The sequence below is a fragment of the Ornithodoros turicata genome, chromosome 5 (assembly GCF_037126465.1).
Source record: "Ornithodoros turicata isolate Travis chromosome 5, ASM3712646v1, whole genome shotgun sequence".
Taxonomy (NCBI): Eukaryota; Metazoa; Arthropoda; class Arachnida; order Ixodida; family Argasidae; genus Ornithodoros; species Ornithodoros turicata.
Genome location: NC_088205.1, coordinates 35,170,640 through 35,242,728, shown reverse-complemented (window position 1 = coordinate 35,242,728; position 72,089 = coordinate 35,170,640). Strand labels below are relative to the sequence as shown.

General features: G+C 45.2%; 1 protein-coding gene and 2 long non-coding RNA genes across 4 annotated transcripts; 2 read left to right on the top strand and 1 right to left on the bottom strand.

Moving 5' to 3' along the window:
• Positions 1 to 12,150: 12,150 nt before the first annotated feature.
• Positions 12,151 to 17,921, bottom strand: LOC135394343 (uncharacterized). Its single transcript, XR_010422850.1, has 3 exons — positions 17,781 to 17,921; positions 16,536 to 16,728; positions 12,151 to 13,370 (listed from the first exon to the last, which is right to left on the bottom strand). It is a non-coding gene; the product is annotated as an uncharacterized LOC135394343 (long non-coding RNA).
• A 9,484-nt stretch (positions 17,922 to 27,405) lies between these two features.
• On the top strand, positions 27,406 to 29,872 carry LOC135395510 (putative nuclease HARBI1). Of its 2 annotated transcripts, XM_064626681.1 has the most exons (5): positions 27,406 to 27,531; positions 27,607 to 27,996; positions 28,059 to 28,478; positions 28,748 to 29,005; positions 29,672 to 29,872. In XM_064626681.1, exons 2-4 carry the CDS (start codon positions 27,614 to 27,616, stop codon positions 29,001 to 29,003), a joined length of 1,059 nt encoding a protein of 352 aa, XP_064482751.1. In that variant the 5' UTR covers positions 27,406 to 27,531; positions 27,607 to 27,613; the 3' UTR covers positions 29,004 to 29,005; positions 29,672 to 29,872. The 2 variants fall into 2 exon arrangements, with proteins under 2 accessions (XP_064482751.1, XP_064482750.1); XM_064626680.1 differs by having other exon boundaries at positions 27,406 to 27,996.
• A 19,592-nt stretch (positions 29,873 to 49,464) lies between these two features.
• LOC135395508 (uncharacterized) lies at positions 49,465 to 49,952 on the top strand. Its single transcript, XR_010423131.1, has 3 exons — positions 49,465 to 49,573; positions 49,637 to 49,820; positions 49,890 to 49,952. It is a non-coding gene; the product is annotated as an uncharacterized LOC135395508 (long non-coding RNA).
• Positions 49,953 to 72,089: the final 22,137 nt, after the last annotated feature.

Sequence of the window (72,089 nt, the reverse complement as noted above, 5' to 3'; positions counted from 1 at the left end):
AAAATCGACGTCACTGCCGCCACACGAGCGTCAAAAAAGCTTTGTCGCGGCTCAATATTTCTGCATCTACTCCCAGTAGATATTTGTAGCATGTCGCTGAGTTCGTTGCCTGTTGTTTGACAAAACCAGCTAGATTTGGCGGCGTGAAACAAGAACTGAACGCGTGGGCAAGGGAGAGGGTGGAGAGGGCAACCAACAAAATTAGCAGACGAAGAAGTGGGCGGGGCGTTGGGTACTTCAACCGCAGCGCCACTGCGTTACGGCGAATATTACATAGCAACTTCATTACAATTTCTCCTCGTTTTGATGTTCATTTTTTGTTCTGGGCCGCCGCCCAGAACATACTAGATGTGACGACCAGCCAAGAGAACGGAGTGAAATGGAGGAGTGAAAAGAGACGTTTACAACAGCAGAGACGACGGCGAAAGGAGGGGAGAAGGGGGACGCAAAGACGAGAACACTTAAAGATAGCCTTTTTGAACATACAAGGTGGACGCCAGGAGAGGAAATGGCTGGAAATGACTGAAGTGTTACACAGTGAGACTCATTTACGTGATGACGAAACTCCACCAACCATTAACGGTTTTGCATGGGAGGGGTTGAACAGAGTAGGAGGGGAACGAAGAGGGGGAGAAATTGGTTTTCTGGGATCAACAACAAGGCCGTGGCGAAGATTTAAACAAAATTGCATTGAGCATATGTGGATTGAGACCACACTAAACAAAAGGAAACTAGCAATAGCTGGTGTGTACTGGTGGACTGGTGCACAAGAAGAGAAAAATATCAGTATGGCCAAGTGCCTAGAGAGAGACATAGAGGACCTCAAGAAAACGCATGACATCATGATCCTTGGTGATTTTAATGCACATCTGGAAGAGCTTGATGGTCGCCTCGACAAGAACGGCCAGAGGTTACTGAACATCGCAGAGAATCATGACTTGATAATAGCAGGGTGTCGAACCGAAACGTTTTTCGTTCCGGTTACATCATAAACGATCCGGTACCGGTTCTGCTCCGGAGCAAAAAAATAACGGTTCATACCGGTTTTTGAACCGGTTCCGCTTCTGCTAGGAATATTCATCCCCACAAAAAAATCAATGTTACAAAATGTAAACCCGTTTATTCCGCATACATGGTATTTAATATTAACAGACAGCTGTGAAATTGGTAGCTCCTGGTTCCTGTAGGTTACTGTCTGTTCAAATGGGCTTTCTCCTTTCTTGAAGTGCATGCTACAAACGGACTTGTTTGTCGTGATGTCTTATATAAAGTACTTTCTTGCTGGGTTGGAGCGATCGCGTCCCATCCGAATATCTGTTGCTACTGTCTAGCCAGCAAGCACCACCGCACGAGTACGACGCAAATCGAGGAACACCTTCACTCACAAAAGCGCTCGACGGCTCCGTTTTATTTTCTCCGTGTCCTGTCCACAAAAGAGTTGCCACTTCGCACGGGCTTGCCCTCGCGTATACGTAAATGTATTCAACTTAGCTGCTCTCACACAAGGGACGCGTTGCGCGACATTACCGATAAAGAAGCCGTTATGCAGCCCCCTTGGGTCGCTGTTTAATTGAGGAGAGTTTGGGGGGATCAAATTAAAACTAGCACTACGGCACATTGCTAGAGAGTCACATGTACCTCTAAGTCTGTGTGCGTGCGCGAACGATAAACCATTACAAAGGGAGCCTAAGGGTCATACCGACATACATTCTACCGTAACCGTAAGGGCTGGGCCCCATAGCTTTATGCGAGCAGCAGCAGCAAAGCAGCAGCGGTGCGGCAGCAGCAACACGGCAGCAGAGCAGCTTTCTGCTGCCGCTGCTCTGCTGCTGGAGGCGTCCCATAGCTTCGTCAGCCCTCCACAACTCCCCATAGAGCCCATAGTATAGCTAAATTCACACAACACTGGGCACACGACCAATGAGAGTGCAGCGATTGCTTCCTCAATCCTCCAATCAGAAGTCTTTCCGTCCGGCTCGCAGCCCGACCGGTTCTGGCTGTTGCTTTCCATACTGGCTTGTACCGGCTACCCCTCACCTCTAAGTCTACTAGCTTTCATGCACGTCGTAAAGTTATTCCGTGATTCACAAACAGCTGTGAAAAGTGTCGTAATGAACAAATTTATTTATACTGACACAATCGGCAGGTTGACACATATACATGCACTGAGCGTACTCAGTCCATTGCGTAGCGCTTCCTAGCACACTGGAACAAAGTTCTAGCTTGCAAAATACGCATATCGACACAGCTTATTCCCAGCAACGAACAACTGTCACATACTTGCGCACATTTGCTTGATCACCATGTCCTTGCCTGCTACACGTCAAACATAAAATGCTGCTTCATGAATCGGATTTTCTTGTCACCGCTATGCAGATCTGACGGCGCTCGAACATATTCATCGAGCCAGAATTCACGACAACACTTCAGTTTGAAATCCGATTGGCTCTTCGTAGACCGATGCTTGTGGCGAGAAACAGTACAACACGATCAAAGGCACCATAATACACGGATAAAACGGCGATCGGCGAACTCACTTGCCTCCCAACGAAAGACACTGCCAACGGGGCGCCCACCGTTCAGATTTCAAATGAAACCGCCGAAGGAGAACGCAGCACGCAGGCGAGGAAGCGCGAAGTGCCGCTTTCAAATTCTGGCAACCAATCCGGACACGCTTGTGGCGTCCGACCAATGGAGAGGCACGGATTGCTTCGTGCGCAGTAACACGCATTTTGATACAGATTTTGCGAGAGCTGTGGGGGGCTGGCTTCGTTTTGAATTAGCGGCAGCAGCGGCTTAGGAAACACAAAACGTGTTGGCAACTGTGTCATTGTTTACATTTCGCACATTCCGAAGGCGTACGCAGCGGCTAAGCCTTTTAGTGTACACACCTAGGAACGTAATCCTAGGTGAAAGGCGTTTGTGTGGGAGATATATTGTGGATTTGGAGCTCATAAGTGAACTTTGAGATGAGTGAGGTGGTGGTCTGAGCCTCGTATTACCTGATTGACTCTTCGTTGATGTGTAGTGAGTTTCATGACATTCAACGTAGGTTCGTCCTACTGCTGTGCAGAACAGTCCTTGCTGTGTTGTGTGGAGATTCTTCTACGGGATTTTGTCGTATAAATATTGCCTCGTTACTATAGTATTCGATATTTTGATTTACGGTGACTGTCAAATGCGTACGTTACTCTTAGTGAAATAAAATTGTCTAACGAGAACAAAGGCCCCTCCTGCTAGTACTCACTGCTTTCTGCCTGTTTTCACAAGGAATGGGTTCATTATCTATCTCTATCGAACCTTTTTTTGTTGTCTGAACGTTGTCTATCTCCATCTAACCATTTTCAAGGGTCAGTTTCATTTACAACCACCTAGCAAGGTCTTGGAATACCGACCATAAGAAATTTGTTCGGTTTGGTTTTCACACGGCATGGACGTGAAAGTGCTTGTACGTTATCAGGTCACGGGTTTTGAAGTACTTTCCAGAAAACAAGCGAACATGTAGCTACAACTGGTACACAACGTATGTATCACGTAGGTTCGGCCGAACACTTCATTGAACTTTATGAACTGAATTATATCCTGAAAGCGCACTTCACGCAGTCCCGATGATTGAACACTCGCTCCAAACTACTGGCAATCACAAACGTATCCAGGTCTTCAGAATCAAATCACAGAACAACCAGAAACAAACTTTCTGCCGTCACTCACCGCCCTGCTAACCGTAAACACCGTCGAACGAAAACAATACCAACCAGCCTCCTGATTGGCTTTCGAGACCGGCTGCTCAGGCTGCAGAGCAACAGGGCAGCACAGCAACCAAAAATTCGGATACGAGAGCAGCAGGGAATTTCTGCAGCTCGGCAGCGCTGCTGCTCTCGCCCAGTGCTATGGGACCGCTCGTGTCGCTGCAGCTCTGCTGCTCCGCTGCTGTTGCTCTGCTGCTGCTGCTCAAATCGAGGCTATGGGACCCCGCCTTAACTCTCGTATAGTATCCATGACATGGCTTCAGAGCACACGACGTCTGTTTCATTCGCCTATCCGGAGTCCAAACCGGCGAAGTTTTTTCTTGGACCGAAAACCGTTAAATATATTTTTCGGTTTCCCTCCTGAGCGAAAAAAACGTATACGGTTTCGATTCCGTTCCAATTCGCACCAAAATAGCGTTTTTTTTCGGTTTTCGGTTCCGGTGTTCGGTTCGCTCCGACACCCTGGATAATAGCAAACCTGACCGTCCCCGTCAACGCCCCGTATACGTGGACACAGGGCGTGAATAAATCTAACATTGACTATTGCATCATGTCCCAACAATGCATGGGTCAGTTCACCTGTCTGAAGATTGACACTGAAGACGAGATAAGCCTGGGAAGTGACCATCGGACAATGATCAGAGAACTGGGCCTCCCACAGAAGACTGGCCGAACAAATCACCTGCAGTCCAGACAGACCATCTCTGAAACTGAAATGCAGGAAATCATGCAAGCCTGGGAGGAAGAAACAGAGTCAATAACGGACTACGGAGCCTGGGCGGATCGAGCTCTTCATCTGATAGAGGATAAGAAACACAAATCAGAACCCCCAAAGTCTCACCATAGAGCATGGTGGGATGACGAAGTAAAAAGGGCCATCAAGAAAAGGAAGGAAGCATGTCGAGAACACCGCCATGCCATCACCCATGGAAAGTCAGCTGAAGTAGTTACGGCAGCATGGAACCTCTACAGGAGTGCCAAGCGAGAGATGAATGAGCTGGTACAGAATAAACTGAAAACTTTCAATGCGAAATTACTACAATCAATACGAAATAGTGGAAGAGATGGACCCAAGAAATTCTGGAGGCACATAAATGAAATGAACAAGAAACCAAGCCCGAAACAAGAAATAACACACCCAAAGGAAGACCGCCCCCTCACCGTCGAAGAGCTACAGGAACATATCACACACCACCTCACCTCCCTTTTCTCAGATAATGAACAAATAACCAGGATCCCACAACCAGAAAAACTCGCCAATGACCGTAAGACAAACGCAAGCAATGATGTGACCGAACAAATTTCAGAGGAGGAACTTAAAAGGGCAATACGAAATACACCGGCTAACACAGCGACGGGCCCAGATGGCATTCCAGCAAGTGCACTCAAAAACATCACTGGCAAAAGGTTCGAGGAGCTGAGAAGTTTCTTCAACCACATGTTACGAGAAAGAAACATCCCCAAAAGCTGGAAGAACAGCCGAGTGACTCTCATCTACAAAGGAAAAAGAGAGAGAAACTGCCTGACATCTTACAGACCGATTACAGTAACCTCAGTAGTATGCGGATTATCAAAAATAGACTAGAAGAACAAATTGAGGAAAAGGGAATCATTGGGAACCTACAATTTGGTTTCAGACCAGGCAAGCGGATTGAAGACAACCTTTTTATACTCACCCAGTGCATTGAAATGGCTACCATCGAAAAGAGAAACCTATGGGCCTGCTTCTTAGACATAGAGAAGGCGTATGACAACGTTGCACATGAAGCTCTCTGGCACCAGATGGAAGAATGTGGCATAGAAAGGAGCATCGTGGACCTTCTGAACCACATCTACACCGGAAATACCATAACAGGCTGCTGGGAGGGCATAAAGACTGATGATATCCAAGTAACAAAAGGATTACGGCAAGGCTGTCCAGCATCACCACTCCTCTTTATGCTCTACATAGTACAACTTGAAAGAAACCTAGCAAAGTCAAATATGGGTTTTGACATCTCGTATTGGAAGGATGACAAACTCACGGAACAACTGGTACCTGGAATCATGTATGCCGATGACATACTATTACTAGCCAACAACAGTGAAGAACTGCAGTGCCTAATGAATATCTGCAGCCAGAGTGGAGAACGGCTCGCCCTAAGGTTCAGTGCTGAGAAGACCAAAGCAATGTTTTGGGCAAATGACACGCACCAGAATGACTCCACACAACTCACCCTACAAGAAAGACCCGTAGAAATCACACACCAAACTAAATACCTAGGAGTAAGAATTACATCAGAACGCCACTACTTAAAGGAACATGAAACAGGACTAAAGAACAAGGCAAGCAGATCGGCAGGTATGCTCCGCGCCCAGGCTCTGTGGTCGTTCAACAGATTCGAAGTGCTACGTGAACTCTGGAAAACAGTGGCGGTTCCGAGCCTCACATACGGCAACGCAGTTCTCTGTATAGCAGCAACCACGACCAGTTTCCTCGAGAAGAAGCAGACTGAGACAGGCAGAACGGCTTTAGGAACACGTAGATCTGCACCAAACGCTGCCATCCAGGGTGACCTCGGATGGTCTAGCTTCCAAGCCAGAGAGGCGGTCGCGAAAATCTCCTATGAAGAAAGACTACGAACAGCACCTGAATCTGACCTTGTTAACCAGATATACCGACACCTTATCTACATGGACACCAGCACTGCCTGGAGGAAAAAGACCAGAACACTGATGAGCGAAGTAGGCATAGCGCAAAAGACACTATCCGACGAGACGATGCACAGTGGACGGAAGATCCGTGAGCAGGTTCACTACTGGGAAACCTCTAATTGGCTAAAGGGCGCACAACTGAAATCGGCACTACAAACATACGTGAAAGGGAAAAACGAAATCAACACCGAGAAGATCTACGACAACTCCATTGGAAGCTCACTATTGTTTGAAGCACGCGCAGGAGTACGGAGTACTACGAACACGAGAATGGTGGATAAACGTTCGGCGCGGTCACGGATGGGAAACCACGCAGGCAGAGCCGGTTTCAGAATCAAAGCCACAGCCGGATGAAACAGATATGGACCATGACCATATGACAGGACATTAGATCCAAGGGTGCTCCTGACGCGTCACACACAAAGATGCAACAGTTGCGCTCTGTAATGTAGTCCGTAACAACGATTGGTCGAGATTTGAGCCATTTCACTGCCGCGCCGAAAGAAATAGAACAGTACGCTGGAGCTGGGCTGTGCTGGCGTAGTATGGAATGTCTACTTAATTTTGCGTTTGAGAAATCGCTTGGGAAATATTGTGCGTGTGTGTGTTTTGCTGATTTCTTATTGACCTGCAAAAGGGGACCAAACCTGTGCGGGCGTGTGTTTTGTTTATTTATTATTGACTTGCAAAAGAGTACGGAACCTGTGTGGTGTGTCTCGGATATCGTCCTCCTTGCAGCACCCTTCTACTCCTTTCAAGTAGTTTGGATGATTTCTGTGTAGACGGTTTTGACTTTGGAGTAGTTTCGATTAGAATTGTTTGGAGGGTGACACTTGCCGCAGACTCTGAAAAGCCAGCCATCTTATCGGATTTTCAGTACACCGTTTCCCCTGAGGCAACTTGAGGCTTGTGTTATGTTCGTATATTGAAGCCTCAGAACAATTACATTCCGCCTTAGAAAATGTGCTCGATATGATGATTTGTGCTTGTGATGAAGGTGTGGTACGTGGCACGCAGCAGTTACAGTTCCTGTAGTTGCGAGCTGACGGGCGTAGACGTAGAGAACACAGGCAAGCGGTGCAAGAGATAAACTGATGTTCTGAGGCTGGAACAACATACAAGGGACAGATACAAACAAAGCCTCAAATTGCCTAAGAAATCAACGATGAAAGATGAAAGTCACTGAAAAGGTTAGATGGGTAGAAATCCAGCGAACCGGTAGAATGTACGAAGGGAGTTGCCTCAGGACAGAAGCCGCCGATATTTCGAACAGAGACTATTCTTCTTCTGGGCTCAGAAGGCCCGCTCTGGGCCCAGAAGAAGAACAGTCTCTGTTCGAAATATCGGCGGCTTCTGTCTTGAGGCAACTCCCTTCGTACTGAAAAGGTTAGCCAGCTGTAGGGATCGAACCCACATCTTCTGGATTACCGGTCCAGGGTTCTACCAATTGAGCTAAGCTAACACACCTCTCCAGCGACTTTCGGGGTGCGTCATCTGAAGGGACAACAAACCAGCCACTCACTCTCACTCACCCTCCTTTCACTCTTACATTTTAGCTCACTCATACACACATTCATACGACGGAAATCGACGCAAGCGGCACCTGTTGAAGATGTGGGTTCGATCCCTACAGCTGGCTAACCTTTTCAGTGACTTTCATCTTTCATCGTTCAAGCGGTGCAAGTTCAGAATCAGTGGCCCACATAAACATATGAACACCCAGGCGAGCTGGGTCAAAGAACGTGGTAATGTGCGTCGTGCAATCGGCGCTTCTGGCGTTTGTCCCATTTACTTGTGAGTTGCATTTCATCTGCACGTTACAAAATATTAACTTCGACCAGAAGAATCCCTAGACTTCTTCATTTATGGTAAACTTATTTTGTTGTTTATTCAGTATTTTACCGCCCGGAATTTGAAAGATAGTGTTGCTCTTTGGCTGTTAGCTACATAATTGCTTCCGTGTCAGGAAAGAATTTGCATTACGCCAGCACGACGTGTGGGAAAAAAGGAGCGAATCTTCACGTAATAGATGTACAGGGTGGGTGCAGATAAAGTAGCCCCACAACGCCATACATGCATGAGTGTGGGGCTGTCCCACATATAAATAGTCATTGTGAAGTAAAACTAAGCTTGGCTCACTGGTAACGACACATTGAATAGATTGTTCAACAGATACCAGCATGGCAAGTGCCACTTCGAGGTTTCACAACACTCCCAGATAATGTGATACCTGGGCTGTCCCAAGGCAAGCGCCGGGCCCCGATATGAAAACTATCGAAGCACAAAAACAAAAGACTAGAAAACTGCATCATGGCCAGAGTTGCTTAGCTTTGGCCAGTCTCCCTTGGTGAGGTGGAAGAACAGCAACACCATAACAAAATGCTTAGCAGTACCACGAAATATTTACTACACTTTTGTGCACTCTACTTAAAGGAGGTAAGAACTCCTATCTGCATGTATTTAGTTACAGGTTTAATAGATGTAATATTGTTCTTCTACGCTTCATTCTATTTACAATTTATTGTTCAATTCTTCTCCTTCATAACTTGTGCAGCGTTGATACAAAAACACACTCTGTTTCGTATTTGGGCGAGTAGACGCACCGCCGTCTAGATACCTCTATCCATCGTTACGTCATCTGAAGAATTGTAGCACCCAATCAGACGCCAAAGCGGAGGTACACATAACGTTCTGCTTTACCCTCTCCAAGATGAACTTCACTACACGTCACGCCCCTAGCCAACCATCATCCCGAATGACAACGTTCTCGTCTCTGATTTGTTGAAAGCGGGAGGCGTAGCCCATTTTGTAGCCGCGCATAATAGATACATGATAGGCTCCGCCTCTCGTTATCAACAAATCATGGGCGAGAACGTTGTCATTCGGTAAAATGGTTGGCTAAGAGCGTGCTATGTGCTGAAGATACGCACCTCTCAAATTCACCTATATACAAAAGGTGTCACAGACAACACGTTGAAATCGCCGTTTGGAGCAGACACTCTCGGTGGGCTCTCTTTATACAGTTCCTAGCTCCTTTAATGGCCTATTTTACACTTTTTTATATGAGTACAAAACTGTTGGGTAGCATTAGGTACATATTTACAAACTCACAAAGCTATTTTCCTTTCCTTATTTTCTCAATTCCAAAATAACGTCTAATAAGTCAACCGATTCTCGTCAACCACCACTTTTCCTCAATTAAGAGCACTGCGTGTCTGATCTCTGGTGTAGTGGATAGTGCAGTGGGCTTTGGGAGTGGTATCTTTTCCGCTTTATTCGGCGTTGTTTGTCCGACGCATAGGGCCTGGGGCAATCACACCAGCTGCACGTGCCTCGAGTCAGCCTTGTATCAGACAAATGCTCTGGGAACATTGTAATAGGAAGCCTTTGCAGTAAAATGTGTTGTCAGATTGCTTGTCAGAAATACAATTTTATCTCTCTGTCTGCCGAAACGTAACTTATACCACAAATTTCTGAAGCAGGGAAATAACATGCTGGAAAAACACTTAGAGCACTTTTACACTTTCACAAAAGGTAAATGTCATGATTTTCGTGACTTCCGATTTGAAGGTAGCACATCCTACTTCCTTCAGAGGGTGGTAGTATTTCTTTGAGGAAATGTCACCACTCTCTAGTGTACACCAGCTTGCTTGTGCCCTTTTATTTCGCTTTGCCTTTGTTCCACGGGCAACCATCTCCCATCTGAGCATCCACAGTTGCAATACTAGAGTGTCCATCTCAAAGAACGAACACTTAGACTCTTGAATTGGGCACTCTAACACGGGGCTGCATACTTGCCAGCATATGGTTGTCAACTTCTTCTCCACAGTACACAATATAACGGACAGTCGAGATAAAGTTTAATAACCTCCCAAAAAATAAAGCAAGAGTTACAGAGCAGGGAGCTATTTAAAGGAGCACGGAAGGCCGTCTAAAATATTTTCAGTTTGAGACACCTGCTGGAGATCGGTGCACTACCTTCCCGACTAGCACAAGTATCGATGTATGCAAACTTTTTCCCAGGAAAAAAAATAGTGCCGAATCACCACCACGCGCATTTCTCCCTTGGCTCGGCTCGTGGAGTTCAACAAGGGATTCAGCAGATTGGGCTGCGACCCCTTCTATAGCCAGTAAACCAGTTACCTCAGAACAATTCGGGACAGATGGCAAAGCTGTGTATAACGCATTACTCGGTAACGCGTTAGTGTTTTTGGTAACTAAGTAATGACTTGGTTACTTTCTAAAAAAGATAACTAGGAACATACTTAGTTACAAAAATTGGTAACGCGCTACTGCAAGTTACTCATTCCTTCTTTTTGCTCACTGTCACCAACCACGACAGCCAGTTGTGGTTTTTCCGGCGCACATGGCGGTATTCCACGCGGCTCCAGCATGCGGAAAAATCCCCAGCAAAAGAGGATACCAGAAGGCAATGCCTTTCACATTGCTCTATAGTGTCCACAGCATTTCAATACACTCAATGTGTTCCTTCTGTCAAGTATTCACTGCGCTCGGGGCGTTTAGTGCTTTGTCTCTCTTCTCGGGAACTCATGTCAATGATCATGTGAAAGCCACCTTGTGAATGAACTCGGCTTTTTTCCTGAAAATCCCTCTTACGGATCACCGCCTTCAACACTGTTCTTCGTATGGTGTACATAGCCTTGGGCTTATTTGATGCAAGCGCAAGTCGACAGTGTACATGAGACAATACAACATACAAGACAACATATGTAGGCGATATAGATAGGCGATGCTTTCGTATTCCTGCTGTCTGGTATGCAAATGTAACGTATAGAAGTAAGTCGTTACTTCCAAGTAATGAGAACACGTTCCTTTTATTTGTGAGTATCGGGTAACGTATTTAGTTACTATTTTTTGGTAACGTGTACAGCTCTGATAGAAGGGAACAGGGGCCCTATTCTCGTCAAAGTAATCGGCCTCAATTACTTTGTGTCTCGTGTGTCATTGGTCGTCACGGTGCCTTCCCGTAATGACCAATGACAGGCAAAGACACAAAGTAATCAAGGTCGACTACTTTGATGGGAATAAGGCCCCAGCTGAGCAGCAAATAAAAGCTGTGTAGCAGACTATGTTTCTCTAAACCAGTGGTCTCAAACACACAGCCAGAGGGCCCCATGTGGCCTACAATCACCTATTCTAGGCCCTTGACCACAAAACAGAAGGAAGCTAGACTCTCAAAAAAATTTATGAAGAATTTAGAATAAACTGAGATTTTCAAGTAACCTTTTTGCCCTTGCCCGGCATATTGCTGCTGTCTGTGTGAGGCATAATGTATGCATGTGAGCACCTCCTGTGGTTCATGAACTTCAACACTGTACGGACACAGCAACCTAGTCTTTACATGTACTTTGGTAAACTAACAATGTAACTAATGTGAAGGGTAAGATGGCCTCATCTTAATTTTCTCACTAAGCACAATAATGACACACTAAAAAGATGGATATGGAACACTGGTATACTAGGCCACTGTATTTTATTTAGGAGTCATGATGGGGTGGCTTCTTGCAGTGTACTTTAAAATGTATATTTTGCTAGGCTACTTAACTGTTTGACACAAAGAAAACAGGGTGTTGAAAATGTCTTCTGTGCTACCTAAGCAAGCATTAAACAGATTGCTAACAACTTCTAACTCATTAAAATACTTCAAATGCTCTTCCTGATAGGGTGCCACACATATGTTCATGTTTGTAGAATTGTGTTCTATACGTGTTTCCCCTGTGTAATGTTTTTAGACCTTTAACTGCAGAATAAATGAACCGAAATGTCTTGTCACATGTCTGAACCAGCATGTCATGTCCAACCATCCCTGATAATTTTTTCTAGTCAAACAGTGCTTGCCAATCATCCCTGACATGAGATTGTCAGTGCAAAATATGTGATGGTATTCATGTACGGTAAATGCAACGAGTGCACTTTTCTGCTGTGCCACGCTGTCCTTCCCGCTTCAACAAATTTATATCCCTCCCCTGTGCCACTCTGTGCAGGACTAGTGCCTTGAAATGGTACCCGAGGATATTACTGTCCCAAATCCATGGCATTTAGATACGGTACAGGGTACCACACCCACCATACAATGTTCCACTTGCGACATACTTGTCTGATATTGACAAGTCCTGATTTATACCATCTCAAACCTCCAGAGCTGCTGCAGGATTTTGTATCCCAAAATAGTACAAGGTTGATACAATAGCGCAAGGCTGATTGAGACTTCTGTGCATAAGAAAGCAAATAAGTGCTGCACAATGAAACTTTGGGCAAACATAATGCAGTCCTTCTTGAGTGTGCGATGTGTACTTTGTGCACTTGCAGCTGTCATGGCGTCGAGTGGTATCTGTTGCTGTGGGAGAATGTCACGGGAATGAGTATTCATTTAAATAAAAGGAAGCTCCATAGCATGGCGACGCAAGGTGCCACCCCTGCCTCGTGCTCTCTTGTGATGAGGCTGGAGGTATTGCCCTTCGATGCAGGCCGTGTTATCCACACAGATTGTTGTAAGAAAGAGTTCTGATTAATGTCCAGCATTATTGCAGACATGAGGGTAAGCCTGTACGTACTTTCTGCAAAAAAGGTCAGAGGTGTTCCCTAGAGAAATTACTCTTCTCCATCACAGTGCCCATTCCCACACTGCCAATATGACAGTAGTAACTTTGGCCGAAGTCTGCTGAAAGTTTAAAGCTTATACACCTTATTGTAAAGAGTGGTGAGAAAGCAGGCGAGCTGGTGATAATTGATCTTCATAACAAACCCTGAGACTGGGGAAAACACCTTATTATTCAGCCTTAGTCATGGGTGACTATCAGTTGTTGAAAGAAGCAGGAGAGTCCAAGACCAGTGAAGCACTCTGTGAAGATACCCTGCAGGGCGGTTCAGCTCTTTTCACACAAAATGCATCAGGGAGCCTGCACACTGATAGAAATGGACGTACATTAGGTATACCTTCAAAAGCTGATGTAGTTTGGTGCTTTCCCTTTGATGTCTGAAAATAAAAGTCTCAGTCAACCTTGAACAAACCTTGTCTAATGGTGTGGCACATGATCGACCCCCAAACATAATAATGGTACACCATGGTATAGTAAACTAGCACTGCAACTGACAGGGGAGAAGACAAACGCTGTGCTCAGTGTTTATCCTCTCCCCTGTCAGTCCTCGTTGCCGTGCTAGTTTACTACGATGGATCCATACCAACTTGCCCGGTACACTACCGTAATGGTACACTGCAACCCGGAAGACGACCAAAGCGGTATGGGCAGCTGAACTGCTGACTAATGATTTTAGACAAGTGTATTACAAGCAACACCTTGCTGTCAAGTTTGTTAGTCCGCCAGTGTGCTGTACAACATTTGGTAACTGCAATGACCGAGAAAGGTGCCTTGATAGTGCATCTGGGAGGAGAGCACAGGGTAAAACTATCTGTATGTAAAGTACCTGTGCAACATCACCCGAAATATTTTTCTGGTTATGTTGCTGTCATGCATAGAATTTTGTTTTTACAGTTTGTAAGTTAGTGAGCAGGAACTGCAGATATTTCAAAATATACCTGAAGTAGTTGTCAGTAGTGGTAGGGCAAGTTTATTCACTGTCATAGCTGTGATAACATGTCATTTTCACTATCATGGTATCGAATTTCATTAGACTGCAGGTTTTATCACAATGGTACTGGTTGTGGCAGTTTCCCTTTATTTTTTTAGTTCTGTTAGTGCCATGAAGCACACTGTGGCTATTAGCGGCGTATACACACATTGAGAAAGGGGGGGGGGGTAGTATACGCCCTGGGCAGACTTCAGGTGAAGCTGTGCCAACATATTCGTCTGGAAAGTCTACCGGAAAACCCAGAGAAACAGCACAGCCCTTGCCACCTCCCGCAGTCTCGGTATGGAAGGCGATATATCAAGGACCATGCATTAAACCAGTTTTTGTTTAGCCATCGTTTCAAGCTCATCTGAGACTGATATACACTTCTCATTCAACAATGAAAGAAGTAATTGCGACAACTGAGGAAAATCGACGTATTCGTGAAGTGTACATCGTAATAGAGGCACCGTTCTTGAATTTGTACCACTGTAGCGAAATGTAGCGAAAGATCTGATACACAAAACTGCCAAACGTTGTGTAATGAATAACTACTGAGCTCTTCAACCTGTGTGATACAACCGACTGCATAACGTACACACGACTTGGACACACGTTGCTAAATTTGTTTGTCACAGTCGTTCGTTACAGCAAAAAACGATGGGACATAAGCCTCCCAAACTACGATCCCAAAGAAAACGACCAACAACTTCATACTTTGGAAAACTTGGGAAGCATTCAGAGCAGCCGAATCATTCCAACCGGACTAGTGGGATTAAGATGAAAACGGAAACACAATCCGAATGTCGCTGTCCGCCTCTACGCAGTTGGGAAGTTCTAATTTTCACCGTTTTTTATTGCCCACTCTATCTAATAAAAACGTAATTGCAACAAAGCCAGCAATGTTGGCATCAGTTGCTTCAACAATTCCACAAACATAAATTTCCTCGCGTATTCGATCACTGAGCATCAGTTTCGGTTTCGTGCGCGGCAAATGCGAAGTTTCATGTTTCAACTTCGGACCGACCAGAAGCGGCTTGTACATTGCTCACCCAAGCAAGTGAGGCAGAAAATAGCTTGATAAGTGCGCAGACCTAAGTGTGCACAATGCAACCGGTGCGAGAAACACTTTGTTGCCTGTATTGTGACAAATCTTTCGCAAGCAAGTCGAACCTGGCAAGGCACAAAAAGACTGTTCACAAGCTTGCTTCTCAACCATGCCAAAGCACTAACGAACTGAAGTGTGCTGAAGGAGCCTGTTCTTTCACCACCAACAGGAAAGATTCTTTGAGGAGTCACCTGTCTCAAGTACATGCAATCTCCATGGAGATGGTAGATGAACACTTTGACTCAATGGCCCAGTTCAAGGACTGGCTAGACAAGATATCAGTTTCCAAAAAGTCCAAATTCTCGCGAGTCAAGTCTCGCACAGATAGAGCTTACAAGACCATAAATTACCACTGCAACCGTTCCGGCTCCAGCAGTCTTAAACTTGACAGGAAGCGTCAAATTAAATCACAAGGCACTTGTAAGATTGGAACAGCATGTACGGCATACATAAATGTTAGAGAAGACTTGACCACGAAGACTGTGAAAACAACAGGGTGTCTCACCCACTACAATCATCACCTCGATGTTGAGCACTTGTCACTATCAGCAGTGGACAAGAAAAGAATGAAAGATGAAATACAGATAGGAGTGCCTATTAATCAAATTGTTCAGAATATGAGAGGCGAGTTCCCAACATGCGAAGAGGACTTCCAAAGAGTGCACCTAATAACATCACAGGATGTACGAAACCTTGCTGCATCTGAACACTTGGAACCGTGGAAGCTGCACCCAGATGAATGCAAAAGTCTCGAAATGTTTATTGAGAAATTCAAGAGTGCAGATTATAATCCTGTGCTAATTTCAAAGTTCCAAGGTGAGCCACAAGGTGCAGATTGCAACCACCTTGCTGAGAACGATTTCATTTTTGTGCTCCAGACAAAGTTCCAAAAGGAAATGCTGAAAAAATGTGGTGACAATGTGGTATGCGTTGACAGCACCCATGGAACCAATAAGCACAAGTTTGGACTGTTGACAATCCTTGTTGTGGACGCTGCTGGTGAGGGAGTACCCGTGGCATGGTGCATATCAAACCACGAAACAAAGGGCGTCCTGCTTAACTTTTATAAAGCTGTTAAGAGCAATGTGGGGAATCTATCCCCAAAGTTCTTCATGTCTGATGATGCAGGACACTTTTACAAGGCCTGGATCGAAACGTTTATTGACAGCCCCAAACCCCACAAGCTGTTATGTGAATGGCACGTCAAAAGAGCCTGGAACACAAAGCTTAGCTGCGTGGAAAAGGAATATAAAGAGGGTGTGGAAAAGCAACTACTTGCTCTGCACAATGAGCCTGATCCACAAATGCACAACAAGCTCATGGCAAAGTTCCTCACTGACCTCAAGGAAGTCAAGGGAACTAAAAAGTTTGCTGACTACTTTGAAGCAACTTACTCTAAGAGGTCAGAAGAATGGGCACATGCCTTCCGTACAGGGTCTGATGTCAACACAAATATGAAGGTGGAGTCATTTCACCGTGTGCTGAAGTACTTTTTCCTTGATGGCAGAGTAAACAGGAGGTTGGACAAGTTGGTACACACTCTTCTGGCAGTGTCATCGTCGAAGAATTTTGATCAGCTACGTAAAGCTACAAAAGGAAAGATAACAAAAGAGCAGACACGTATTTTTCAAGCACATCAAAGGGGACGCAACATTGAAAGTGACCGCATCAAAGCAGTAGAATGCGGCTGGCTTGTCAGAAGCGAAGATGCAACCTATGAAGTGTGCAAGGCTGATCCATCACACGACACGTGCCAAAGAAAGTGCAATATGTGTAACACTTGCATTCATCAATATACATGTTCATGCCCTTGCAAGATAATGTGCAAGCACATTCATGCATGTTTGATGAAACTTGGCAACGATGCTTTACAACATCATGCACTGCCCCCACCAGCATTCATACAGAATGAGAAGTATGACCAGTCACATGATTCTTCACAAGCAGTGCACATTGAACAAGACGAAGTAAGTTCACTTGAAGGCCCTTCAACTAGCAGAATTTCCTTTGAGGAGCTCGTAAAAAGAACGAGTCAAATCAACAAAGAAACTGCAAAACTCTTGGCATCATCAGATACGCGTACTCCCCCCAAGGATTTGGAAGCACTGCAGACTGTACTTGAAGATGCTCTTGAACTAAGCGTGAAAGTGCATGAGGAGCTCGCTGCCAATCTGCCCCCTAAAGCAATTTACTTGGGAGATCATGATTACATTCCACCCAACAAAAAGGTTGTCAAGCAGCGTCAGCTTTTGTGCACACGAAAACAAAAGAAGTGCAAAGGACGAATCTAATATGGTGCTACAAGACTTGAAATGACTACAGAGCAAACATATTTCGTTAATTGGTGCTTCTACCTTTATTATTACAACAAGACGGTTTCAGTTAACTGTGAACATTCCGTGCAATACAGTACAATTATTACTTACTGTGTTTGAAGCAAGTTTATTGTAAACTTATCTCCACTATATGCTCAAAGATTTTCAACACAAACGTGAGTTAGTAGTGTTGCTTATTTGGCGCACCTAATGAGTTGCACCATTACGTTAACAGCAGAGAAAGTACCCAAGGAATTACCGGAATATAGAACGACAGAAAAGCATACGTGCAGACACACACACACACAATAATAAATGCACAACCTGCATAATAACATCAACACAGAGACAGAAGACAACGGAGTCTGCTGCAAAAGGTGCGTGAGGCTCACACAGGCGTAGTGAAGCGCGAAGCCGCCACACAGACACAGGCGAACTACATTTCCGCGGCGCGCATGAGCACGCTTGTACGAAGGAATACCCTGGTCTGTAGCGACCTGCATCTCGAGAGAGACTTGGCTCCGCGCTTCTACGCATGCGCCTCCTTGGGCAGCGCTGTGGCTCCACCCACCACCGGCTCTTTCTTCCTCCTCCGGTCGGCAGAAGCAGACGAAGCTATGAAGCAGCGCGTGTGTGGTTCGTTTTCTTGTGGGATCCGTGTCTGCGTTCAACATGTTAAGAACGCGAAAAGAGACGGGGGTACAGACACGGACGTCGTTCAAGTAGCAGCTAAGTTTATTCGGACAGCACCACCGGGGAAAGTCCGTTTCACGAAGGCGAGGCCGAGCTCAGATGGGGACAAGGTTACAGAACTTTGACTTACATTGTCAGCAGCACGTACACAAATACTCGGGTTATTGAGCGTGCTACTGAAAATGTTAGCCAACCGTAGGTCTCCAACCTTGTCCCAGCCTTTGCGTGGTCTTTCCAGACTACCGTGGTAGATAAATGCAGTTACTATAGTTGAACGACGAACCTCGAACGCCGAAAATCTGGAGTGTGTAGTCTTCTCCATTTCTTCTTTCCACTCTCTAAACTCTGTTCAAGTATTTCTGAGTGTTACTGTTATGCTGGGCTGGGAGTATAAAGCAGTGATTTTCCCAGAAATTTGCTGCTGTGGGGTGCTGAGCTTTCAGGGGGGAAGGGGGGTATGCTTGGTGAAGGTCCCACGTAAGGAATTTTTCTTAGACATGGAAAGAATTGTGGCACAATGGTGACATCTCTGCACAACTTTCCCATTTTGTATGTACATGTTATTACATTGGTTCACAGTAAATTGGAATACAGAGTCATTATGAACGGCATTTCCACATTAAGATGCATAATCACACGACTGACAAAGAAAAAAGACTAGCACCTTGTCTCACGAAGCTCAGTGAATACCTAGCACACAGATTGGACAAATGCATGGTACGATCATTTGTATCCTGTAGCCCAAGTTTGACAGTACAGGATGTAATTTGCAGCGCTGGACTCTCTACCAGAACGTGTTGGTGGCCGAGCTGGGTGGGGTCACGTGTGAAATTTCAGGAGGGGTGTTGCAAAAATGCAAGGAGGGTATGAAGCATCCATGCATCCATGGTATGAAGCAAGTTGTTGAACCACTTAAGGCAGTGTCTTGACTGAAATAAGCTTTGAGATATGCTAGCTTTTCACAACAAGCTGCATGTCATCTAGTAACCATGACACTGACTGTAAAAAAAATGCCTGAGTTTTCTTATTTTTTGTTGTACTAAAATGCCTGAGATTTCTTCTTTACTTTTGTCCATTGCAAGGAGCCCTCCAGATGTTTATCATCATCTTGTCATTTTTAAAGTGGGGGACATTGCCTCAGTAGCTGAAATAATCCATCGTTACAAAACCCGCTTCTGCCTCTTGATACTTACTTTCCATCGATGGAAACTCCCGCATTTCATATTTTGCAGGGAAGCCGTGAGTAGTTTCATGGTGTGCCACCAAGTCTTCAAGATGTCGATGGTTGGTGAAGCAGTGACAGCAGGCGAAGTTACCCTTGTCGTTAAACTTTACTCCGTGAACGTTTAAGACGTGACGATTGAGGTTGAAGGTAGTGCTGCAACGGCGATCGCAATAAGGGCAGTCAGTCGTCTTCCCCATTTTGCAGGAGAAGAAACATGAACCCGAAGTTCGCGCGCTTTTGGAGAGTCGCAAGAAGCGAAGCGAACCGCGCGCGGGTGTAGACGGGGGGCGAGAGAGCGCTGGTGGGTGGGTGGAGCCATAGCGCTAGTCTCTCTCGAGATGCAGGTGCTGACGGGTGGGTGGAGCCATAGCGCTGCCCACGGAGGCGCATGCGTAGAAGCGCGGAGCCAAGTCTCTCTCGAGATGCAGGTCCCTAACCGCGATCCATTTTACCATCGAGATCAGTGGTCGCTCTGCTTGGCCCAGAGTCGTGCGCATGAGACATTTTCGCCGCCGTACTTGGCGGAGTTGGCGTTTCGTCGGTCTGCTTCGCCACAGTGTTGCCAGTAGATTTAAATTTCCATTTTTTCGGGAGCTATAACGTCTATGTGAGAAAATTTTGCGGCATTTTACTCCTGTGGACGTACACAATTCAGGGCTCACAAAACATGAAGTTGCACCTCGACTGCTTTAATTTACAAGGGAAAATGTCGGGCTGTGGTTACGATAACTTGAGAAATGATACCGTCAGGTTATAAGAAGATCGGGAAGCGATTGCACAGAAATGATACCCGTCAGGTTATAAGAAGATGGGAAGCGATTGAACAGAAATGATACCCGTCAGGCTATAAGAAGATGGGAAGGCGACTGAACCGAAATGATACCCGTCACACTTTAAGCGTCGACGGAATTTACAAGCGAATATGTCGGGCTGTTACGATAACTTGAGAAATGATACCGTCAGGTTATAAGAAGATCGGGCGGGAAGCGATTGAACAGAAATGATACCCGTCAGGTTATAAGAAGATGGGAAGGCGATTTAACAGAAATGATACCCGTCATGTTATAAGATAGGTTGGCGATTGAACAGAAATGATACCCGTCACGTTTTAAGCGTCGACGGAATTTACAAGCGAATATGTCGGGCTGTTACGATAACTTGAGAAATGATACCGTCAGGTTATAAGAAGATCGGGCGGGAAGCGATTGAACAGAAATGATACCCGTCAGGTTATAAGAAGATGGGAAGGCGATTTAACAGAAATGATACCCGTCATGTTATAAGATAGGTTGGCGATTGAACAGAAATGATACCCGTCACGTTTTAAGCGTCGACGGAATTTACAAGCGAATATGTCGGGCTGTTACGATAACTTGAGAAATGATACCGTCAGGTTATAAGAAGATCGGGCGGGAAGCGATTGAACAGAAATGATACCCGTCAGGTTATAAGATAGGTTGGCGATTGAACAGAAATGATACCCGTCACGTTTTAAGCGTCGACGGAATTTACAAGGGAAAATGTCGGGCTGTGGTTTCGATAACTTGAGAAATGATACCGTCAGGTTATAAGAAGATCGGGAAGCGATTGCACAGAAATGATACCCGTCAGGCTATAAGAAGATCGGGAAGCGATTGCACAGAAATGATACCCGTCAGGTTATAAGAAGATCGGGAAGCGATTGCACAGAAATGATACCCGTCAGGTTATAAGAAGATCGGGAAGCGATTGAACAGAAATGATACCCGTCAGGTTATAAGAAGATGGGAGGCGATTGAACAGAAATGATACCCGTCGGTTACGCCCCATTTCGTCCAAACGTTTATTTCGTCCAAGTACTCACAACGTCCAAGTATTTAATTCGTCCGAAAAAAATCGGACGTACTGGACACTTGGACGAAATGAACAGGCGAGGAGAAACTTGCGCAACGCGTCCAATACCCGTACCGTCCAATAGCTCATTTCGTCCAGATGGGGGAATTCCCAAAGGCTCTGCTCCTTTCGGCAGGCGACTGCCTGGCTGCATTCATGTAAGCGCAGGCCATTTTGACACTGGGTGAATGGCAGGTGACTGTATTCATGAAAGCAAATGGATTATCGATCAAACGGGGAATCACAGAAAACACAAACCCGTTCACAGGACCGCTGACCTACAGTAACCGTCCAGTTAACGATGTGTTGTTTTCTATAACTCTGTTCTCGCTAAGTACCGCGTTTCCCAATGTGAGTGATCTTTCTTGGAAACATCTAGGGATCTGAAAGGAAGGGATCTTGCGGCCCTTTGCGTTTACGTAGACTACTTCGAGAGGCAGTGGCTTACCAACGTTCATCTCTGGAATTAGTTTGCGGTTGAGGACGATCTCCGCACAAACAATCACACCGAAGGGTGGCATAATTCGCTGCGCATGAAATTCAGGAGCCAACCCCACATGACGTTTTTGAAGTTCCTCGTCGAATTTGAGTCAACCATACACAATGCAAGAACAACCAGGTAAGCAACAAATTCGCATAATCAGGGAACATCATCATGATAATTAATAGAATATAGCATATATACTTCCTCGCTTGCTCTTTTTGTATTCATGCTTCTTACCCCCATTTGCAGGTACGCATTCGGCTGGTGAACTTCGCCAAGCAGGAGACGACGCAATTTCGTGGTGAACAACGCGACGATACAAGAGGCTCGCTCTTCCTTCTCATGGGCGTACGGAAAATACAGCTCAGGGGAAATGATGCTGGGAAACGAAGCACCCTTCACAGACGTAACAGAGCAGTTTGCTCATGTCATCAAGTCATACCTGCAGCGCATGTCCCACTTGCTGGACCATGCTAACTAATACGTTAGTTGTTCAAATGAAAAAAAAAAAAAAAAAATAAATAAAAAAAATAAACGGAGCAGGCTGAGCATTTGTTTCTCGTTTTACTCGGTGTATAACATCTTTCAGTGAGAATGTTTAAATCTTACCTTCAGCTAATAAGTCAGTTGTTGGAATGAAAAAAAAAAAAAAAAAGAAAGAAAGAAAAATAAATAAACAGAGCAGGCTGAGCATTTGTTTTTCGTTTTACTTGGTGTATGGCATGGCATCTTTCGGTGTGAATGTTTAAATCCTACCTTCAATCGTAAACGAAGCAATTGTTCACTCGCATTCGGAGATCCCCCTCCCTTTTCGGACGAAACAAGCGTTTGGACGGTACGGTTATTTGGACGGGTTGGTCAAGTTTCCCCCCCATTGGTTCAGTTCGTCCAATGCCCACTATGTCCAATTTTTTTCGGACGTGCTGAGTACTTGGACGTTGTGAATACTTGGACGAAATAAACATTTGGACGAATCGGGGTGCTACCCCAATACCCGTACCGTCCAATAGCCCATTTCGTCCAAATGGGGGAATTCCCAAAGGCTCTGCTCCTTTCGGCAGACGACTGCCTAAGGCTCTGCTCCTTTCGGCAGGCGACTGCCTGGCTGCATTCATGAAAGCACAGGCCATTTTGACACTCGGCGAATGGCTGGTGACTGTATTCATGAAAGCAAATGAATTATCGATCAAACGGGGAATCACAGAAAACACAAACCCGCTCACAGGACCGCTGACCTACAGTGACCGTCCAGTTAACGATGTGTTGTTTTCTATAACTGTGTTCTCGCTAAGTACCACGTTTCCCAATGTCAGTGATCTTTCTTGGAAACATCTAGGGATCTGAAAGGAAACTTGCGGCCCTTTGCCTTTACGTAGACTACTTCGAGCGGTTGTGGCTTACCAACGTTAATCTCTGGAATTTGTTTGCGGATGAAGACGATCTCCGCACAAACAATCACGCCGAAGGGTGGCATAATTAGCTGCGCATGAAATTCAAGAGCCAACCCCACGTGACGTTTTCGAAGTTCCTCGTCGAATTTGAGTCAACCATACACAATGTAAGCACAACCAGGTAAGCAACAAATTCGCATAATCAGGGAACATCATCATGATAATTAATAGAATATAGCATATATACTTCCTCGCTTGCTCTCTTTGTATTCATGCTTCTTACCGTCATTTGCAGGTACGCATTTGGCTGCTGTTGAACGGGGCTTCGTCAAGCAGGAGACGAGGCAATTTCGTGGCGAACAACGCGATGATACAAGAGGCTCGGTCTTCCTTCTTATGGGCGTACGGAAAATACAGCTCAGGGGAAATGATGCTGGGAAACGAAGCACCCTTCACAGACGTAACAGATGTCATCAAGGCATACCTGCAGCGCATGTCCCACTTGCTGGGCCATGCTAACTAATAAATTAGTTGTTCAAAAAAAAAAAAAAAACTAAACGGAGAAGGCTGAGCATTTGTTTCTCGTTTTACTCGGTGTACAACATCTTTCAGTGGGAATGTTTAAATCTTACCTTCAACTAATACGTCAGTTGTTGGAACGAACAAAAAAGAAAGAAAGAAAAATAAATAAACAGAGCAGGCTGAGCATTTGTTTTTCGTTTTACTTGGTGTGTGGCATGGCATTTTTCGGTGTGAATGTTTAAATCCTACCTTCAATCCTAAACGAAGCAATTATTCACTCGCATTCAGAGATCCCCCTCCCTTTTCGGACGAAACAAGCGTTTGGACGGTACGGTTATTTGGACGGGTTGGTCAAGTTTTCCCCCCTTTGGTTCAGTTCGTCCAATGCCCACTATGTCCAATTTCTTTCGGACGTGCTGAGTACTTGGACGTTGTGAATACTTGGACGAGATAAACATTTGGACGAATCGGGGTGCTACCATACCCGTCAGGCTATAAGAAGATCGGGAAGCGATTGCACAGAAATTATACCCGTCAGGTTATAAGATGGGATGGCGACTTAACAGAAATGATTCCCGTCAGGTTATAAGAAGATGGGAAGGCGATTGAACAGAAATGATACCCATCATGTTATAAGATAGGTGGCGATCGAAAAGAAATGATAGCCGTCAGGTTATAAGATGGGAAGGCGATTGAATAGAAATACGATACCCGTCACGTTTCAAGCGACGACGGAATTTACAAAGGAAAATGTCGGGCTGTGGACAGATCGAGTCGATCGATAACTCAAAAAAGAGATGCCGTCAGAAGAAAAAAATACGAACATGAGTTGCATTTTGTTGCCCCCACTCTGTTTGTAGTTTCAGTAACTGATCGGGCTTGAGTTATGTTTTATTGCTAACGTCATCCTGGGTCTTTCTACACTCGCAGAACGCGATCGAGCCATTGTGGCAGATATTTGGTGGCCCTGAAAAGGGCCGTATTTTCTTTTTTTCTTCTGTTGCATTCTTCCTCTTAGTGTGCTCGGAAGGCGCCGCAAATTCCCTCTCCATGGCCACAAGTAAGCTTCCTTGCGCCGGTTTTGCCGCAAGTTGCACAACGTGTGCACCTGAGGATCCTGGGCATCAGGTGCGTTGGCGCAGGTGTCAATGGGGTACCCCTATCGCACCTATCGTAAGTCGCAGGTACCTACCAGTCGGATACCTATCGTAAGTCGCAGATGAAGATATGCAGCTCATAATTCTCTTCACTGGAAGATTAAAGAAAGCATACCCCATGGCCACAAGGCAGATGAACAGCATGTTGAGAGTGCTCCTGACAGAATTCCGGATGATGTAGTTGATGCTGACGTTTCTCGCCTTAAGTTTTATTTCACCGATGAGGGATGGCAGTGTGTCATGCAAGTGTTGGACGCCAAGCGGAAACACTTGGCTTGCAACTCTTGATCCTCAATGATCCAATGTGACTCATGTGAGAAATGGTACCATTACTGATGCGCTCTTATCAAACGGGCTCCTCGGTCTAACTGGCATTGCAATGCTTGCCTAGGTAAAAACCCACATAAATTAACATAATTGAACTGCTGTTGGCTTTGTATATTTGTGATTGTATTCCTTTTATACTGATCGTTCACATGAGTTACATTGTGAACATATGTTGTCCCACCCGAGGCGTATGCACTGTTACAAGTGTTTCTTGAAACAATTTAGCACCACTTTGTACAGAGTAGTTCCAAGTGACAATTGCTTCATGAATCACTTGTAAATGTGATATGAGACTTGCTTGCAACATTAGCTGTACTTTGTAGGTTATGTAAGTATGGCTCATCGACCACTGTCAACATCAAATGGGACTTAGTGCTGGTGCTGGCAGGGCTTCGGGCTCTTGCAATAGAGCACCTCACCCTCTCTTTTGGCCTTTGCCCATGTGTCGCTCCCTGTATTTAGTACTGTGCAAATAAATGTGCTAATGCCTCTCTTATGCATCCTTGTACTGTTCCCTTGTCGACATTATACCCAAGAGGAGTTAGTGCTGGCGGGTCTTCGGGCTCTTGCAATAGAGCACCTCACCCTCTCTTTTGGCCTTTGCCCATGTGCCGCTCCCTGTATTTAGTACTGTGCAAATAGATATGCTAATGTCTCACTCTTGTCCTGTATCAGTCGTTTATATAAATATGTACGCTAATGTTCTCTTTTTTATAGTTATTGTATGTATGTAAATATATTTGTAATGATTGCATGGAAATGGGTGTGAAGGCTGTAGGGCAGGAAACCTACAAATTGCAATTGTGTGACTGTTGAAGCGATGTGTATGCCCAAATTCTTTTCCTATCGTTTCAGAAATCAATGACCGGTTCGTGCCTTTGTTGGAATCCTCCACGGATCTTGACGGGCACAAATGTGCAACGTCAATGTCTTACAAAGTAAAGCTCCCTGATGGAGGCAGTAAATTCCACTCATGACCGAAGGCGGTCAGGGCTTAGAGTCATGCTGCATAGTCTCACCCCATTTCATAATGATGAAAGGCCTATGATGAAAGGCATTACGTACACTACATGTGGCGAGAATGTTTGTCTGAGGAAAAAAAAAAAAAAAAAAACTGGCAGCATGAAAGCAGCAATTCCAGCTTTGAGTGTAAATGCCATTTTCACTTTTGAAAGCTACTAAATATAGCATATGGATTTTGTTCAACAAAAGATGTGCAACATGCAAGGCTTATTGCCCTCCAGGTTTTACTGCTTCATCCATAAAAAGTGCAATTATTGGAGAGTTATAGTACTTGCTGCTGCAGTCAACTAAAGGAAGATAGCACCACAGGATTCAACTGTTTAAAAGATTAATGTGATACTTTATTGTTCAGAACGATATGCATGTAGAAAGAGAAAACAAACCCAAAAATGTCCAATTATGTCATCTTCAATGCCATATAACAACTCCTTTTCCGAGTTCCGTTGTGAATGCCTTTTACAGTCAAGTGTTGTACTCCCACCAGTAGTTGCACCTGGAAATGAGATTTGTCTGTTTAATTGTAATACAGTCAAGGCACATAACACTGCAGCTGCGAATGGGATACAAAGTTCTTTTTTAACAAAACAGACACAAACTGCATATAATCACACATGCAAAAAAGGAAGATGGCTGGGTAATACAGCACTAAAATTCTTGGCACAAGCAATGGTAGACACTGATGAGGGAAGACAATTCCCACTTAATGTAGTATGAATAACAAATGAGTTTTTAGACATTTGAACAGACAATTCACTGAATAGTCACGTGTCAACCACGCTGCTCGACATTTTCCCTTGTAAATTCCGTCGACGCTTAAAACCTGACGGGTATCATTTCTGTTCAATCACGTCCCGATCTTCTTATAACCTGACGGTATCATTTCCCAAGTTATCGTAACCACCACTCGACATTTTACCTTGTAAATTCCGTCAACGCTTAAAGCTTGACGGGTATCATTTCTGTTCAATTGCTTCCCGGCCTTCTTATAACCTGACGGTATCATTTCTCAAGTTATCGTAACCACCGCTCGACATTTTCCCTTGTAAATTCCGTCAACGCTTAAAACCTGACGGTATCATTTCCCAAGTTATCGTAACCACCCCTCGACATTTTACCTTGTAAATTCCGTCGACGCTTAAAACTTGACGGGTATCATTTCTGTTCAATCGCTTCCCGAACTTCCGCTTAACTTGAACACGAAAAGTCAGAAGATTGCCTACCTGCACGTGACAAGATCCGAGAAATAAAGACCAGGGCCCGCTTGCACGAAACACTTTGAGGACACTCCGGGACAATCCTCGGCACTTTCCTTCCTCTGTGATGTCCTCAAGCGGAAAAGTGGCTTGCACGAAACAAGTTGAGGATCGTAGCCATGAGGAAGGTAGGACGGCGGCGCCGAAAGGGCTGAGGAAGCTACTGGCACTCTCAACGCAGCTTCGACCGTCTTTTACGCTAGCACTAACATGGACCGCATGGATCGTGTTGTGACGCTGCGACGCCGTCATCGGCTGTTTCTCGCGCTCTCGTTGTCACGGCAGCGAGTCTACCGAGACCGTGAAAATCCTTTGGAGTGTCTAGACGACGGTGAGCTGCAACGGCGGTTCCGCTTTACGAGGGATGGAATATTTTTCATTACGTCCCTCGTTGCTCTCGACATCGAGCCTGCGACCCGTCGGAGCCAGTCCCTCCCGTCGTCGTTACAAGTGCTACTGACATTGCAGTTCCTCGCTACTGGGAACTTTCTCATCACAGCGGGTGACGTGGTCAACGTGCACGAAGCAACAGCCTGTCGTGTAGTGCACCGCGTCGTTGCAGCGCTGTGCAAGAGGGTCGGAAAGTTCGTCCGGTAAGCATACATGCCTATTGGTGTTCTGTCTGTTTTCCCTGACTCCTAAAATCATGTTTTAGGTGGCCAAGAGGTGAGGAGATAGCAAGGGCCCAACACCAGTTTTATCAGCTGGCCAGTTTTCCTGGGGTTGTGGGAGCAGTGGATGGCACCCATGTTCGCATCCAGGCACCGTCAGCACACGAGACAGCTTTCGTCAACCGCAAGAACTACCACTCCATAAATGTTCAGCTCATTGCGGGTGCTGACTGTAAGATCTTGGACGTGGTTGCGAACTGGCCCGGTGCCACCCATGACTCTAGGATACTGCGTGAAAGCACCATTGGGAGGGAGCTGGAAGCTGGAGTCCACACTGGGCTTCTTCTTGGTGACAGCGGGTACCCCTGCAAACGCTGGCTGATGACACCGTTTCTCCAGCCCCGAAACAGAGCACAAGAGAAGTACAATGCTTCACACTCGACAACACGGGCTTTGGTAGAGCGGTAAGTTGGTTCAGGATATCACCGATATTTAGCAACAACATAGCAAGAATAGTTTATTGAATGACTAAGTTTAAAACGTGGCATTCTACCCTGTTAGTTATGTACATACATAATATGATGAGCTATATACATGCATGTTTCCATGCAGGATGGAAACTGCAATGTAAGTGCAAAATTGCACACCGTTGCAAAACTAGATGGAACTGCAGCACATGCCAGCGGGGAAGATGCACAGTGTACATATTTGTTCCTTATTGTATGTATTGCAGGACAATTGGTCAGCTGAAAAGGAGGTTTCACTGCCTTCACAGTGAGCTGCGAGTGCTAACAAAGCATACCTGTCCTATCATCGTGGCATGCTGTGTCCTTCACAACATAGCCAAAGATTTCGGCAGTGAAGTGCAGGAGGCAGACAGCGACAATGATCACGACCCCGATTACGACCCCCAGCTGGTGTCCAGTTATGAAGGACGTCAGGATGGCTTCATGTACAGAGATGCCATCGTACGTCAGCATTTCACATGAGCGTAAGTGGACATTTTGGAACATATCACTCAACACAGTACTAAGCGTGAATTGGAGGTCTTTAACAAACAATTTAGGTTAACACAGGCTAAGGTCAAGTACAGCTTTAAGGGGTTGTGACACATCTTCCCATATTATCCCAGCTGTGTGTTCTAGGTCTTGTATCTCACCAAGTACGAGACGTAGAAGAATAATGCTTCTTCCTTCAGTACTCTGGAGTGGAGTACGACACAGACATGACGCCATAATGAACCACATCTATGAAAGAGTCGCAACCCCTGTAAATATGTGCAAATAAAGCAACAAACAAATTAAGCACTATGAGGGTACTGTCATGAACAAATTAAGCTCGCTTCAACTGCATTGTCACAAGGGAATGAATACAACGAGATAAGAAATAAGAACTGAAAAATGTGCACATTTGTGCTATTGCTGCTGCTGGAGACGTTCCACTTCCAGCTCCAGTTTTGTCTGCAGCAGCCTCTCTGTATTGTGTCTCAGCAGTTCAGTCTGCTGCCTGAGACGCTCTGTTTCCTGCCTAAGATGACATAGCTCAAGCTCCTCGAGAGCAACTCTCTGGCGGACCTCAATGAGCCGTTGCTCCATTGTAGCCGTCTCAGTGTCCTTGTGAAGGAGACCCGAGTAACTGCGCTCTATGTTTTCTCTAGAGTCCCTCCTGGCTCGCTGGGAACGCGCATTCGTACTGCTTCGTGCCGGCTGCTCCTCTGCACCGTTCCCAGCACCGGCAAACGGCTGTGAAGAGGCACTACCCCTTGTGCCACCCACCTCGCAAGTCACGACAAAGTTATCATCTTCACGCAGCCCAACTACAGGCACAACATCCTGGACCACAGTACCATAATCGTGGTCACCACTGGTGGACGGCCCTGGTAGACTTGCAATGACGTCCTCAATAATGGCAGCGCTGTTGTAGAAAGCAAAAAAACACGGATGAGTTGGTTTGGTGAAATGTACAGCGATTTCCTTCATTGTTCCTTAGCACTCTGTTTATAAGTTGTATGTTTGACTTTACAAGAGACCCAGTTTTGTGTGTTTTGTGCGTGCATATATGTGCTTCCTCATTCCACGTTTTGTTCGGGTTTTGTTTTGAGCAGTTTGCTTCAACTGTGGTTCATTTCTTATGTCACAAAGGACAGTGTGCAATGTTTAATATGCATAGTTATGTTTGGATTGTTATAATATTTTTGGGTTGCTCTTCATATTAGTTAATTGCTGTATTGTTGTTTGTTGTTGTGTCTATATGTCTTGTAGATAGTTTATTGAATACACCACAGGTGCTCTTCTTGTACACTCTAAATCGTTTCACACCTTTAAAGGTGTAAAATAGGTGTATTAATAAAGATCACACCCCTTTCTCACCCTACAACTTTGTTTTGAAAGTTCCTGAGGGTGTAACAATGGTCTGCTACACGCTCAGGTGAAATATGGTAATAAGTGTGTCGCCTGGGTGTATAAAGGGAGTATGTTTATTTTCGTTCACGTGAACAAAAGTAAATATATACAACAGGGAACGGGAAATTACGTTACAAAAGTGCATGGCGTGGATTTACAACACGTCTACCATCTGATGATATATGCAGATTTAGAAGATCTGTTGAGATAGTGCTTAAATTTCTTAAAACACGTTGCTTCTCATTGCAAGACAGAACAAATACATGACAGTGCTCATCATACCCAACTGCAGTTAATGTTTGTATCAGAAAAATTGTATCAGAGTTAATAACATATATGCCTGCAATCTCAACGAACATGGGTAAGTCCTCTTCGGAAGGTTCTTTTGCAACAACACAGCCAACAGCAAATGTGTTATAATTACCAACTGCACTTGTCACACAGACTATAGATTCTGCATGAATATCACGGTCATGAATGTAACTCTGAATTGCTTCTGGGGCATGTTGAAGTAGTATCTCCTTGGAACCATCAGTAGATGTGGCATTTCTGATGAAGAGTTGCGACCACACATACATTTGCTAAAATTGATGTCATCTTGCTAATGAAAGGGTTATGTTCCTAACATTCCGAGTTTTTCTAGCAACATCTTTAAAATGCTAGTGTTTCCCTTCGAAACGCATACACCATAGAGCTAGGAGAGGACCAAACATCCTGATGAGTCGCGGTTAATGATTAATGTAATGCATTTTACAGAGGTTAGATATTTGTGGATACCACACTGCAAATCCTTGTAGAAACGAATAAATGCAACGTTCTAAGTAATTAACATGCATATGGGGGAGGTGCCTGCTCATGAGAAGGTCTACAATTCCACGAAAAGCTATATACAGCTGCCATGCTTCATTGCCACGCACAGCTGCCATGCCAAACATGATTGTCTGTTTGTCGGCTGTGCATATTTGCACACATATTTAATCACCTTGATGTGCATACATATGGACCTCAATGTGATTATATGCAATATGCTGGTAAATGTGAATACACAGTTACCAGCATATTGGCACGAACCGAGCAGTTTTATTCAGCGTTACATCCTTTACACCCCAATTGCCATGAGGGTGTTAAAATACACCTTAAAAGGTGTGCGCCATGAACATTTTGATTTACACCCTTTAAGGTGTAAAACGATTTAGAGTGTAGCACAACGTGCTCAATGGGGTTGTAGCACTTCGTAAACAATAGCATTGTATGTCTACCTGTGTGTCTGCCTGCCTGTAGAGTGTTATTGTTTGCATCAGTGTGAGGGTGCATTTCAAGTTCCACAGCAAGGGATGTGACACCAAGTGGCGTGTATTATGAAACGACCCCTTCGAATAACCATTTTACAGATAACATATGATGATTCCCTTATCCCCCACTTCCAATGTGCTACACATTGTACATGCAGTATGGAGTGCCTCATTGTACATTAGTAAGCCAATCAGGTGCTGTCCTGACCTATGAAAAATCTTTTATCCCAACATGTCGTGCTCTTTTGCACCAGCTCCACCTTGTCAGTAGTGTTTGTGTTCCCCTAGACTACATAATATAAGTTTAACTGGATTGTGGTGTATTGGAGACCCTAGACTACATATTACAGTCGAACGCATTGTGAGACGTGCCTTGTTGGAAATTTTTCACGTGGCAGCCTTATTAGTTACATAATACCTGTATTACTTACCCACGGGTGTCCATACCTCCTTCAACCCCAGTGATACTGGGGGAATCTTCACCAATAATGTCGATCACAGCCTGTGTGATTGCAGAGGGCTGCGAGACATTGCCTCCTCGACCTGTAATCAGAAGCCCAGAACGTTGTAGCACAAAAACAAATGTGAACACATGTGCTCAGCAGTGTGCCTTTGTAAGTGTAAAGCTATATGTAGTGTACCTTATGTTGTGGGATGTTATTGACATGTCAAATGACTCTAAATATGTTTTGGCATGAATATATTGTAAAGCTGTCACCAAAGCACTTGAGTGCGAAACAAAAGGATGCTCCAAGGAAGCCAGCAAATCGGGTTCCATTCTCATTGCTTTTCTTCCATTCTCATCATTCAATTGTACGTACGCCACTGTGGGATGTGTGGCTTCTGCTGTGTTATGCGAAGTTCTTGATGCATTTCATAACGTCAGTGGTGGAGGTCATGCTCCTCGTACAGGTTCACTATGATGTAGTACTGTGTGTATGTCTTTATTTCACTTCCATTGCAAATGAGGAACACGTACATAAGAGAACCCAATATAAAACTAATGTATGTAATAAAGCCTCATTGCTACTTACCAGTTTGGAGTGACTGCCTTCTGAACTCAGAGAAAATAGTTCTGTGCCTTGTGCACAGGTTGTCCCACTGTTTTTTCAGCTCTGCAACAGTTCGTAGCGTAGTTGGGTGCCGCGCATTGAGCACATCCGCAATTTGTTGCCACGCCGCCTTTTTATCTTTTTTGGTTAGCGATGGACTGAACTTTCCCCTGATGACAGTCCTCCTGTCCATCACCTCTTGGAGGAACTCCAGTCTTTCTTCATCGCTCCACGTAGAAGCACGGCGCTTTTTTGCTGGAGCACTTTCCATTTCAAACAATCAAAAGCGCGGAAATACTGCGTGATCGTCTGCTTACTAAAAGCGCGCATTTCATGTATTTGATCAAATGTCTCAGGTCATATTGTGGGTAACGTATTTCTCAGCAGTATTTGTGGAAAAGTTATTTCTTGGTATCGTCGCTAATGTCAAACGTTTTTCTCTCTTTTTTAATATTCCCATTCTTGGTGCGAGGCCAGCTAATCGCCGCAACTGATGAATATCGGCGGCGGCGATCACATTTGGGAGAAATTATCCGTCACAGGGAAGAGACAGTATGTAATATGAGGCTCGTTTATTGCAAAAAAAAATACAAGCAACAACATCTTATACATGCATAACAGTGAAAATAAAACAATCGCTCGCTATTGTGCATTTCTAAAATTACATGGAGCGATAGCAAAAGCAGACGACAGTCCCGTTCAGCGCGATCGCTGGTTGGTCTAAACGCAAAATGACGTGCTGTTTTCCGGGGAGGAGCTTCTGATGTTCGTTCCACCAATACCAGCCTGCCGGAAGTTCCTAGCCACAATCCACTCAAATTAGGACGTCTCTCAAAGTGTTCGTGCAAGCCACTTTCTGCTGCAACCCATAAATTCCTCAGTTGAGTAACGAAATGCTTGAGGAAGGTGACCATTGAGGATCGTACCGAGGATTGTTTCGTGCAAGCGGGCCGAGACCACACAACACGCCGGAACACCGACCAGTCGAGTGAGAATTGTAAACTTGCGCCAACCCGGGAACTACATCCGCACCTAACGCGTAGGAGCACGTATGTGCACCCAAATGTTACCCGTCAGGTTTTAGCGCCTTCCAGGTGGAACGAGCCGATGGAGGCAACGGCGTCCACCGTAGGAAGCGAGGCCCGCCGTGTAATTGCGTTGAGAACGCAGGAATCTTCGTGATACGTACAGAATTGAGTAGTGCTATCGGAATCACAAGGTAAACGTTGCCATATCAATCGTGAATTATATCTTATCTATGAGATTACCTGCGACACCGCCAACCCCTTGCTTTCCACCGACACAGATGAAGTTGTTTACCGCCTATGACGTGTTGAAGTGGCGTTTGTATGCTTTGCGAGCAAAATCAATAAATCGTTACCCATCGTAACAAATGTATAGGCATGTATTTCCGAAGGCAACAGAATTCCAAAGATGAATACACAAAGTAAACCGCCATTTTCATGCTGCTCTGCAAACCAACGGGAACCACCCGCCATTCCACGCTCTCACGCTCTGGTCTGTCGAGTTTCGTGATAATAAAGTGGTGAACGAACGGCAGCACACAAGCACGTGATGTAGTTGGAAAATATCCACTGCTTATTTGCTTAACGAATACATATGAGATGTGCCCATAGTACGCGGAATTTAGATAGCAAGTGCTGAATTTTGGAAAAGGAGCACGTCAAATTTAGCGGAATGAAGCAGCCAACGGAAGGCAACGCCTTCCATGACCAACGGATGGCAGCTCCCGTATGGTCACGCTCTTTTGAGCGAGTCCGACACCCTGCCCTTCATGATACACATGCGAGCGTGGTTGTTGAGGGGCAAACTACGAAGATAAACAAAAATAATTTGATCGGAGGCGCGAATAATGTGTGTATTAATCCAATATGCATATTTTTAATACAGCAATTCGCCTGGTCTGCCAGTAATACCTATGACTATAGACAGAGCCGAGTGCGCTTCCGGTTCCTGTCCCTCAGCGTGTTCACGGTCCCTTGATAGCTATCAAGGGACCGTGGCGTGTTGCACCCACTGATCTCTATGGGCACGTTAAGCAGGCTCCCGAGCGCCATAACTCGGGTTTTCAGGGGAGCGTACCCTTGGTGTCTCTACTTAATGGTGTTTGTGAGCCTATCCGGAAGCCGAGCGCCAGAGCCGCTGAGCGCGCGCCGCCTATCGAGCTTTCTTTTGTCGTCTGCTTTTAAGTAAACATAGCAGTAGACCATAGCAGTCCTCTATAATCGTATAACTACTTACCGCCGACATCCGGTGATTCCGGAAACATAAGGAGCATGGGCGGTTGCAACGTGTTCCAACGGTTGCGCCATTTCGAAAGGCAGTACACCGGAACATGCGTCACGCTCCGGAACTGGCCTCGCTCTTCCCCAGCGTTCTCCGGCTCCCCGGCTCCGAAGAAGGGGTGCGCAGGGTGCACCAGGGAACGTGCACCGAAAGTCACTTGGAGGTGTTAAGTGATCCCCTGAAAGAGGGAATGTTCCCGGAGCACGAACCTAACGCGCCCTATGTATAAAGGCTGGATCGCGCATGGGAGATGGGCTCGTGGGGGAGAGGCGTGCCTTCAGGCCGCCATGTTGGTGGGCCCTAAAGTGCTGTGTGTGCCCATAGAAAACAATGGGAGGCAACAGAGATTGTGAGTATTTATTGCGCTGCAAGCATTGGTTGTTGTTTGTCATCACACAATTTTGTAAGGTGCCAGTATACTGATGTATCCTAACAGTGTTTCACAGGTGTCCTGCCGTTCGATTCTTAATTACGTTATGTTTTGCATTCCGAAACTAGACCGTCACTGCAGTGCAGCGCTGGGGATTGTACTACAGCACGTTTCCCAGCCAATATTTCAATAAGAAACGACTTGAGGTTAACAACAACCATGTATATAATATCCCGTACTGCGTTATGGACAAAAATTGTTCCATAAAGAACGGTCCGGGAAAAGATATACTCGCATGGCAGGAAGAGATCGTTCTGTAGAATCACAGCCGTTGTTTTAGCCGTGTATGCGTTTAGTATGATTTATATCAAGCATCGCCTTAGAAAGAGTCTTTTAGTAAACGACAGCGGTGCTTTGCCTCGCAAATATGGACACACCGAAGCAGCCCAAATAATTACTTCACGCAATTAGATCACACTCGTTAGGTACAGTTAATCAGGGATGTAAGCTTAATCAATTAAGTTACTTAGAAAGTGGTAACACCTCCTTGAGACACAGGACTTATCTTTTTTTGAAGTACAGTCCTTCTATGTTTGTTTGCTTCTTCCTTTATTTGTTCTGATTATTTGCAGGCGCGGTTGTGCCAAACTGAATGTCCTTCTCCAGCGCACACATGCTTTTGTTGAATACAAGTGCAGCATGAGAAAAGCTGATTGGGGACGGGGTCCTGCTATCCAGTGCTGACTTTGTCATGCTTGTTATGTGGAGCATGTTCCAAAAAATGCAGCTCCACGTATGGTCTTCAAATTGCAACAGGACTATTTGGAGCTTGAAACAGTTGTGATTTTGTCATTTTGGCCCTCGTGTACCCAGTCTGTGAAACGCAAACAAAAAAGTCTAACACGATATGCTTTTGTAATGAAGATCACTGATGATGAGTAAAGAGAATATACGAGTTCAAGTTTATTTAATATTTTATATCATTCGTTAGATTATTCAACATTTTATGTCAAGTTTATACAACATCAAGTTCAAGTTCAAGATTTATTTCTTGCACTTATGCGTTTCAGGATACAATGAACGTGCAGGGAGGTCGCAAAAGACTACATTTATTGTTTTGTGACCTTGCTACAATGGCAATATATATTTTAGGAATGACAATGGTCAGGTACGCTCTCTCAATTTTAGGTTGGAATGAGCAATGAATAGCAACTCCCCTCCTGATATTGTCTCATATATGCTAAATTTTAAATTTAATGTGATCCAGCGATCCAGCCTTTTACAATCGAGATCAGTGGGTGCACCCACTGATCTCGATTGTAAAAGGCTGGATCGCGGATGGGGAGCGCGAGCGTGAAGAAACCGGCCGCCATCTTACTGTACCCACAACAGTCGCCGCAGCGATCATGGCAACTTCTTGCAATTACGGTCGTACCAACCGTACTGGCAAGGTTACAGGGCCTAAATTTATACAGGTGAGTCACTCTTTATCGAGGAATAAATAGGCGTCCATTCTGTATATTTAGTTGACCATTAGGAAGTGTTTTTTCCCAAAACGAGCACTGGATGCAGGTTGCTTGATCGCTCTTCCGACGTTCAATCGAGCACACTTGCAGTTTACCCGGCGGCAAATACAGTTTGAGTGCATAATATGCTTGAAAGAACACGTTACACTACACAGGTAGTGTTGTCATCAATATATGTGCGAGCACTCGAGCGCTTTTTTGCATGCATTGCTAGCATGGTACACGGTGTTCTCTGCGGAAGCAAGTGCCACATTCATTTCTTTGAATTACCTTCACGCACAAGTTCGGTATTACGTCATAATGAGACCACGATTGTCACATTTTTTCATGTATTGGTATTGTTTTGTGCCTTGGTTTGATTTGTGACAAAGAATCCTACGTAACGGTGGTGTGGCGCGACTTGAATAACGCCTTTGTGTCTGAGCTATATCGTCAGCTTGTTACGATAGTAATAATTTGTAGCGTGTCGTGCTATTTGTAGCAGTTTTTAAGGCAAAAGTGGTCTCTCAATAAAGGTTTCGTCATGAGGGCTACCCAGTGAATAATCTGTGCAGTGTGATACGGCTGGGTGTACAGGTAAGTATCACGTTCCTCATCCACTGGTTTCTACTTTACAGGAAGGAACCACCTCAGTGCACGCACTGTGGTTAGCCTCTCTCAGTTTTGCATATTTTCTTACATGTTCACATCAGAAACACACCTTAGACTTTAGGCTCCTTCACCCAGCAATATAATAATTAGAGATTATAATTCTTTTTAGAAGAGTTCCCCATATTCTTTTTAGAATAGTTTTTAGTCTTTTTAATTTTTAGAAGATACAGGGATTGTAAACCATGTTTTAAACTGGTGTTTTAACATTTGTCCAATGCATTTATTAAACAACATATTCATTTTTAACTGGTTGCGCCCAAACCAATGTTCTGATGTATTATTTCATTTGTTGTCGATGCACCATAAAATTAGGAATAATCATCATCAATGCAGGTTACTTCACAGCTGCCTCGACATACTCAAGAAATGGGTGCAGAACCTGCATAATGCCCACAAACTTTGACTACCACAGCACCTCCAGAAAGTAAAGGCATATGTGTCACATGGGATTTTTAAAGGCATTCACAGTATATAATACCTTGTATGAACTGTTGTAGATCTAAGCAGCCTCTACAGTACACTCTCAGAAATTAAAACTTGTCAGGGAACTGTGATAATTGTGTCAGTTAATAGGCATGCACATATACGTTATAAGAAGACAATTAGTTATTGAGAATGCACTTCTCTGGCTACTCATGTTGTTTACATCTACTGTTGATCACATTCATTTATCACATATTATATTCTTATATATTATTATTATATTATCACATATTCGATCACATTAAATTTAAAATTTAGCATATATGAGAAAATATCAGGGGGGAAGTTGCTATTCATTGCTCATTCCAACCTAAAATTGAGTGCTACAAATTTAGAGAGCGTACCTGACCATTGTCATTCCTAAAATATATATTGCCATTGTAGCAAGGTCACAAAACAATAAATGTAGTCTTTTGCGACCTCCCTGCACGTTCATTGTATCCTGAAACGCATAAGTGCAAGAAATAAATCTTGAACTTGAATAAACTTGATGTTGTATAAACTTGATATAAAATGTTGAATAACATAATGAATGATATAAAATGTTGAATAAACTTGAACTTGTATATTCTCTTTACTCATCATCAGTGATCTTCTTTACAAAAGCATATCGTGTTAGACTTTTTGTTTGCGTTTCACAGACTGGGTACACGAGGGCCAAAATGACAAAATCACAACTGTTTCAAGCTCCAAATAGTCCTGTTGCAATTTGAAGACAATACGTGGAGCTGCATTTTTTGGAACATGCTCCACATAACAAGCATGACAAAGTCAGCACTGGATATCAGGACCCCGTCCCCAAGCAGGCTTTCTCACGCTACAGTTGTATTCAACAAAAGTATGTGAGTGCTGGAGAAGGAATTCAGTTTGGCACAACCGCGCCTGCAAATAATCAGAACAAATAAAGGAAGAAGCAAACAAACATAGAAGGGCTGTACTTCAAAAGGAGATAAGTCCTGTGTCTCAAGGAGGTGTTACCACTTTCTAAGTAACTTAATTGATTAAGCTTACATCCCTGATTAACTGTCCTAACGAGTGTGATCTAATTGCGTGAACTAATTATTTGGGCTGCTTCGGTGTGTCCATATTTGCGAGGCAAAGCACCGCTGTCGTTTATTAAAATACTCTTTCTATAAGGCGATGCTTGATATAAATCATACTAAGCGCATACACGGCTAAAACAACGGCTGTGATTCTACAGAACGATCTCTTTCTGCCATGCGAGTATATCTTTTCCCGGGCCGTTCTTTATGGAACAATTTTTGTCCAGAACGCAGTACGGGATATTATATACATGGTTGTTGTTAACCTCAAGTCGTTTCTTATTGAAATATTGGCTGGGAAACGTGCTGTAGTACAATCCCCAGCGCTGCACTGCAGTGACGGTCTAGTTTCGGAATGCAAAACATAACGTAATTAAGAATCGAACGGCAGGACACCTGTGAAACACTGTTAGGATACATCAGTATACTGGCACCTTACAAAATTGTGTGATGACAAACAACGACCAATGCTTGCAGCGCAATAAATACTCACAATCTCTGTTGCCTCCCATTGTTTTCTATGGGCACGTGATGATCAAACGTGATGTTTAGTGGAAGTGTCTTGGTTGTGCATTCTGCGTGACAAAGATGTAACACGATATGCTTTTGTAAAGAAGATAAGTGATGTTATGCTCTATGAATAAAGAGAATATACATTTTTCAAGTTCAACCTTTATTCTTGCATATATGCATTTCAAGATACAATGAATGTGCAGGGAGGTGACAAAACAATACGTTTATTGTTTTGTTATTTTTCCAACCACCAACCAACCAATACGTTTGTTTTGTGACCTCCCTGCAATGACAATATATATCTCAGGAATGACAATGTACAGGTACACTATGTAAATTTGTTGCACCCAATTTTCATACATGCTGACTTTACAAATTGCTTAATGCAAACAATACTTTGTTAATTTCAAGCTTTTTGCTCCCATCTAAGATATTCCTATCCTGAAGGAACTGCCACTTCGACACCATAAAATATTCAGTAGGTTTCACTCTGGCAGGCCCTGCCACTGCAAATTTCCTGAATTGAAATCCTTCAAACTGTGTCATAATCTTAAATACGTCAATATTTTTGCAAGTAGTTGACATGCTGGAGGACTCTCCTCCTGCAGCTAAGGCAACTACAGAGCGTGGCCGAAGGTAAACCTACAGCTGCATGAACGTGATCAACAGTAGTGCATTCTCAAGAAATAATTTTCTTATAGCATATATGTGCATGCCTATTAACTAAAACAATGATCACAGTTCCCCAACAAGTTTTAATTCCTGAGGGTGTATATTGTAGAGGCGGGTTAGATCTACAACAGTTAATACAAGGTATTATATACTATGAATACATTTAAAAATTTCATGTGATACATTGGCTTTTACTTTTTGGAGGTGCTGCAGTGATCGAAGTTTGTGGGCACTGCTCAGGTTTTGCACCCATTTCTTGAGTATGCGAGGCAGCTGTGAAGGAGAGAACATTGGTTAGGATGCAACTAGTTGAAAATAAAGATGTTGTTTAGTAAAAGCATTGCATAAATGTTTAAAACATCAGTTTAAAATAGGGTTTACAATCCCGATATCTTTTAAAAACTTCAAGGTTTAAACGCTGTTCTAAAAATTATAGCTTCATCACAAAGACACAAAGCTGAGTGAAGGGGCCTAAGGTGTATATAAAACTCTCTGAAGTATTGTGTTCCATGATGTGAACATGTAAAGAGAATGTGCAAAATTGAGAGAGGCTCACCACAGTGCGTGCACTGAGGTGGTTCCTCCCCGTAAAGTAGGAACCCGTGGATGAGGAACATGATACTTATCTGTAAGCTCGATCGCATCCCACTGCACAGACGATCCTCTGGGTAGCCCCCGTGAGGAAACCTGTATTGAAAGACCGCTTTTGCCTTAAACACCGCTCCAAATAACACAACAAGCTACAATTATTATTATCGCAACAAGCTGACAACATAGCTCAGACACAAAGGCGGTATCCAAGTCACACCACACCACCGTTACGTAGGATTATTTGTCACAAATCAAACCAAGGCACAAAACAATACTAATACATGAAAAAGATTGACTCTCTTGTTCTCATTACGTCGTAACACTGAACTTGTGCGCGAAAGTGATTCAAGGAAATGACTGTGCACTTGCTTCCGTAGAGAACACCGTGTACCGTGCTAGCAATGCATGCAGAAAAGCGCTCGAGCGCTCGCACATATTGATGACACCACTATCAGTGTAGTGTAACATGTTCTCTCTAGCATATTATGCACTCAAACTGTATTTGCCGCCGGGTAAAATGCAAGTGTGTTCGATTGAACCTCGGAAGAGCGATCAAACAACTTGCACCCAGTGCTGGTTTTGGGCAAAGAAACACTTCATAATTGTCAAATAAATGTACAGAATGGACGCCTATTTATTCCTTGATAAAGAATGACTCACCTGTAGAAATTTCGGCTCTGTATCCTTGCCGGTACGGCTGGTACGACCGTAATTGCAAGAAGTTGCCATGATCGCTGCGGCGACTGTTTTGGGTACAGTAAGATGGCGGCCGGTTGCCGCACGCTCGCGCTCCTATCCGCGATCCAGCCTTTTACAATCGAGATCAGTGGCGTGTTGTTAGCTACGAGTTTGCCGTACGTTGACTGCGCACTTTGTGACTGTTGATAGCCGTTTTCTTCTTCATCGTCGTCTTTTCAATTTCAAACCACCAAGTCGAACAGGGGACACTTCTCGGAGAACTAAGGTAAGGCAGGCACACACGAACAATGGTAAAACACAACAGAACGCCTGTAAACCTGTTCCTGCAGGCTCTACCGGGAGACGCACCATGTCGAGGCGCGTACATAAGCGGTGTCTCCTGAAGGAGAAAGGAAACTGTGACGCCGATGACACTATGGGCGGTATAAGTTTCCACCGTTTTCCTCGGGACCCCTTGAGGTGAGTTCCTATATATTATAAGTGTCTACGTCCGAGAACAGAGCTGAGTCACTTGGTTGAGGACGTGCAGTGTTTGCTGAAGTACAATGCGTACCTCTCCCCCCGAGTTTTATTGAGAGCGGTGAAGTGAAAATAGTGCAAGTTACATAAGATTAATAGCGTTTCAATGGTATCACCTGTTTTCCAGCTTTCAGACTGTGTGGACGCTCCCTGGATAGGTCATCCTTCCATAGTAAGGTGGTAAACATGTAAATATTTAAGCATGTGGCTGCTGGGCTGCTTTGAACGAGAAGTTTTGCAACGGTTTGCATGTACGGGACACAAATGGCTGTGCTGCATGTGCTCACATGTACCCAATGCTAGCATGTTGACGGCTTGCTTTGCTTGCTGATTTTTTCTTTTTTGAGCTCTGAATGTAGGGCATACAGGGTCATGCTGCTGTTGCTTGTGCATGTTTTCGTGGCACAGCTTTGCATAATTCTTCAACAATAAAACTGCTTCGCAGGTACAAGGCGTGGCTGGAGTTTTACAACCTGGAGGCGGATACGAGTCTAATTTCCATTCGCTCTAAGGTCCTGTGCTCACAACACTTCGCACCAGTTGCTTATTTGCGCACAGGAAGGCTTCGGTGGGATGCAGTTCCTACATTGAAGCGCACACTGCATGGCGTTGGTAAGTATAATACAAGTCAGTATGCTCAAGTTATCACATGAAAATGTTGTAACTCTAGAGGCAATTATTGCGAGTGCTACTGGTGGTTTACAGGAGGAAGTAGTGCCTACGCCAATCAGAGCTTAATCACTGGCGGCTTAATCACTTCCATCGTTCGCGAGCCAACGAGGGGCGGAGCTCTCGTTAACACGAACACGTGACACATTTCACGTGACGCGTGACGCGCTTTTTTCGTTAGCGGGACAAAGGCGTAATCTCTTGCTCGCGTAACGACCGACGGTGTCGTCTGCCTAACGAAAATGTTCACGTGCTCACAGGCTTCATCGCCTACATGGCTCATGATCTAACGAGGCGCGAGGCACTCGGGAGCTCGAGCACGTGGTGTATGACGCGCTCTTTTCGCTAAAGTGACAGGGGCGTAATCTCTCGGTCCAGTTACGATAAAATTCGATCGTTTGCCTAACGAGTGGGTCTACCCACTCGTTAGAATGTGAAACATCTTCATTTGGAGATTTGCACAAACGGAATTTCTGCAGAAACGAACATGTATTGCTCCACGACTGTGTACAGAATGACATGCTCCCCCTTTCATCGAATTTACACCAGGGGTTACTTGAAGGATGTGAGATATTCTCGAGAAGATGCAGATGAAGACGAGAAAGAAGACGAAGTAGTGACACCGACAAGCCATAGACAAACCATAGACAAACCATGCGAGCTATCCAAACAAAATTAAACAACCTCATTGGTCGACAAGATTACAGCCTCGTTGGCAGCTGTAGTTCAATCAGGGCGGTGACATCACAACACGTAACGGCTCGTTACGAGCACGATAGCCCCAACGAAGAAGATAAACGAGGAGCAGGGATTGTGCCACAGCAGGGCGTCGATAAGTTTCTTCGTTTCGTTATTCGTAACGACACGCTGACGTTGAAGCTGCCCAAGAAAGATGGCGGAGTGGTTCTTCGCTTTGGTGATCACACAAGCAGCTAACTGTGCCCCATGGACGTGATGGCGTCAGGATGCCTTTCAACTGGACGAGACAGATTCTGTAAAGTTCTTCCGTCCGCCAAGAAACGCTCTCCGCACCGTTTGTGAGGACTTGTGACCGTGTACTTCGCTCCGTCTTGATAGCTACAGGTGTTGTGATGAACAACAAAGGCGAAATGGATGCATATAGTAGTGTTCGAATTGTTCTCTTTAATAGTACTGTAGCAGCAGCGTCATAATCATCACCAGCACCGCCATCGGTTACGCGCAGCACTGCGCGTGACCCGAGCTTTCGTTTTCGGTTCATCGCCATTAACCGTCATTAAACCCATCAACCTCAGTAGAGCCTGGTCGCCTCATTTCTCGCTCTACAACTGGTGACCCGAACGTGATGTCTTAGCGTTCCACCATCATGAACGGTGACCAGCACTCCACCAGCTCTTCGCCTCCCAGCCGGCCACCGCCACTTCCACCGCTCGAGGCTTCTGTGGCACCGCTCCGCCTGCCGCCTTTCTCCATCTCCGATCCTCAGCTGTGGTTCGCGCAGGCGGAGGTTCTCTTCGACGGACGGCGCGTCACTTCTCAAGCCTCAAGGTTTGGCTACGCCATCGCAAACCTTCCTCCCGAAGCTGCGGCGGAAGTCCGCGACCTAATCATCCACCCTCACCCCGAATTACCCTACGACACCTTAAGGGACGAGTTAATCCGCCGCACGTCTGCTTCGGAGGAGCGGCGATTGCAGCAGCTTCTGAACAGGGAAGAGCTCGGCGATCGACGGCCCACCCAGCTCCTACGCCGCATGCGCGACCTCGCCGGCAACCCTACCACGGACGACTCACTACTACGCGAACTCTTCCTACAACGTTTGCCCCACAACGTACGCATGATCCTGGCCGCCGGCGAAAATTCCCGCCTGGATGACTTGGCGAAGATGGCGGACCGTATTATGGATTTTGCTGGCCTTCCATCTCCAGGAGCCGTTGCCGCCCTGGCCCCCCGCACCTCCCCTCCACCGGTGGACGTTGCAATCAATGCCATCAGCACGTCGCTCCAGCAACTCCAGACTACGGTGGCGGCCCTGGTGAACCGGGTGGACGCCATTCCCCCGCAGCGACCACGTTCCCCTCGGCGCCCGTTTTGCCGTCGCTGCTCGCCATCCCGTCAACGGTCTCCTTCGCCCTCTCAGCACCACTTCTGCTGGTATCATCGAAAATTCGGCGATGCCGCAAGGAACTGCCAGGCCCCTTGCTCGTGGCCGGGAAACGCTCCCCCCAACCATTAACGGCTGGCATGGCTGGGGGCGACAACAGCCGGCTCTTCCGGATCACGGACCGCGTGTCCGGCTGTCGCTTCCTGGTGGATACCGGGGCTGACGTGAGCGTCGTTCCACCAACCCCCGCAGAAAAACGACACCGACAACCAGACTTGGCTTTGCAGGCCGTCAACAAGTCCACCATCTCAACTTACGGTCAACGCTCCGTCACCCTTGACCTCGGCCTGCGCAGAGTATTTCGTTGGGTTTTTACCATCGCCGACCTCCCCTTCGCAATCCTTGGCGCCGACTTCCTCCACCATTTCGACCTTCTTGTGGATATTAGACGCCAGCGCCTCGTCGACAACACTACTTCTTTGCACGTTTATGGAGCTCCAGCGCATATAGCCGCCATTAGTCCCACCATACGGCTACCGTTGCCCACTGCTTTCGCCGACATTGTCACGGAGTTCCCCGCTGTCCTGCGCCAATCGCACGCCTCTTGCCCACCTCGCCACAGCGTCACTCACCACATCGTGACACGGGGCCCCCCTGTCTTCGCTCGCCCCAGACGGCTGGCTCCAGAGCGCCTCGTCATTGCCAAGAGGGAATTTGAGCACATGCTCGAACTGGGGATCATTCGGCCTTCCTCCAGCCCGTGGTCTTCCGCTCTCCACATGGTGCCCAAAGCAACACCTGGTGATTGGCGCCCATGTGGGGACTACCGTGCACTCAACATCGTCACGGTACCGGACAGATACCCGCTTCCCCATATTCAGGACTTCACCGCGAATCTTGACGGAGCGACCATCTTCTCCAAGATAGACCTCATCAAAGCCTATCACCAAATTCCCGTCCATCCCCCTGACATCCCGAAGACTGCTATAACCACCCCTTTTGGCCTCTTTGAATACGTGCGGATGCCCTTTGGCCTGCGTAATGCTGCGCAGACATTCCAACGATTCATCAACGAAGTGCTCCGCGGCCTGGACTTCGCATTCGCATACATGGATGACATCCTCGTCGCAAGTCCATCTCCGGAGGCTCATCGCGCCCATCTGCGCGCCCTGTTCTCGCGCCTGGAGGACTACGGAGTCTCCATCAATGCCGCGAAGTGCGAGTTTGGCGTTACCACCCTTACCTTCCTGGGACACACCATCACCCCGCAAGGCATCCGGCCACTCGCATCCAAGGTCCAGGCCATCCGAGACTTTCCTGCCCCCACTTCTCGCAAAGGACTTCGTTCATTCCTCGGCCTCGTGACTTTCTACCGACGTTTTGTGCCTCGCTGTGCTGCCTTGCTCCAGCCTCTCTACGCAGCTCTCGGCGCTGACCCTCCGAAAGGGGCCCGTGCCGCCCCTCTGGAGTGGACACCGGCAGCAGAACGCGCGTTCGAAGAGGTCAAGCAGGCCCTGGCAGATGCTGTGCTGCTCCACCATCCTCGTCCTGACGCCGAGACAGCGTTGTTCGTCGACGCCTCCACTGCTGCTGTCGGCGCAGTCTTGCAGCAGCGTCAGGATGGCCACTGGAAACCTCTCGGTTTCTTTTCCCAACGCCTCTCGCCAGCCGAAACACGCTACAGCACCTTCGGGCGTGAGCTCCTCGCCGCCTACCTGGCATGCAGACACTACCGCCATTTTCTCGAGGGCCGCCCGTTTGTGCTGTACACCGACCACAAGCCTCTCATGTTCGCCCTGCGATCGGCCTCCCTCAACCACTCGCCTCGTGAAACCCGCCACATGTGCTACCTCTTGGAGTTCACGACCGATGTGCGACACGTCGCAGGCGAAGACAATGCCGCTGCCGACGCACTCTCGCGGCCGGACGTCAGTGCTCTCCATCCGCCCCCCGCGGTCGATTTGGACGGCATCGCCCAGGCGCAACAGGCTGATGAAGAGCTCGCCGCCCTTCGTTCATCCCCCGCCTCATCCACCACTTTTCGGGAGATCTCGCTCCCCGGTTCGACGGCAAGTCTATGGTGCGACACCTCTACTGGTACCCCGCGCCCTTTCGTTCCCCTGGCCTTCCGCCGGCATGTTTTCAACGCCCTCCACTCGCTGTCCCACCCTGGCGTGCGCGGCACGCAAAAGATCGTCGCAGAGCGCTACATATGGCCTCGCATGAATGCCGATGTCCGTGACTGGGCGCGGGCCTGCCTAGCCTGCCAGCGGTCCAAAATCTACCGCCACACCATCTCGCCTCCATCGCGGTTCCTTCCGCCAGATGCACGTTTCGACCAGGTCCACATCGACTTGGTCGGCCCGCTTCCTCTGGCCAAAGGCTACCGCTACCTGCTCTCGTGCATCGACCGCTTTACCCGCTGGCCGGAGGTAACGCCGATTCCTGACATCACGGCAGAGACGGTGGCCCACGCATTCCTCTTCTCCTGGGTTTCCCGATTCGGCGTCCCGTCCACTGTAACCACGGACAGAGGACGCCAGTTTGAATCGTCCCTCTTCCGTCACCTGTGCAGCGCCCTCGGAACCCATCACATCCGAACCACGGCCTACCATCCGGCTGCCAACGGCCTGGTCGAGCGCCTTCATCGGCAGCTCAAGGCGTCCCTCCGCGCCACTGACCACGGCGACACAACCTGGCCCGAGCGTCTACCCTTCGTCCTGCTTGGCCTTCGCGCCGCGATCCGCCAGGATGACTGCAGCGCGGCCCACATGGTCTACGGCTGCCCGCTCCGCCTTCCCGGAACATTCTTCACCCCATCGGCCCCGCTCGTGCACGACCCTTCCTCCTACATCGACCGTCTCCGCCAGCTCTTCCGGGACCTCAAGCCCACGCCTACCCGCTCCGCTCCCGCAACACGCGTGTTCGTGAGCCCCGACCTTAATCAAGCCACCCACGTCTTCGTCCGCCGGGACTCTGTGCGCTCCAGCTTGCAGCCTCCCTATGACGGCCCCTACAGGGTCATCTCGCGAGCCGCGAAGTTTTTCCGCCTCGATCTTCCACGGGGACCTGACACTGTGGCCATCGACAGGCTTAAGCCCGCATTCCTGGAGTCTGCACCTCTGGTATCGCCCGACCCGCCCTACCTACGTCCGTGCTCAGCTCCTGTCTCCAGCATTCCTTCCCCTCCACGTCGAGTGCATTGGGCGCCGCAGCTCGCACACTACGAGCCGCCCGCCGCCTCGGGTCCGGCTCCTGCACTCCTTGGCCTCGGCGCCCGACCTTTCCCCCAACCTCGGCCCTCCTCGCCAGCTTTGTCATCCGCCACGGGGGGGAGCCCTGTAGCAGCAGCGTCATAATCATCACCAGCACCGCCATCGGTTACGCGCAGCACTGCGCGTGACCCGAGCTTTCGTTTTCGGTTCATCGCCATTAACCGTCATTAAACCCATCAACCTCAGTAGAGCCTGGTCGCCTCATTTCTCGCTCTACAGTACATTGCGGACATAGCGTTGATGTAGCAATGAAAGGAAGAGCAAAGGATTCTGTCGATTTTCTGAGGTCGATTGTCTTGAATAGTTCCATAACATTCTCTTGCTTCGCGCTGCTAACATGGAATTAAAACAGTTCACTGACGTTCTGTTCAAGCTCACTAGAAAACTGTTGCACTGCGAATTTATTTTATTTTAGGCGTCAGGATGCCTTCCAACTGGACCAGATAGATTTTGTAAAGTTGTTCCGTCCGGGAAGAAATGCTGTTCGCACTGTTAATGAAGCCTGGCTGTGAGGCTGCGCGTTGCACTTCCATGCTTGAAGAAAAAGTAATAAAGTTAATGAAATAAGTATGGTGAGCTATATAAAATAGCTCACCATAAAATAAGTGTACACGTTGAGGAGAACGTGCAGCCTCCTCCTCTTTCTTCTTTTGATACTTCCGATATCACTATGTGTTTCCTTTCTGGTCCCGGACTCCCACGTGAACTAGACACACACTAGCACACGCTAGTTCTCGTATCGTATCTCGTATAGGAAAATGATTTACAATTTTTTGCGTATAGCTCGACGATTATCCTTACAGTGATGTACATGTTTATTAATCATTTTCACACGACTAGCGAGCCATATATTGAGACGGGAAGAAGAAGAAGATGACGAACGAGCCTGGGAACGGACATTGGAACGCAATGAGCATGTATGAGAGCACGAGAATGCGAGCTATCGGAACAAATGAAACAGTCCTATTGGTCAGAGAAGATGCAGCCTCGCTGCCAGCCTGCTCTTCGCATACACATTCCCCCAGGGCGTCAGTCGTGACGTTGCCCACATACGTGAGGCCGACAACGGCAAGCCCTTTCACCATCACCACCACCACCTGCTCTTCGCTCAGGGCGGTGACATCACAACACGTGAGCGCTCGCAAACTGCAAAATAACCACAAAGAAGAAGCTTCACGAGGAGCACAGATTGCGACCACGCAAAGCGTCGGTAAGGTTGCTCGTTTCGTTAGCCTGAACGACTCGTTGAGCTGTCTCGTGCCGTTAAGTTGAGCGTGTGAAACGATTAAGCCCCCTACTTGAAAGCAGTGGGCCTTCAACGGAGGAACGTGTGCAAGCTGTGGTAGCCTGCGATGACGACAGCACAGGAGCAATACACCTTCACCAGATGAGTCATCCTTGCCATGCTGAAGGTATACTTGAGTAACGTAGTTGTTGGGTTGGCTAACTGTACGACACCATCTGCTTCATCAGAGTGTGGTACTGAAGAAAGTCAGCAACAGCGTGATCTGTCTCATCAGGACCATAGCTACGCACGACACGCACCAGCCTTGTCAACACAGAGCACTGTTGTCTCCCCACTAGCTGCAGTTGTCACTCCTCTGCCAGGAACGTCGTCTGGTGTACTGCGTGCAGTCTCGTCACCTCAGCACTTAGGAGGTATGTGACGAGTACTCTACCGCCATGAAGTCCGCAGACTTTTGAATGCTTTTTGATCACCATTTGCAGGTGGAAGTGGCTGGCATCCCCCCAAAGATTGCCCATCGTCCAGTAGTCTGGCAGCTCCAGCACAGCGAACAAAAGGCAAGCTGGATAAGCTCCGCAAGAAAGTGCACCAGTCGCAAGCCCGCAACAAGAAGCTTGAGAGAGACCTTGAAAGGCGTAGGCGAACGAGGACCATCCGTGACCTGATGGAGCATGTGAGGTGTCACGTCTCTGGAACTGTCGCAGACTTCATTGAGGCACAGATAAAGATGGGAGGTGTGTGCAAATTTGGGCGCCGTTGGTCACCACCAAACAAGACATTCGCGCTGAACTTGCACTTTCACAGCCCCCGTGGCTACAGGTACTGCCGAAAGCTGTTCCACTTGCCGTCAGTGAGGTCACTACAGCTGTGGATGAAACGTATCCCACTACGACCCGGATTTTCAGATGAAGTCTTTGATGTTGTGAAGCGAAACGTGACAAACTTCTCTGAAATGGACAAGCTCTGTGTGATAATCTTCGACGAGATGCACATCAAGAAGGAACTGCACTACAATGCAACAGAAGACTGTTTTGAAGGATTTCCGAGCTGTGGCAACTATGCTCACTCCGAGTTGGCAAACAAAGCACTTCTCTTCATGGCTAGAGGCATTTGTACCCCATGGAAGCAGGTCTTAGGCTACTTCTTCACTCACAGAGCAGCATCTGCTTCAGACTTGGAAGAGAAACTGCTTGAATGGTACCACCGCCTCCTGAGTGCAGGATTGAGGCCAAAAGCTGCTGACATGTGACCAAGGAAGCCAGAATATCTCTCTACTGGGGAAGCTGGTTACAACTGCGGAGCCGTATCTCACTATTGGTGATGAGAAGCTGTTCTTCATATTTGATCCACCCCACCTGCTGAAATGCCTTCGCAACATGCTGTTAAAGTATGACTTCCAGGTTGGCAACCGCATCATAAGGGCGCAGCATATCCGGGATGCTTTTGCCATTGACAAACAGCTTGAAATACGGTCCATGCCACGGCTAACTGATGGGCACTTCAATTTAACGTTCAGCTCAAAAATGAAAGTCAAACTGGCCGCACATATCTTCAGCAACCATGTTGCAGCCTCAATGTTCACCTTATCCACTTTCCACCAGCTACCACCTGATGCCATCCACACAGCCAGATTTGTTGAGCGCGTCGACCGTCTCTTCGACACTCTTAACAGTAGCCACCTGCATGGCAAGACGAAATATTCTTCGGCAATACAACAGGGGTCTGCTGACAAGGACTTCTTGCTGGAGTGCCTGTCCGAGTTTGAGAAGATTACTGTTCTTGGATGCAAGAGACCACCCCCGTGTATCCGTGGCTTCTGCTTGACCATGACTTCCGTGCTTCAGCTCAGCGAAGATCTGCGAAACTCTGGCATACAGTACCTCCTCACTCGAAGGCTGAACCAGGATGCACTCGAAAACACCTTCTGCATAATTAGGACAAAGTGTGGAAGCGACCCTGACTCCAGCTGCATTCAGTTCCAGGCAGCAGTAAGGCATCTGCTACTCGGACAACTTTTTAAGACTACGCAGGGCTCAAACTGTGCTGAAGACGTGGACTCCCTCCTGGCGGCAATACCTATTGGTCCTAACTACATGAGCAGACTTGGATGTTCTGCTGCCACGCACATTACTGACGATGTCCTCGTGGCACCCAGTGAGTCGCCATCACCGCTAGGGTCCAACAGCACAACATTCTTCGCAGGGTGGCTTGGTGCAAAATTTCTCGGTGCTCACACTTGCCCCTCTGAGCAGAAATGCAAACTGCTGGAAGACAATGCCACATTTCAGGACAGTAGCCAGCTGTTACTTTATTTGAGTGTAAAGAATGTGGACAGTACTGACTTTGGAAAGCTGTCAGTTCCTCTTCCTGCCTTTGCGACGTTTGTGGGTGCGTGCGAGGAGGCCTTCAAAGCAAACGTCAAGACATTCTTCACCTCCCAAGGGGTCAGGTCCTAGCTGTGTGAAGTGTTGGACACACTTGTGCCAAAGACATTGAGTTTATGTTCTTCATCGGTGTATGATGATTTATTTCACTTTTTTCTCAGGGTGCGACTGTTCTGGTTTGCACGACATAGGAATGAGGAAGTACGAAATAGTACGTTACGTCAAAAGGCACTGCAGCACGCAGCGAGACTAAGTTCATAATCTGTGCACGTTGTTTTGATGTAACCAGAAGTTATTTTCTTTCCATGCAAAAGCATATGCATGGTTCTGTTGTCTATCCAGTGCTTTCAGTTGTAACCTAGATTGCACATGATCTCTTGTGATTCTTTCATTCCTGTGTAGCGTACGATTGTCATAGTGCACTTTTACACACAGTTCCTTACTGTGTTGTTTGTATTTTGACTGCCATGCAGAGTTCAGTAGTGTGTGCCTACTTATATGTTTAGTGTATGTACACCTGTGTGCATAGATACCTAGCATACATTTTCTGTTTTGAATCTTCAGCAGTTTGCTATTCTTTGATACGTATTAGGTGTATCCCTGTGGAAGCCCCAGCCATCATCCCATAATAAAGTTGTTTGCTTCCCCTTGTATATAGATTCCTAGCATGGATTTTCTGTTTTGGATCATCAGCAGTTTGCCCTCTCTTTGATATGCATTTAGTGTATACCTGTCTACATAGATCCATAGTACGTAATTTTATATTTTGGATCCTGTGCTGAGTTCAGTAGTTGTGTGCACAACTGCCAGTATGTACGTGCAGTTATGTGCAGGGCTAAGCACTTTGTGCAGCTTGAAAATCTACACCACGTGGCAAAATGTGCACAAAATAACAGAAGCAGAGAACATTGTCAATGCTTTGACATTCCTTTAATACAAAAATGCTGTAAGTAGTAGTCATGAACAGTGTGTATGCTCTGAACAAGGTTGTCATTGCTGGAAGCTGATATTATTTTGGCTGTTTTGCAAGATAAAGTATCACAGACTTCTAAACTGAGCTAATGGAGTTGTGCCTTCTAATTCCTCCATAGCATTCATTACGAATGCCAAAAACTGTTGGGAGACATAGCACCACACAGCATGCAAGTATCATATAATGTGGCCTAAAAGTGCAAATATGTTCACTTCCACGTTCTTGGTACGAGAGATATGTGGAAAGCTCCAGATGTGCATGGGGACAGCAATAGTCCTGGGCCCTATCTGTGTTTGCTGGAATTTGTACATTATCCTTTTGTGCTTATTCACTACATAGACTGTCATACTGGTTATTGCACATTATTCTGTCGTGGGTGTTTATACTGGAGTTGGACGGACTACATAATACTGTTTATACTGTATTTATACTGTTTACAATGTCATGGCGAATTTACCTGTGATAAAAGAAAGCAAGCCCCCACCTGGTCTCCTGTGTCCTTTGTTGCACGCATGTCGCTAGTGTTAATTCATCTCTGTTTACAAATTGTTCATGAGCTTTTGCTCTTGGATTTGCTATCAACAGTGATTGTGACATTCTGCGGCTCGGCATCGCGAAAGGGCAAGCCCTTTCGCCATCACCACCACCACCACCTCGGCATCGCGGTGGAAGGAACGCGCAGCGCGAGCGCCTGGCCCGCCCCGTGCTATACGTAACGGTGACGTACCACGTGACGTCCAGGTGACGTCATTATGACGAAATTTGTAGTATGCCCCGCAACGGATGGATGGCGCTGACGGTCTTTATCATGGCCGCCCTTGAAGACGTGGTGGCCAATGCAAGCTTCGCTACCATTTATATGTACCTTGGCCGGTTTCTTCACGCTCGCGGTCCCTACAAGGTATATCTAAACTGGTAGCGAAGACTAGCGAAAATACCAAATCAGACCCATCGGCAAGGCCACCAGCAAGAGGCACGAGCGATCCTGGGTGTTGACAGTAGAGGTACGGTTGTAAACAGAAAAACTTTGCGACATGGGCGTCGTTTGTGTGTGTACTAATAGGTTATTCATAATTTCAATGTAGAAAAAACTTTCTGTTGCCCCGCTCGTGCACATATACGAGATCATCTACCACTCAGTACATTTCTGTATCCTGCTCCTTTGCGCATGTGTCACAGTTGGGGGTGTTTATCCGTGCGACTCTGTATCCGTACCGTGTGTCCGTGCATTGTAATACGGAGTTCGTACACTCTTTGGGTCAAACAGGAAGCGACGTTCGCATCTCCGTGCTGTAGACCAAGATCAACACGTGTGAACAGGTGAATACAATGCATCCCCTGTTGCTGGGCCCGCGAATAAAAAGATTTCGTCATGGGACGAGTGGCCATGATAGTGTGAGTGTTAGCAGGAACCAACTGTGCACCAACGATGTCGTGTTTTGTTGCAATGGACCTATAACGGCCACTCATTGAATAAATGCAAATGTCTAATCACTAGGTGTACGTATAGCTCTGGGTGAGAAATGGGCCTTATGTGAGCCTTCCTAATTTCTGTATGGTCATCACGATGCCTTTCTGTTTGGAGTTGTCAAAATCTGTGATAACCGTATGTATTTGGAATTGATATGATTCATTAAACCTGATATGCTTTATTTTTCTGTGTTCTCGTCTGGTATTGTTGACTGGGCGCGGAAAAGGGAATACAGAGCAAGCGAAGTGGGCCAATGTAAACGTGCATGGCTAATTATGCACTAATTATTATTCATACTAGTGACGTCATCTCTGACGTCATTTATTTACAATTGTAGTAGTCCGCGCAACGGATGGATGGCGCTGACCGTCTCCATCATGGCGTCATTCTGAAGACATAGGGGCCTATGGGAGTTGCGCTACCTGTTTAAATATACCTTGGTCCTTGGTCCCTATCCGCAATCCAGCCTTTTACAATCGAGATCAGTGGGATGGATACTGTACAGCGTTGCCACACGCAAAAGATATTTATCTGTAGATCCGAGTCCAAAAAATCTGTAGATCGAGCTAAGAATCTGTAGCCACTCAAAACTCGGTGATTTGAACTTTTGCCTTCGTATCTGGAATGTCTACCTGCGTCTCTAAATTAGTGGAAGAGCAAGGGCTTATTTCGTTCCACTGCTGAAGACCACAGCCGGAATTTCTTGCTGCGGCGCACTGCCGTTGGAACTTTCGGTTTCGGTTTGTGATGTCGCGTTTTTTGTGATTGCGGCGGCTTTCGTGTCTGCTACAATCACAAAAAAAGTGTCACTGCACGTAGATTTTAATACTTTGACATGTTCTATTCACATCATTCACATTCATTCACATCATTCACATCTATTCACATCGTCTATTCACATCAGCTGTGGCGCTCCAATGCAAGAATAACCTCTCGCTTGTTCTCTCGCCCGTTCCACCATCGCAGTGATGAGCGAGGATCACAATGGACCACAAAAACAATAAAGCTCGATATATTGTTTCCACAGACAGAATGAAAGCGTACATGAGTGACGTGAATTATAAACTTTTGGTTTCACTCCAAAGCCAGCCAAGTCAAGCCTGTGAGGCAAACTGGTAACGCGCACATACTCAAGAGGTGGCGGTGGTGGTGCTGGTGAAAGAGCTCGCCAAATATTCAAGAAAACTGATTTAGCGTTGAGGCTCGCCAATGGTTCGTTTGCTGAAGACGTCCTTCTCCTCCGGCGAGCCCCGCCAGTTTCGTGATCGACGGATCAAATCCTTGTCAATGGCGAAGGCAAAGCAGCTTGACCCAACAGCATGCGTTTTGTGTGCAGGAGGCCAGTTGTGGTGGTCGTTGAGAGGTTGTTTCTTTGATTCGTTTTCATCAAATTAACTGCAGAAAATATTCTAAAAAATAGTCAGTCAAACACTCATTCCCGCGTTCTGCTGGCGTTTTTCATCGGTGTCGTTTTGTGCACTGATGCGAAACACGTACTGCGTCGAGTGATCCATTCATCGGACCAAAAATCGTGAGATTTCCATAAATCTCTGTAGATCTGTAGATTTTTCAAAAAGTAGGTAGATCTCATGATAAATCTGTAGGTGTGGCAACACTGATACTGTAGCCTGTAGCCAGCCGCAGCCTCTAAAGCGAAACGCACCGCCTCCAAAATACTGTCGCCACCGGCGCGCCTGCTCTGGGGATCTCTGATTGGCTGCACATTATATGTGTACATATTTGGATGCTCATTGGTCTCCAAGAACTGTCGTCAGTTTCCTTCGCGCTGATTGGGCGAGAGTCATTTGATTGAGGCGCGAGTATCCAAACGGTCGGTCGAACGGCACCAGCCCTTTCACCACCACCACCGTCGGTCGAACGGAGGAGAAAGAAAAACGACAGAGGAGACATCGTGTCTGTCCGGCCACGCGTGTTCGCTCGGACTGCAACCACTGCAATCGTTGTGCACGCAGACGCTAGCGGGTAGTTTGAGGGGTTTGAATGCTTTAGATTTAGATTGTGGCGAACTGCTAATGTGATTACGGAATGGCAAATCCACCTGATCATCACAACAGCGGGAAGACGAACATGACAGGGAATCCCTGCACCTCCAAAGGACGCAGAAATCGTCAGAGAGGAAGTCTGCACTCTTTCCGACGTACCGCAGGTGAACGGTAAGACAAGTTTGATTACTTTTTGTGACCGAAGGAAGTAATGCAGGTTTACGTACAACATTTACGAGTCACTCGGTACGTTAGCGGCGTCTCATTGTGCGGTGCATTGCCGTAACTTGTACGTTTCTGATATGCCGCTAATCAAATTATGTGTGGTTATGCTAGTTGCCCCTCATGCGCGTCGCAGCCGTTCGTTCACTGTGATTTACGAACATTTGTGACAAGTGCGCTTTGGTGTTCAAATACGAAATCAAGGTCGATTGCCTATCATAGCAGTGATTTTCGTGCAGAGTTACGGATCATCAATATATTTTTTTGTTCGCAGTGGCTAGCGTTACAACAACGGTAACACTAACTGGCTGTTAAGTTTCCAACAACGATAACCGCTTGTTCTAACAACAGTAGCGGCATCCTCAACAACCGCCGCAAACAATACGTCTCCAGCAATCATCAGTGCATCTTTTCTAAAAATAGGCGAGAGGGGCGGATGACATAGATACCATTTTTGTTTCGTCGCTGCATTTTCTAACCCAGAACTTCAAAGTGAATGATCGTCGTTGTAAAGTTGCTACAAAAAGCCACGGCGTTCTTCCCCCCCCCCCCCCGTAGGCGTTGCCATTCTGGAAGTCGGCTTCACCTAACTCCGGAGTGCGGGTGGGTGAAGCCAACTTTACGAAACGTCCACTATTTCCGTTGCCTGGTTTTTCTTCCTTATGTTGTCTGTTTAAGTGCAATATATCATAGAAACATTCATGGTTAGGCTGGGTGTTTGTGAGGTTAGATTGGATTAGGTTTGTCGTCTGCCTTTGCTAGTGCCAATATTTCATTTAACCCAACCCAACCTTACGTTAGACGTTCCTTATATTTAATCTAAAAAGAAAGAAAAAGACAAATTGAAGAAAAGAAACACGCAACGGCAACAAGTCTCGTAAAGTTGAGCATTACGGTGGTCACCAAAGAGCTATCTAAAAAAAAAAGCTATTCTTTTTCCACTGCGAACAGGAGCCTTGCAAGCCTCCTGTCACGTGTTGCTCACAGTTTCTTGCCCCAAATACTTATATGCACCTATGAGCCACAACAAAAAAGAAAATTAATTTTACTGCATGCATGCAGAATGTACTACATCAGTTTGAACTGAAATGAATGAACAGCACAACTTTTATGTACAGGACACAAATATGTACATGAGCTACATACAGCATACAGCATATTGAATATGCATCCATGCAGAATATGCAATGCAGCTAGATACATATACAGTATACACAATGCAGCTAGATACATATACAGTCAACCCTCGATTTATGAACCTTCGATTTATGAATTCCCTCGTTTTATGAACACGAGCACGGGGAACCAAACTTTTTCCATTCATTTTTCCCTCGTTTTATGAACCCCGATATTCGAATAATGAACGGAATTTCTGGGAACCAACTAGGAGTTGCCCAGCGTTTTTGCCCTCAATTTATGAACGGATCGTTCCAAGGTCAACAGAAACCTTCAAAGGGATAATTCCGTGGTCTTATAAATGACGCCTCAACGGACAAAACGTTTTGCAGGTATTGCACCCTCGGTTCCGACCCTCGGTTCTGGCACCCTCGAAATCCGAACAACAAACGTGTTTTCCGGGTCGCACAAGGTACGACCAAGTGTTCCTGACCTCAGTTGATGAATAAGGTGGTCGCTGTAACCCGGAGATTAATAAGCGGAGGTTAAAAATCCCGGAGGAAATCCCAGACCAGTCCAGTGTGAACGTGGTGACATCTCTTATTTCCAAGATTGACACAGCGGAAGGCATGGTCCAAAGCAAAATTAAACAATTTAGTATTGCATAATAAACAGAGTGTGAATGCGCTAATGTCTGTTCTTTGTGAGATTGATACAGCAGAAGGCATGGTCAAAAGCAAAATTACACAATATATGGCATTATAAACACAATCCCAACTCGGAAATACTGTTGCATTGCTCGATAGTACCCAGTTAACTGAATTTTCGATTTATGAATCCCTCGATTTATGAACGATTTTTCGGGGAACCGAGGGTGTTCATAAATCGAGGGTTGACTGTATACACAATGCAGCTATATACATATATACAAAATGCAGCTATATACATATATACAGAATGCAGCAAGATATACATATATGCAATGGATCAAGCATTCTATACGCTACAAGATATTTTCATTTCCTGTGGCACTTCTGACAAAACCATGGCGCGGAACAGTAGTAATTGGTCGAGTCGTACTCTAGGGGTGTCCAGTTAGAGACATGGGTGTCTGGTTCGAACCCCACAGCGTCTGGGACACCGTCGCGTGTGCGGAGGGCGCGGCGCCAGTGCGGAGGGTTGTCCGCGCGCTTATCGGCGAGGGGAGCGCTGCGTGCGCGTTTACCCTCTCACATTTTTCAGCCTGGGCCAACTTCTTTCGTCATTTTTCAATCTGCGCCGACTTTTTTCGCGACTTTTTCCCGTGCGCGACAGGCGGCGCTCTGGTGGAGGCTCTTACCGGTGGGCGGAGCGTGGCCGGAGGGTTGCGTGCGCGCTTACCCGCTCACATTTTTCAGCCTGGGCCGACTTCTTTAATCATTTCTCAATCTGTGTCGAATTCAATCGCAATTTTTTCCCCGCTACAACAGGTGTGCAGTAGGCAGTTTACATGCAAAGGATAGCCATACACAAAAGTACAAGTGAAAATATATTTATTAAAGTCACTAGTGTCAGGAATTATGATATGACTCTGTGTGAAGGAGAAAAACCCAGCCGAAAAACCTGAAGCAGAAGAAACACAATACATGTAACAAAGATTATACTTATTACAGGTATGATGCAATAGCATTGAAGGGGTATCACACATCATACACAATATTTTTTATTAGTAGTAATCGCGCGTTTTCAATTAAGCAGAAGGGATAGCACATTTAATCAAAGAAGATATTTTTAATCCATATGATTACAATCAAAATTACAAGTTTTATTATAAAAAGTCTCACATTTTTTCAGCCTGGGCAGACTTCTTTCATCATTTTTCCGCCTGGGGCGACTTCATTCGTATTTTTACCCGATACAATAGGTGCGCAGTAGGCGGTTTAGATGCATGGGGCGACTTCATTCGTATTTTTACCCGATACAATAGGTGCACAGTAGGCGATTTACATGCATGTATAGACATGCAAAGAGGAGTCATACACAAAAAGTACAAGTTAAAATATATTTATTAAAGCCATTAGTGCTGGGAATTGTAATGCCAATTGTGATGCCAATCAGGTGAAAGAGAAAAACCGAGCCGAAAACCTTCACGGCCTGAGACAGAAGAAACAATATACATATTTTATTCACTATACCTAGCCATCTGATTCTGAAAGAAAACATAAAATCAACATTCATCACGTTGCTTACTAGTTTAATATTCCAACATGACACCAATAATCAGTTTCTTATGAAGTGAATAGCGCAGACATAAGCAAATAATTAGAATCAACACGATCAACACATAGCATTAATACAGAACCAATCCTCCAACATGTAGGGAAATAATAGCTACACAATACAATATCAAAACGAGAAACAGTCACCACATTTAATCAAAGAAGATATTCTTAATCAATACGATTACAATCAAAATTACAAGTTTTATTATAAAAATTCTGAGACGCGAGAACCTGATAGATGTAAGTAATTTCGAGCGCAATAGGAAAGATTATTCCAACATTACACAATTAACCAGTTTCTTATGAAGTGAATAGCGCAGACATAAGGAAATAATTCGAATCAACACGATGAACACATAGCATTAATATAGAACCAATCCTCCAAATGTAGGGAAGTAATAGCTACACAATGCCATATCAAAACGAGAAACGGTCACCACATTTAATCAAAGAATATATTTTTAATCAATATGATTACAATCTAAATTAAAAGTTTTATTATAAAAAGTCTAACATTATTATATGTGACTACCATAGTGGAGCTTTAATTACAAGTGCCGATAGATGTATGTGAACAGCAGAGAACCTGGAAGACCATGGGACACGAACACAAGAGGAAATAAAATCTATAACAATACATTGGTTAATCAAAACAACAGAGGAGAATAATCTATCACTTTAACTGTCATAAAATCATCCTCGTGACTTCCCAATACAATTTTCATTCTAAGAGACACTACAAGCTTTACTTTGTTTTATGAATCCGACACAGAAAATATGTTAAAAAATTAACTTCATCACATAGCACGCTCTTAGCCAACAATCAGCTCTAATAATATCTGCCCTGATTTGTTGAAGACGGGAGGCGTACACCTGACAGTTATGAACATTTTCGAGCGCAATAGGGAAGATTATTCCAACATTACACAATTAATCATTTTCTTATTAAGTAAACAGCATAGACATACGGAAATAATGAGAAACACGATCAACAGCTAATAGAGATCCAAAACCTATCACATAAACAACAGACAGATGCAGGCAAATAAATGAAAAAAAAAAAAAGAATCTATCAAAACGATAAACATGCACGGACGAATAGCAGAGAAACACTTTGAACGCCACATGATGAATAATTTAATACAGCACAGAGCTAACGCTGAATAGCAGCGAAACAATCTAAACGGCGCATCTGCCAACGTGTAAACAACAGACAGGAAAATATTACTGAAACAAGATCAACAACTAAAGAGAGCCAAAAGGATAAATAGTTGAAGAACAATCTAACAAAACAAGAAACATGCACGGATGAATAGCTGAGAAACACTCTAAACGGTGCATCTACCAACGGTAAACAACAGACACATGTAGGAAAATAATTGAAAAAGAATCAATCAAAACGATAAACATGCACGGATGAATAGCAGAGAAACGCTTTGAACGATGCATCTGCCAACATGTAAACAACACACCGGAAAATAATAGCGAAACAAACTATCAAACATTACAATTTGAAATAATATATCTTTTGAACTATCATAAAATCAACCTTGCGAGCTAACAATATAGTCTTTTCGACTATCCTTGACTTTGCTGACCAAGAGCGAGGGAGGCTCCGCCCCCAAATGGCGCGCCAATAGGAGGACTCGGGAGGCGGAGCGCTGCGGCCTCTGCTCTTGCCTAATAGATGGCGCATCGCTAGCGCTCGGATCGGGATATGTGAGCCGCTGTCGTCTGCTTCTTCCGGTAGAGCTACGACCTTGAAGCCTCTGCTCTCGCGTAAGAGATGGCGCTACATTGGCGCTCGGTAAGGGCACGTGTGGTCGTCCCAACTTTGAGCCTCGACCTTGAGACTGGCCGGTAACCTAAATTCCGATGACGCGGCGATTGCAAACCATAGTGCGTAGTTTTGACGATTATGCTTCATGGATGTATTATTTTGGCCAGTTCGACGTTTATGAAAACGGAAAGAAATGTTGCTGCTTTTGTTCTACTCCTCGCACTGAAATAAATCATTTAAAATAGTTGTACTGTGTTTTTTTTTTTTTTTTTCCTTTTCGTAAGTAGTTACGCATGTATACTGCGTAGTTTTGACGATTATGCTTCATGGATGTGTCATTACATTACCAAATTTTTGGCCAGTTCGACGCTTCACTCCGCTCTTATGCGTGAACATTGTCTCAACTCGTGAAAAAGGAAAGAAATGTTGCTGCTTTGTTCTACTCCTCGCACTGAAATAAATCATTTAAAATAATTGTACTGCGTGTTCTTTTTTTTTCTCTTTTTTTGTAAGTAGTTACGCAAGTATACTGCGTAGTTTTGACGATGATGCTTCATGGATGTGTCATTACATTACCAAATTTTTGGCCAGTTCGACGTTTCGCTCCGCTCTTATGCGTGAACATTGTCTCAACTCGTGAAAAAGGAAAGAAATGTTGCTGCTTTTGTTCTACACTTCGCACTTAAATAAATCCTTTAAAATAATTGTACTGTTTGTGTGTCTTTTTCTTTCTTTTTGTAAGTAGTTACGAAGTATGTAAAAAGGAAAGAAATGTTGCTGCTTGTTCTACTCCTCAAACTGAACTAAATCCTTTGAAATAATTATACTCTGTGTTCCTTGTTTCTTCCCCTTTTTGTAAGTAGTTACGGAAGAAAATAATTGTGCTGTGTGTGTGTGTCCTTTTTGTAAGGGTTCCGGGACATTTGATCGAACGTCGTTTGGTCGAAAGCCGTTTGATCGAACGCGGGACATTTGGTCGAAAGACATTTGATCAAACACCGTTTGATCGAGACGGCAGCGGTCGTTTGATCGATTGTTTTATTCGTTCGCTTGGAGCGTTGATGTTTCACTCTGTGTAATCCGCTCGCCCATAAACACATTCGTCATCCTAATCCACTTTTTCGCATCCAGAAAGCGATCTGATGGTGTGCTTTTTTTTTTTTTTGGCTATTTATTTGCATTAAGTGCTGAAACTGCGTTTGCACGAGCTTTGAAAGTAAAGTTAGACGTTTAACTCCACTCTCCTCCTCGTGGCTGATACTGCCTGAGCGCATTGCTAAAAGTACGCCCAAACATTTCATTTGCCAAAATGCTCCGCAACCTGGGACAATTTATTCCTACGCCCACGCTAACGTGAGACATGTTGTTCGCTGCATTTTTCTAACCTGAAATATGCAGAAGGTATCAGGGCCTTTGAGAATTGCTTCTTAATCTTGTCACGTTGTCTGTGTGTTCTCAGAACACACAGACAATCATACAGACTTTCCCAAATTGGAGTTCTAATTTCTCTTCTCGCTTCCAAGACTTAAGCAACGGGGGTGGCGATGCCCTCATTCGCACATTGTGTTGTTTTCTAGACGTGCGGAAATCCCTGAACACACGGGATGAGCGACCTGTAGCCTCTAACCATGACACCCTTCACCGCTGGAGGCTACAATGTGGAACTCGAGAGAAGCCCACAAATATGGGAGGATGAGATATGTGTACTTAAGCGTATTTTAAATATAAATACGCCTAAAACGGTATTTAAATATAAATACATTTTTCTTGTCTGTATTTAAATACGTATTTTAAATACATGTATTTATATTTTAAATACAAAGTGTTTAAATACTGCCCATCCCTGGTGTTCTGTTTCATGAGCTATCCACAATGCCGCTCCTGTATTTTTGGAAGCATAGAACCCCGCCGAACCATTATTTCAGCCCTCTACAACCAGGGGCCATAGGCTAAGCCCAGTGCTTGTGCATTCTTTCCGGAACCCGGTGCAGAGCAGCCTGTGGCACTGACTGTTGTCTGAGTTAAGGGGCACAAACCCGTTTTCTTCCGACAGTACTTAAAGTAAAATCAGTTCAAGCAAAGATACTTAATTAAGTACCATTTAGCTATCGAGCCTCCCTTCGGACGCGGGATAATTTTTTTCGGAACCCGCCGCTGCTGCAGTCCCCCCCCCCCCCTTTTGTCTGCTTCTGATTCAGATTAGTGTTGTCATACATATGTTGTTACATGATTTTGTTTACCCTGCACGATCTAACGCTTAGAAAGAAACGAGGCACATCTGCAATATTGGGTATTGCCACATGAAAGGTCTTTTTCGTACTATCGAACGATAGCGTCCTCACCATTCTGGGACGAAGAGTTACTAAGATACGCTGATTAAACTTTGTGTTGTTTTGTATATATGTGTGTGTGTGCGTGTTTCCCTGTATGCACTTTAAAATTTTCCGGAAAAGTATCTACGCGCGACAGCCATGTGGTAATGACCTGTCGCAAAGTCCATACTCTTGTCTTGTCTATAATCCTAAAGATATTTCGGTTACACTACCGAGAAGAAGCAGCTTCAAGAAGCAGTACAAGGTTCGATTTTAAAAATGTTCTTATGACCGCATATATTTATTATCCTCTGAAAAGACGCAATAAAAAGCGCCTCGATCCATGTCTCACGGCCAAAGATCTCTAAATACGCAGTTGACATCGGAGTTGAAACCGGAAAAAGTAAAAGTAAACACTTTGTTTTCTGAGTTTGTTTCCAACAATATACGTTCAAGCAACAATGCTTACCGGTTGCAATGGGCCGAATTTGGAAAACGTTCGATGTATAACGCGCACGAGTGCATGACGCGCACCGCAATGCTGCTACAAGTTTAATGCCACCAGCATGCACAATAAAAGAAGGCGGTGTATCATTGATGGATATGCTTTATTTGAAACACACCGATGCAACAGAGTCGGTGTCATAGTATACTTCAGTCTTCTCTCCGCTTTCCGTTTCGCGTCACTTCTCAATCATGCCATGCGCGAAGTCCAAGAACATGGAAAACCCAATTAAAAAACAAATGCGGCCAGTGCGTTTACAAAACTGAGCAGCGTTTTATATTCTTTGTTGGTGAGTTCAGTTCAACCAGATCTCACACACTTTTAACCGTTTATGAAGTCCAGTGCCCTTTCGCCGGTTTTGTCAACTGACCGATTTGTGAGAAACTCACAGCACACCCTTGAAGACGCTAGTACGGCACCGTCCTGAAAAGGAACTCTGCAGGAAAATATTTCCGCGTGTTACGCGCACCGTTAGATAACGCGCAGGACTTCTTCCGAGCACTTTTTTTTGCTGTATTACGCGTGCGTTATACACCGGAAAATACGGTATATTTTTTCCTTCTTTCTTTTTAACTTACGCCCTAGTTCTTCGTATGCCGACGACTTCCTTCGTACTTGGTTTCTTTGTGCACAATGGTAAATGTGGGCATGTAGTCCAGACAGTAGGTTCCTAAAGGGGTAAGACCGTTTAGGAACCTTCCTTCATTGCTCTCTTTTTCTTTCACCCATTTGTATACTGTCTGGACTACATGGCGACATTGACCATTGTGCACAAGGAAACCGAATGTCTCCGGTGTCTTCTCAGCCGGAGTCTTCGACCTCTTCGGGAGGACGCTTTCTTTCAAGCGTCTTCCCGAAGAGGTCGAAGACTCCGTCTGGGTATGCACTATAAAGACCGTACGTGACCGCATATAGTGTCACTCTTGTCTTGGAACATGTTTCATCCGAAGAGTCTCGTTGCTGCTTAACTGTCATGGAGATCAGCTCAGACGTGCTGCAGGATATCGCTGCCCAAAGTAAGATAATCAGTTTCATAATTTCTTAAATGAAAAGTCGTGAAAATGGTCACTGATATTGTTGAGTGGTACTCATCTATTCCTCCCGGTTTTTATGAAATTGCATTTTTATGAAATTGCAAATTTATTTGCATTAGGTCAACCTGAGGTCATCAGATGGCTCATGGAGCAAGGTGCACTGCGTAGCGACATGCGCTGCAGACTATGCAATCGTCCTGCGACGCTGTTCAGCCCGGCTACGGGTACGGCAAGATGGAGGTGCAGGAACCACGGCCACAACTGGGGGGAATCTGTCTTTCATGATTCCATGTTCAGGAAGTATAAGATTCCACTGAGACTCGCCCTGAAGCTGATGCATATCTTCGCTCATGACCGGCACACGTACAAGTATTTAACCCTGGAGTGTTCGAGAACTGCCAGAAAAATAGCGGATCGGACGATCGTTCGCTGGCTGTCCTTGTGCCGATCCGTCGTATCCGTGGCCATTCAAAGACAGATTGCAGCAGAAGGTAAAATTGGTGGAAGGGGAAAGATCGTAGAAAACGACGAAAGTCCCTTCGGCAAGCGGAAGTACCACAGAGGTCGTGTCAGGAAAGGTCATTGGGTTCTGGGCATGGTAGAAAGGGAAGTCAACCCAAACGCCAAGCGCAAAGGAGGAAAGCTGAGGGTTGTAGTTTGTCCTAACAACAAGCGGGACAAAGCCACCCTTATACCGCTTATCAGACGCTACATCAAGAGAGGGACAACCATAATCACGGACTGCTGGGGTGGCTACAGAAACCTCGAAACTCCAGGTGAAAACCCTGAGCAATGGAGACGACGTGGGAGGCGGAAGTACTACACCCACAAAGTTGTCAATCACCGGGTTGAGTTCGTTACAGGACCGAATCGTGAGGTTCATACGCAGACCATAGAGTCCACCTGGCGCGTACTTAAACGGTCGCTTCATCGCGGAGGCCCTCAAAGGAAAGACATTCAACGCTATTTGGACGAACAGCTGTGGCGGAGGCATGTTCAGAGGATGGGACTTGACCCGTTCATCAACTTCTTGGAGTGTGTTGGTACAGCAAAAAGTCGCGTCTTCTCGGGAACAGAGGGGCTCCGATACCAAACACGTCCCGTCTCTCGCAACCAGAACTTGGGCCATCATCCACCACGCTCTCCACGACGACACAGTGCTGTACCTAGCCACAGGCGTACTATTACGGCTGTCATACCACGTGTGCCAACTTCCATGGCAGGCGTCGTCGGTACTACAGGTATGTTTTTCATTTTCGTCGCTATTTGTTTGTTCAATTGTTCAGTAAGCAAATCTGACCGCCAGCATCTCACATCATTCCTATTTTTCAACCATCAGAGCGTGCGGGTCCTTCTCTGCCACAGACCAACGCCGCGACTACAGCTGTAATGGTTTCTGCACACCCAGGTTCGAACGCGCAGGCAGTTCGACGGGTACAAACAGCACGAAGACATCGGATGCAGCAGGTCTCACCTTACTCGCGACCAAACGCGTCAAGCGCGGCTCCAGCTGTTACGGCGACTCTAAGCAATACAAACAACGTTCCCGTCATTGTAAGTTTGGCCACCGCACCTTTCCCAGTGCAGGTAATGCCGACGCCCATAATTCTTTTGCATCCCGGGTTCGGATACCAACATCCACTACCCCTGGGTTTTAACGCCCCTCATGGCGGTGTGGCTTTCCCCCTGCAAAACACCAGTTTCATTGTACAGTAGCAAGTAACAACATTAAGACATGGATGTGCCCAAGCTGCTAGTCAATAAACGGACGTTTAACTACCTACTCTTTGTGGTTTGTTTCTTTTCGCTTCAATCATTATCTCCGAAGGGCAAGAGCAGCATTTTCATTACAACCGGGCGACGAACATTACGGTGCACGGACATTTCGGTGCATGTCGGTGCGCGGACAACGGGGAAGAAAAAGAAAAAAAAAGGCGTTGGTAACTTGGCGTACTTCCGTAACTACTTACAAAAAAGAAAGAAGAAAAAGAAACAGACACAGTACAATTATTTCAAATTATTTATTTCTGTAGAGGAGTAGAACAAGCAGCAACATTTCTTTACTTTTTGCATACTTCCGTAACAACTTACGCAGGTTTAGCAGTTAATGCAAATAAATAGCAAAAAAGAAAGAGAGGCACACACAGTACAATTGTTTTAAATGATTTATTTCAGTGTGAGGAGTAGAACAAAAGCAGCAACGTTTCTTTCCTTTTTCATGAGCTGAGACAATGTTCACGCATAAGAGCAGCGCGAAACGTCGAACTGGCGGTTCCGGGACATTTGATCGAACGCCGTTTGGTCGAAAGCCGTTTGATCGAACGCAGGACATTTGGTCGAAAACCATTTGATCGAACGCCGTTTGATCGAAACGGTAGCGGTCGTTCGATCGATTTTTTTAATTGGTTCACTTGGAGTGTCGAAAATCACAAAAAAAAGACAAGAAAAAGAAAAAGCTGCAGTTCTAAATGCAGTTATCCTAAGGAACATTTAACTTTGTGTGATCTGCTTCCCCGTAAACACATTCCTCATGCTAACCCACTTTTTAGTGTCCAAAAAGCAGTACAAGGGCCAGGGTTGTTCACCGTTGACCCGTTGGACAACCGAATAGGTTTTTCCGCTCTGACACATAGTGACTAAACATGCTGTACTTGTTAATCCCACAACCCTTTGCTAGCCTTTGTCAAATAATAATAGATGTCAAGTATTAAACATTTTGGCACATGAATTAAAAAATAAGTAAATGACATTTTCGATGATTTATTCCCGTCGAATATGAACAAATTCTAACAGTGGATTATTATTTGTAATCAACTGACCACTGTGTAGGAGAAAGAGCAGTTTCAGTTTATTTACTTTTCGCCTATGTGCAGGTGAACCTAAATTTAGTTCTTACAACAGACATGTAACCGAAGAAATGCTTCGAAACTTAGACAAGATTACAGGGCAGCAGACCTTAGTACTTTCTCTATTTCTTCGGATATCGTGCATGTGTAGTGATTCGAGGCTGCAGATGCATACTCTAAGGTCGAACTAAGGTTTTACATGCTGTTAATTTAATATCTCTCGTTGTACCATGGCGAAATTTCGTTCTTAGCACCCACAGACTTCGAGTGGCTTTGCACATATGACTATCCCGTTTCAGACCGTTCCCTTTCAATATGTCGCCAGCAGTAAGAAGGGTGCCTAGAACAAGGATAGACTATCGGCTGCTGTCAACCTGGGGCAGCTTTCTTCAATATGTGTCCTACTGATTCGTAAATTACAAACGTCTGCAACTAACCAGTGGTCTCCCATCTTCGACTGCAAAAGCAAAGAAAAAAAAGGAAGAAATAAAAAAAGCAGAGGACACTGATTGCCTGCTCCGTATGCTCGAGTCAAAAGTTACAGAAAAAGTGGTGCGGACAACACAGTGCATGCAGCTTTGAATTCTCTTCGAACAAATGTCTTTCGAACAAACGGCGTCGATCAACTGGCTTTCGATCAAACGGCTTTCGACCAAGCGGCGTTCGATCAAACGCCTTCGATCAAACGGCGTTCGACCAAACGGCGTTCGATCAAATGGGCGGACACCCCAAAAATTTGGTAATGTAATGACACATCCATGAAGCATAATCGTCAAAACTACGCAGTATACTTGCGTAACTACCTACAAAAAGAAAAAAAAAGAAAGAAAAACACAGTACAATTATTTTAAATGAAGAGCGAAGCGAAACGTCGAACTGGCCAAAAATTTGGTAACGTAATGACTCATCCATGAAGCATAATCGTCAAAACTACGCAGTATACTTGCGTAACTACTTACAAAAAGAAAAAAAAAGAAAGAAAAACACAGTACAATTATTTTAAGTGAAGAGCGGAGCGAAACGTCGAACTGGCCAAAAATTTGGTAATGTAATGACACATCCATGAAGCATAATCGTCAAAACTACGCAGTACACTTGCGTAACTACTTACAAAAAGAAAAAAAAGAAAGAAAAACACAGTACAATTATTTTAAATGAAGAGCGGAGCGAAACGTCGAACTGGCCAAAAATTTGGGACTATCCTTGACTTTGCTGACCAAGAGCGAGGGAGGCTCCGCCCCCAAATGGCGCGCCCACACTGGAGCCAAGAGGGGTCACTCTCTCCCTCTATGCAGCCCGGTGGGGTCACTCTCTCCATCTATACAGCCCCAAAGCAAAGAATCTGTTGTCAATCTATGAAGTGGGGAAACCCTCTCTCTTTTTCACATTCTTTCCTCCGAAAGGAAATATTCTTAGGACCAGTGTACAGAGGCGAAATTTTTTATTGATTGCAAATAGACATTGGAATTATTCGACTCTCAAGAGTACAATAAGAATTCTATCGAAAACAATAGCACGCAAAAAACCTAAGAATAGACGTTTATGTCAGTGCAAACTGATTTTAGAGAAACTTTATCTAAGCAAACGAGAAAATATTATCGGCGCAAACAATACCAAACGAGAAACGATGCATTTTAATGTATTTCATATCTGACACAACTATTATGCATACACTATTCTCAACTCACAAAATATCAATCGAGCGATCATCTGGAGCAAAAAAGAGAAAGTCAAATTTATTCAATGATAGAAAGAATACTCATTCGAAAACGAGAAACAAATTTAATTACATATTTTTTATGATAACTTTGCAACAGTAATTTCTACACGCAGAAGCCACAATCAACTCATGTGAAATGTAAATTATTGTGTTTGCTACAACGAAAATCAGCGCGCGCAACATTCCCAACTAGTAGAATATTTTTATTAATCTCAATCGAGTGATCATCTGAAACAAAGTCGAAAGCAGTAATTAATTTAGGCAAACATTTTTTGTAACCATGCAGAGCAAATATACATCACCGAAACATGTCTTTTTCATTCGGGCCCCCAACTAGTGGAAACGAAGTGAGAGAGGGAAGCTGAGTTCCCGCACACTTTCGTTAAGGTTGCGCCCGCAGGGAGTAGGGGAATCCAAACAATGGTCTTGGTACCATAAACCGACTCCCGCAAGTCAAGTTAGGGAAGGAGGGACTCTAGCGCTGTCTTGTACGTAGAATCATTGCAAGCTCACATTTTTTCATTACACATCACATCTTTTTTTGTAAACTGACTTTCATAATTCTATCGTCAGGTGGAACATTCTAAACCTGATAACATAATAAATAAAATTAGCATCGATTAAATGTCGAGGCACACTACAAAACAGAACAGACAATTGCTATACATTGAAGAGATGGACGGATTTTGTACTCGTTACCATACGTCATGGGAGGACCTGATAAAAAGTTGCTTCGAAAAGGAGGAGACGCGAAACGATTCATTTATCGCTGCATTTCAATACGTCCTAGACATGGTCGTATTCGGAGATATGGTGCAAATTATGGAATTCAAGATGCGAGAACTTGTATGCCGAATCTACAATAGTTATAAAAAGATTTGCACGTCATCGTCGGAAGGACCACTTGGGCTGATGGTGGAGTTTTTGAGGTTCGCTAACGAAGAACTGAAATACACTAGACCAAACGTAATTGTAATCATTGCAATGGGCATTGCATTAATCAAGAAAGCAATCAGATCAAATTATCATATACAAGCAGTCTATATCGCACGATTCATTACGGATTTGTTGAAATTACACCTAACGGTTGAAATGGAAAGTACATAAAAAAATCTTATCACGTGGTATATTCCACCCTAGAACCTCTACACATTTATTTTATTCTACCAGTCAAGGATGTCGAATGAACAGAAGTTCAATATTGTCGTGCAAGGTCTGATGTATCATCACTTATTGAAACTCAACAAACATATCAATTGCGGTGGGCCACCGGACGATTTTCACCTAATACTCTCTTGTACGCCATTCAAGAATCTTCATACAAAGAAAGGAAGCATCAATAAGAGACTGTGCAAGAGAAGTTTTAATTAAACACTTACCGATAGTCACCACTGCTCCGGAATGTGATCTGATAAATTTTATCCATTAATGTACAAACAAATATATTGTATACAATGTGTGACTATATAGACAGCTTTTTAATCTATATATAAAAAAATTGTAAGAAAGAGTATACAGTTTTGACTTTGAAATTTTAACAAGAACCTTTGGTGTTTGCGTTTTGTTTCATTATGAGCTAAAATCTTCTAAAATTAAAGTATGCCCTTCCCATTTGTAGTGCCTCATATGCCGTGACATAATGAACAGACTCATAGTTTTTCAGTATGGCTAATGAAAAACCTCGGATACATTCTGTGAATTGGAGCTCTGTTTATGGGTGCTGCTTTGGTTAAGTTTGCAAAAGGAATATTTACTTATTATAATTACATATCTTACATAGTGCTCATCTTCATTGTATAGCAATTAAACATTTCTGATGACAGTTGTGTGATTCGATTCTCCCAAAATCTTATTGGAATTGTGTGCCGCATGTTATGATGATTAGAATTGTAGACTCCACCTTCGCGTCATTTGATAACAGATTCCTTTCAATATAGTATTGTCAACTGTCCAATAGTTTGAGAAAATATATACACTGTGCAATTTAACTAGTAAAATAAGCTTTCGCAAAATATTAGTGATCCTCTTTGTAAACAAAGATTGATGTAACATGCC

What these genes read in the sequence shown, in the direction of transcription:
- LOC135395510 (XM_064626681.1), top strand. Translation starts at nt 27,614, where the DNA reads ATGGACCGCATGGATCGTGTTGTGACGCTGCGACGCCGTCATCGGCTG. An exon ending in AGGGTCGGAAAGTTCGTCCG is followed by an intron (nt 27,997 to 28,058) that starts GTAAGCATACAT and finishes ATCATGTTTTAG; the next exon opens with GTGGCCAAGAGGTGAGGAGA. An exon ending in ACACGGGCTTTGGTAGAGCG is followed by an intron (nt 28,479 to 28,747) that starts GTAAGTTGGTTC and finishes TATGTATTGCAG; the next exon opens with GACAATTGGTCAGCTGAAAA.